At 35.3% G+C, this 61,320-nt stretch overlaps 3 protein-coding genes across 15 annotated transcripts; 2 read left to right on the top strand and 1 right to left on the bottom strand.

Moving 5' to 3' along the window:
* The first annotated feature begins 10,203 nt into the window (after positions 1-10,203).
* Positions 10,204-13,389, top strand: LOC112048538 (NADPH oxidase activator-like). The gene is made up of 3 exons (XM_024086107.2): positions 10,204-10,344; positions 11,332-11,427; positions 11,832-13,389. Exons 1-3 carry the CDS (start codon positions 10,261-10,263, stop codon positions 12,996-12,998), a joined length of 1,347 nt encoding a protein of 448 aa, XP_023941875.1. The 5' UTR covers positions 10,204-10,260; the 3' UTR covers positions 12,999-13,389.
* Positions 13,390-13,591: 202 nt separating this feature from the next.
* On the bottom strand, positions 13,592-31,274 carry LOC112048532 (centrosomal protein of 131 kDa). The gene is made up of 16 exons (XM_024086084.2): positions 30,834-31,274; positions 29,303-29,420; positions 26,329-28,435; positions 26,065-26,154; positions 25,572-25,701; positions 25,258-25,365; positions 24,646-24,804; positions 22,877-22,921; positions 22,351-22,556; positions 21,696-21,832; positions 20,917-21,005; positions 20,264-20,475; positions 18,562-18,674; positions 17,740-17,798; positions 16,243-16,385; positions 13,592-15,803 (listed from the first exon to the last, which is right to left on the bottom strand). Exons 1-16 carry the CDS (start codon positions 30,963-30,965, stop codon positions 15,668-15,670), a joined length of 3,984 nt encoding a protein of 1,327 aa, XP_023941852.1. The 5' UTR covers positions 30,966-31,274; the 3' UTR covers positions 13,592-15,667.
* A 76-nt stretch (positions 31,275-31,350) lies between these two features.
* On the top strand, positions 31,351-60,925 carry LOC112048533 (perilipin-4). 13 transcript variants are annotated; one of them, XM_024086087.2, is made up of 29 exons: positions 31,351-31,640; positions 45,292-45,471; positions 49,365-49,499; positions 49,789-49,854; positions 50,081-50,167; positions 50,260-50,358; positions 50,445-50,543; positions 50,618-50,716; positions 50,791-50,889; positions 50,976-51,074; positions 51,172-51,270; positions 51,520-51,618; positions 51,691-51,789; positions 51,960-52,058; positions 52,145-52,243; positions 52,466-52,564; positions 52,659-52,745; positions 52,914-53,012; positions 53,252-53,350; positions 53,603-53,689; positions 54,038-54,136; positions 54,560-54,646; positions 54,729-54,815; positions 55,060-55,158; positions 55,495-55,572; positions 56,334-56,420; positions 57,331-57,438; positions 58,874-59,067; positions 59,515-60,925. In XM_024086087.2, the coding sequence occupies exons 1-29, from the start codon at positions 31,622-31,624 to the stop codon at positions 59,599-59,601; spliced, it is 2,874 nt and encodes a 957-aa protein (XP_023941855.1). In that variant the 5' UTR covers positions 31,351-31,621; the 3' UTR covers positions 59,602-60,925. The 13 variants fall into 13 exon arrangements, with proteins under 13 accessions (XP_023941855.1, XP_052741272.1, XP_052741273.1 ...); XM_052885312.1 differs by lacking the exon at positions 50,618-50,716 and having other exon boundaries at positions 31,352-31,640; XM_052885313.1 differs by lacking the exon at positions 50,791-50,889 and having other exon boundaries at positions 31,352-31,640.
* The last annotated feature ends 395 nt before the right edge of the window (positions 60,926-61,320 follow it).

The raw sequence follows: 61,320 nt of genomic DNA, 5'->3' as shown, positions 1-61,320 counted from the left end.
GTTGCATTTGGGGAAACACTTTATTTTGAATTATCAATCAATACACTTTTATTTATATAAAATTAATTCATTAATTGACACCTTTAAAAATGTAGTGTTTTTACTTTTTTATTATAATAAAATTAGTTCAACATTTTGTAAATTTAGTCTGTAATTGATCTAGTACCAAAATAATAATTCTAGATTGTTGAACCAAAAAATAGTTTTAAATTGTTATTGACGTGGAATTATTTACTTTCGCCCAAATATTTTTGTCCTGTCAGATAAATTTTTCAACTTATGTAAGTAAATATATTTAATTTTGTAAAATATCAGACAAAACACCTTGTAGTTGTAGTAGTAATTTGGTGCATAATACTCGTAAGATTTTTTAACTAATTGACTTGCCTAAACATTCAAATCTGAGTTAAATGTATCCAAAAAATAATTTAATTACTAATATTTATAAGTACTATACACATTATTTTGGGTTTTAATTAATTTTTCATTGCATTTATTTGATGGCATTTGTATTTCGATGTAAGTAAACCAAAATAACAAATTAATTTTATTATAAAGTTATATGTAGATATCAAAATTTTAAATAAATAGAAACGGTACCTATTTGTTTTTCTATTTATTTAGATCCTAAAATGTATAGTGCCTTATCTATTATCGTTTTTAATTCCTCTTGTATTAATATTAGTCAAAAGCATTTATCTATCTAATTTTTTTATTCAATAAAGTTTTAAACGAATATAATTAACGTGTTTTCATTTAACACACAACCCTTAATGTGATTCGCACTTACATATTTATAATAAGTTTCCCATTACATGAACAGCTCTCTCGAAACTACTTCGACAGAGCTGCACCCATCACGACAAGCGGTTGAGATTTGTAACTACCAGTGGCGTGCCTAAGGGTTTTAACTAGGGTATGCACTATGATGATAAATTGGAAAATTTCTTGTTCAACTGCGTTTTCTTTGGTTAACATAGGTTACGTAGGGTAGGCACTATGCAGTGATAAATAGGTAGTCTTAGAACGGGGCTCACGATGCGTTGCGATGATATATGCCTAAACTGTCTAAAAGTGTTTTCGACATTTTTTTCTCTTAGAAAGGCTACGAATAGAAAAAGACAGAATGAAGTGGAAAACCTCATTTGTAATCAGTAGGATATCATTATTAGCTACCCAGTTTTGGCTCACTGTTGAGCGCGAGTATCCTTTTAGAATGAGAGAGGTCCACCACCCGCTGGCCCAATCCGGATTGGCAGACTTCACACACGTAGATTTAAAAAAAATATCAGGTTTCATTACGATGTTTTTACTTCACCGCTTGAGACACGTGATATTTAATTTCTTAAAATGCACACAACTGAAAAGTTAGAGGTACATGCCCCGAACCGCATTCGAACCTACGTCCTCCGAATGGAAGGCAGAGGTCATATCCATTGGGCTATACCTAACTAATAGAAGGATATTCCTATGTATTAAAAACAATAATCCTAAGGTGAGTATGCCTTTAACAAAAGGGTCCGCAGTCCCCAACAAAAGGCAGTCAAGGTGTAGGATAACAAAGAAATTCGCAACTGAGAAAGTGATCCTTCTAAACTTCCCACAACGTTGTAAGTTTGTATTGAAGTTTTTTGGACGAATTTGTATGCGGTCAGCTTAAATCGGATTACTCAAGACTTTGTGGTCATGGGTGATTGATTTGTTATTGTTATTTATTAAGGTAACGCGAATCTGTCTAGGTGAAATTGTTTTCTTTTAGATCACATCATTATGATTTTGATGTGGGTATATGGTTAATATCAACATGAGATCGTCGAATAATTGTCTTGTTGAAGGTCGTTGTCGAATAATTCCGTCGGGAGTATTAATCCTAATATGTTGATCCAGATTCCAGACTTTGGTCTTTACACTTTTGGAAACCGTGAAAATCCGTTAAATACGTATTTTTGGAGGTCAGCGCGAACAGAGAAAATTACTTAAATTTGGTTTTTCAATTGAGTTCTAAATAGGATGTTATTGTTAAGTATATATTCCACCGTATGTTCGACAGATAGATCATAGAATATTAATAAATATACTAGATAGAATATTAATAATATACTATTAATAAATGTACGATATTTTTAATATAGGTAGGTACCGTGTAACCATGGAACACGCGTTAGTGATGACTTATGGTACTGAGACTTGGTCGCTAACTATGGGTCTCAAGAAGGTTCAGAGTCACACAGCGGGCGATGGAACGAGCTATACCTACTCGGATCGGAGTATCTTTGCGTGATCGAATCCGAAACGAGGAGATCCGCAGAAGAATCAAAGTGACCGATGTAGCTCAACAAGTAGCAAGCTGAAGTGGCAATGGGCGGGGTACATAGTTCCTATACTACTATCGTTAACAACTGAGTCTTAGGGCCATAAATCATTTCTCTATATCTATCTCGCTTGCACTTATGGGTCTTATGGAGCCGTCTAGTGAAGGGTGTAACAATGAAAGACATATTATCGATAAGTAAAGTTTATTATCGTATCTTGTTCACAAAATTAAAAAAATTAACAATATTTGATTTAATATAATACATATTTCATATTATATAATTATTAACTAAATAAAATTAATCTTCATCTGAGTCTTCATCATCAGAATCTTCGTCTTCTGCCAAATTTATTATAAGCGGCGCGCGTTTAGAGAAGCCACTTTATTCGGATCACTTTTCAATTCATTGAGAAACAGGAATACGTTGTGAATCAGTGTTCGAGCTTGAGGGCTAATATCGCCATGTAATTTCTTCAGATCAACGTTAGAAAATAAAGTATCCATAGTGCGCAACGAGTAACACATGAATGTATTTATTTAATTGCAGTAAACACATTTATAGCAAAAAAAATACGCAATGCAATTACATTAGAAACCGACCAATCAGAATCGTCCAAATCATTATTGACTCATCATTAGCACGTGCGCAGGTAGCCGTTTATCGATAATTAGGGTGCGCAGGTAGGCGCGCTGCACATTCCTATCTTTTTTGACTTTTATGACCGGACGACTCAGATGATAACGTGCATACTATAGGTGCTGGAATAGCGACCCTGCACTGTAAACGCAGTGTTGGTTGACCCTCCATCAAGTGAATCGCAGGGATTGGATGCAGGCGGCTCAGGATCGTGGTGTTTTGAAGTCCCTACAAAAGGCCTATATCCTGCAGTGGATGTCCATCGGCTGAATTAATTTGCCTGGGTCTTTATCTACTAATGTTTATTCTTCTATACTAATATTAAGTGCAGAAATAATTCACCAAACTCTTACCCATAACGGGGTCACATCACATCGCGACACGAAGAATCGCCTCCTTCCTGTCGACCCCACGTTCCCACGCTCCTGTAACCTAACAGGTGTGCGATTGGCGAACCGACAGAACGACACGCGAATATATACTTAATGTTATAGGCATAAAGACCGCTTTGTGCACTTTTGCGGAGTACGTAGGTAGGTAATTAATTTGTATTAAAATTAATAGCGGTGTATTCTCATACGAGTTGTATGATTAAGGTATAAAGTATTAATGAACCATAGTGAACATATTCCTATTGTACCTACCCATATCTAAAAGATTCTGAACACTTATTGAAACTAGGTATACTTCGCTTAAACTGCCCGTGATGTGGTATATTGAGATAGGAGTTTATCTTACTGATATTATAAAGAGGAAAGAATTGTTTGTTTGTTTGCATTGAACAGGCTCTGACAGTACTGAGCCGATTTGAAAACTTCTTTCACTGTTCGAAGCTATACTATCCCCGAGTGCTATAGGCTATATGTTAACCCCGTATTCCTACAGAAACGGGAACTACGCGGGTGAAACCGCGCGGCGTGTGTTAGTTCAGAAATAAATTAAGCTTTTGTAGCAAATTCCTTACACTTAAAGTGTAACTAGTCTGGCATAGTCCTATGTTGCATCACGTGAGTTTTAGCAGTGTTTCATAATAAAGTAAGATACCTAGTACTTACGATACTACAAGTTCTAAAATAACCTTTGTGCTATTGAGGTAGGTACTCGTACACCTACATGTTTTGACGGATTTACAAAACGGGGGTCCTGGGTTCGATCCCCGGCTGGGCAGATTGAGATTTTCTTAATTGGTCCAGGTCTGGCTGGTGGGAGGCTCAGCCGTGGTTAGTTACCACCCTACCGGCAAAGACGTACCGCCAAGCGATTTAGCGTTCCGGTACGATGCCGTGTAGAAACCGAAAGGGGTGTGGATTTTCATCCTCCTCCTAACAAGTTAGCCCGCTTCCATCTTAGACTGCATCGTCACTTACCATCAGGTGTGATTGTAGTCAAGGGCTAACTTGTAAAGAACAAAAAAAAAATCAAGTAAAACACAAAAAATCCTTAACAAAAAACATCCATAAAAAAATGTGTAGAGGGTGAGAATATCGAAAAGTCTCAAGCTCCCGAAATCTGTATCATTTTTTTGCGATTCCCACAGCGTTCCCATGGAAACAGGTGACTATAAAAACGGGGGCTCCTTTGGACTATCAACTCGTTTTTATTCAGAGAAACAACTACAAAAAACCCACATCCGGGGCTGGATTTCCGGGTCGTGAACGAAAAAATCCTATTGTATGATGATTGATTGACAAATATTTAGAAAGATGACCTTTTTGTTGATGAAATTATGAGAAAATGATTAAGTTAGAGTAAATAAGTTAAGAATTGTCAGGTATTGTGTGAGTTCCTACTAGACAGCCATGTAAAGTTTGTTGCCACTTGCCAAGTATCTTTACTGCTTTTCGATTTCAACTTTAAATGGTATTACAGCATACAGGTATAGTTGTCAGTGACATTACAGCTTATGAGGTCCTAGCTTCGAGTCTTGGGTCGGACCACACCACGTAAAATTGAGTTTTTCTTTTTTTTACGAAATTCTCAGCCCGATGCTTTTTTATTCTTTACGAGTTAGCCCTTGACCCCTCACCTGTTGGTAAATGATGATGCAATCTAAGATAGAAGCGGGTTAACTTGTTAGGAGGATGAAAATCCACATCCTTTCGGTTTCTACACGTCATCGTACCGGAATGCTAAATCGCTTGGCGGTACGTCTTTGTCGGTAAGGTGGTAACTAGCAACGGCCGAAGCCTCCCAAAGTGTAGTGATAGTGACGGTAACAAGAGTCAAATATTAAGTATGGCTCTAAGCCCGCCAGCATCATTAGAGCGGTGTGGTGGGTCTAAACTCTATATCCACTTTCCTATGATGAGGGAATATAACAGTAGGTCGTTCAAATATGCTGGTAATAATAATAATAATGATATAATGATAGCCGCCCACTATCCGATAAGCCCACATATGCCTACAGCGCTAACGGCTTGACATCCGATAAAACTGATCCTATGTTGGTATCCTATGGTGGTGTTGTAGCGATCGGTTTTATCGGATGTCAGGCCGTTAGCTCTATAGGCATGACTGTGGGCTCTTCGGATGGATCTTTTCTGTCTTGTCATCTTCCATCCAGTACTCATAACTGTATGATATTTTTTCAAAAATAACCTATAATTTTTGTTAAATACTTAAAAGCCTTCATAAAAGTACAATAAAGAAAAAGAAGCTTGTTAAAAAGCAACTTCCCGAAAGCGATATCACAAAAGCTAAAAGGTATATACACAAAAACTTAATCGATCGGCAAACATATTTAACTGACCTCTTTAAAATGAGTTTCCTTATAAATATGGGGGACCCTTCATGTTTTACTAGGGTAACTATGTCTTTTGATTTTATTGGATTGGTACTGAAAAAAATTTAACTTGAAATTCGGCCCGCATTTAGTTATTTTCTTCATCACTTGTCGATCTCTCGAATGCAGTTGGTAAAGGTTTTCAATTGACAGTTCCAGGGTTGGATTCCCCGTTTTGTCAATTTAGGACTTTATATTATCTCAATAGGCTCAGGCTTGGTCTGGTGGTAAATAGACGTACCGCCAAGCGATTTAGCGTTTCGGTACGATGAGAGATATGGGTAAAATAAACTAATTGTATTTGTACCTACTCTTCCAAGTATCAAGCCACGGTCGCTATCACTATAGACTGCATTGTCACATTCATCAGCTCTTCGAACTATGAGCTCTGCCCATTACCATTACCAGTTTCGTCAATGACTTTGGGTCTTCTGCGGATCTCCTTCTTTCTGGTTAGACCACGCAGAGAAAATCTAATAGCTCGCTTCATCGCCCGCTGAGTGACTTTAAGCCTTTTTATGAGAGCCACAGTTTTATGAGAGCGACCAAGTCTCGGATTCTCAAGTATTTCCATCGGAGGTTTAAATATGTCCTAAGTCACCCAAAATGTTGTCACCCTACTACATCGCAGGGCGGAAGGAAACACCGTTACAATTTGTCTGAGGTTCACACGACCTCTTGCAGCCCCTTCGGATTAACTTTGAGATTTACTGTGAGAAATGAGAATCATCCCTTTATCTTCCGTTCCCTTGTTTTTGACTTGCGCTTTCGGTAAATTTCGTGACTTTCGTTTTTAATTTCCTCGTGTATTTATGAAGGAAACTAAAAGATGGAAGAATAATAATTTACCTATATTTTAATAGGAGCATTTTCAAATGAATTGGAAGAAATTATTACTTATTAGTCATATGGACGTTTCAATACAAATAAATCATCCATATGAATGTGAATCATTTTAAATAGCCTCACTAACTACTAAGCACGAAACTTCTTTTCGACGATTTTTTTGAGCTGTGTTGTAATTTCAATTTTGGGCGTGGGAAATATACCTTGACCTTCATTTAACTTCTTACTATATTGGAACACTTTTTTAACGGCCATTAAAAAGACGCTCGTGCGAATGGGGGCTAAGGATATTAAAATCATTGAAGATGACGGGGAGTATCTATAATTATACTTACTATGTTTGCCGAGAACTAACTTCAAGCTGCTGTTTTGTTTAAAAGAAGACAAATCCAAAATTCGAAATAAATTCGAAGCTCAAAAACTTATTCCAAGATTAGTGATAATCCCTTTTCTTTGAAGCTAACCCTTAGACCAGTTATTAATGGTCTAAGAGCTAACCATTTCAATTTCCAAAGATCAACAAGGTAGGGGCTCTCTGCCTTCTATAATTGATTATGTAATACTTAATGAAGTAGGTATATACCTAATATTAATTTAAAATTACCGAATTTTCCCACCGCTGCCCCTTGTTTAATGCGTCAACGACAATATGACAACGGTTATTCACTTTCATTAGCTGATCGTGTATACGATCGCATGCAACATCGTCACATTTGGATGAACTGCATCACAAAGTTACATTTACCGCCCATTTTACACATAACAAAGTAAAATAAGCTCTTTTACCTATAACAAAAGGTCGTAAGATTTTATTTCAACTGCACAAAGTGTCATCTGCATTTCGATGCAGTTTTAAACAATTTTACTTATGCGCTTACAGTTAACAATTGGGAACTGTATTCCAAAGGATTACGGTTACAACAAACGCAAAATGTATTTTTGTATTTTGTCCTTTGACAAACACATTTTTGTGATAAATAAAATTTCGTTTGATTTTATGTTCGTAATAATAAAGTCGAGTTTTATATAAATTCCACTTGAGCGGTTTGTTTGCTATATTTGTAATTACTAAGGGAACCGTGGGAGAAATGAGCAAATTGAATATTAATATAGAATTTACATTTGTCGGTATGTAGGGACAGTAAAGGTCATATTTTAGAACACCTGGACTGGAGGGTCAGCGACATCTTGCTATTACATAACAAACTATAAATTGTTTTAATGGATTCCAGTAATTTGTGGGATTGTGTTGATGATAACCCATGGGAAATATTAGTTTTATCTACGCATAGATTAGTAAATTATGTAATATAATCTAATGGAACGCAGCTAAATTAAAAAGAAAAGATACCGCAATGGTAGAGGATAGACGATAGTCTTACGTAGTATAATAGAAATGCTATTAAGCAAACATCTATTAAGTTAATTCGAAGCTTCAATTGCTCAACAGTTAAAAAATTCATATTATATTTAGAAACTACACACTATCTGTGGTGTTTTAAACAATTTTAATATTTTTTTTTCAGGGTTTTTTTTTTGAATTTATCCGTTATTATAGTACTTTTAGCCATAACGGCGTATAAAATAGATAAAGTTACATTACCGCAGTCATAATCTTGGTTTTGGAAATAAATTAATAGCGGACACCCGCGACTTCGTCCGCATTTTTCACAAATCCCGCGGGAACCATGTATTTTTCCGGGATGAAAAGTAGCCTATGTGTTAAACCAGAGTACCTAAAATCAATTTCCGTTCCAAATTTCAGCCAAATCGCTTCAGTAGCCGCTGCACGAAGGAGGTACAAACAAACACACTTACACACAAACTTTCGCATTAATAAATTAGTGTGATAGTAGATAGGTATTTACATAATATAGAAATGCCACCAATTGCATCTAAATAATAATACAACACACGGATATTTTAATCCACAAATGTTTATATTTTACTCACAGGTTCACTTTATTATCTATACTAATATAATAAAGCTGAAGAGTGTGTTTGTTTGTTTGTTTGATTGAACGCGCTAATCTCTGGAACTACTGGTCCGATTTGAAAAATTCTTTCAGTGTTAGATAGCCCATTTACCGAGGAAGGCTATAGGATATATATTATCCCTGTATTCTTACGGGAACGGGAACCACGCGGGTGAAACCGCGCGACGTCAGCTAGTTATTTAATAAAATAGGCAGAAGCTGTAATGTAAAATCAAGTTATTTTAATTTAACCGATTATTTAATTGTAATTAAATATTTATAATTGATGATGAGACATTGTTAATTATTACATAAGAATCTTTGTATCCAAAATCTATTTTTTCTAATTCTTATGCAAAAATGCCCCGCCTACCCTTTCGCATTCCTCACTAAACTTCCATATAAACTTCATATAAATACAAATTTGAATGTCATCAAAATATCTATTAGCTATCTTCGATTGCATGTCAAACACGACAAGGCAAGGTAAAGCCTCTACGGTCCGAAATCGAACCCTTGCACCTTTCCACATTCCCACACAAGCGTGGGAACTGGCGGACACCCCATAAAGAACCCAATTCCTACACCGTACCCCATAAAAAACCCTACTCACCTTTTACGCTATACTGCCCTATAAAATACCGCGTTTATCGCTCCCTGTACGGAACGAAATGAATACGGTACTTCATGGAAAGGTGCGATTGCATGAAGTACAGTGATTTTTGTGCGTTGCGGAGTATGGGGGAATTGTCGTGCTTGATGGACGCGCATTCCCATAGTGAACTGAATGAGGGGTCGTGTTATGTAGCTTCATTCTTATTTTACTTCGACTGATTTATTTTTGATTTTATTTAAGTATAGTAAGGTATGAATGACATAGTGATATATATATCGATTGACGATTCTATTGTTAAGTAAGTAGTTTATACCTACTTGTATTAAGTGAGTATTTTGAAAAATATACTCGTACATTTATGTTATCATAATATTTTTGTTCAAAGAAAAACCAAGAAATGATTTTCATAAATAATATATAATAGGTACAAATTATTGTTTAAATAATAATAGTATAGTAAGGTACATACAGGTAAGAATCAAATAGTGAATATCGATTGATTAATATTAGTATTTTGAAAAATTTACTTGTAAATTTTAAGTTATCGTAATATTTTTGTTCAAAGAAAAACCAAGGAATAATTTTCATAAATAATATCTAATAGATACAAATTATTGTTTACCATAGTTTAAAAGAGAAATTAATTTTTTTATGACCGAATATTTATATGAAGCCCGCTTTTTACCTGTCTACACTGTTGTGTTCTGTTGTTTTTTACCAATGTACACTAATAAGGTGTTCAAATAAAATAAACTATTGTTCAACCCTTTTTTCGTTAAACAAGAATCGAACCTCAACCTACCGTATCCATCTAACATCCAGTCCCATGGCGCCATTCACAGCAGGTCCCCGCTTAGAGCGAGACGGAGAGAAAACAAAACATTCCGATACAGTTCCCACCGCATTCACCCCTGAGTAAGAAAGAGGCAGCTATATTCACACATGGCGTCTTAAAAACAGGATGAATAAACATGGTGGACAAATTTAAATATTGTTCCATTTGATCAAACGTCAGTTGATTGTGGAACGTAGTCCCGAGCGGACCTCCGGGATTAAGTGAAGTTTTAGCCAAAGGATTAAAGTGTAGCAATGCCGTGCAGTGAAGACGATGATTCTCAAAGTGGGTTCATGTCGGAACCCACTCATGCGATGTCCAAAGCTGAATTGCGGAAGGTGATTGTTGATTTAGTGAACTAAATAATGTTTTTCGAAATTAAACTGGTTTCATGAATGTGTAGGAAGGAAGGAAGATTATTTTCAGTGGTGTAACCATGAAATTCGATCTAGGAGTTTTCGTTAAATCTAATACAATGTGATTAATTTTGAAGATTTGAATCTCAAAATTAAAAAAAAAAATATTTAAAGTAGCCTTAGTCTATATGCACTTTTGAAACCTCACGTTTGTCGATTCGTCGAGATTCTACCACCGGTTCGGATGTCAGGATCAAATGTTACATCAGTATATTTTGCCTGGCTGTTTCTTACGACTTGAGACTTCATCCTCTCTGAATTTAGTTTTCTTAAAGCAATGCTTTTTTCATGCTTAGATCGGTAATTTGAAAAATTGAGCTCTATTTTATTTTTTCATGTCCTATAGGTTTTATTTTTAGTCTAATTAAAAAATGTTCATTTAAAGTTCTATATTCCATTTGTATTTACTCGTAATGTATGATTCGATTTGGATCGGGGTTTTTCTTACTTAGATGCATATTTATCAAAGAAGTTTCAAAATCCTAATTTAAATGTCATTCGTTTTTTCAAAAAAAAAAAAAAACAATTAAGATTGCCTGTCTATTTTACAAAATTTTTCGAAAATCATCAAAAATTAAGCGATTTAGGTGTGGAAGAACAAACAGACAAACAGACAAAGTTGTGCATAGTTTTTGGTGTCGATACAAGGTTTTAACAATCCAATGTTTTTAGATGTGTTGCATCCATAGATAAATCATAATTAACCAGAGATCAATTCAGAGAATCCTGTGAGAGAGGTTTAAAATTTAACCTACACATACTGAAAAATCAAAAAAAAATAATTGTGACCGGTCGTAAAATTGAGTTTCCTTTTCAAACAAATTTCCACACGTATGAAGTCCGTTAGTCGTACCTAATTATGATGTGTGTATGTGAATCTAAACTGAAGCATTTATTTTCCGTTTCCAGACAAACAAGCCGATTATGGAGAAAAAGCGGCGCGCGCGAATTAACCACTGTCTCAACGAATTGAAAGATTTACTCATGGACGCCACAGACAAAGACGTGAGTACAATATTTGAAACAACCATATTCCATAGTCAATCAGTATGATATGTATTATTTAGTAGTTGTTGTTGAATATAGTTACTTAGATACTTAATTTCTTAATTCTACAAAGGTAATATTTTTCTACACTGTCGTCCGCTTTAAAATAATATTTTTAATCTAAAACATCTGAATTAACGCCGACCCAAACGCTCCTGGCACTCGCAGTGACGTTCAAAAATTCATTTTATCGGATAGAAAATCATAGTAGTCCAGTTGTTGTTATAAATCTTTTTATACCATGAGTAGTTGGACCTTAAATATGAACTGTCAAGATTATTGATACAGAAACCGAAGTACTATGGTATCTTCATCGTGGAGCCTTTAAAAAAAATACTAAATATCACTTTCTTTACTTGCAGCCAGCGCGTCACTCGAAGCTAGAAAAGGCTGACATCCTGGAGCTGACCGTGAAACATCTGCAGACATTACAAAGACAACAGCTGGCGGCAGCCATCGCCGCCGACCCAGCTGTGTTGCACCGATTCAAATCTGGTTTCGGAGACTGCGCCGTCGAAGTCAAGAGATACCTATCGAGACTTGCCAGCGTACCCACCGGCTTAAGATACCGCCTGGGAAACCATTTGAACTCATGCATGTCTGGTATGGAACACTTGAATCAAGATTACACTCCATTAGTTCCAGACCCCCTACGCCTCGATGATGAAAGGCCGAGCGCTTTTCACTACGTAAAAGCAACGAGACCAACTAGTCCGCCCTTAAGTCCATTGTCCTGTGACTCAGCCTGTGATTCCTCAACTGAATTGGAAACTCCCCCTCGACCTGTACAGAAGTTCCCATTCCCGACACCGCCTAGCCGTTCCGCATCAGATCAAGACTCGAGCCCTGAACAGAGATCCACCGTATCCTCTACGACGATTTCTCCAGAAACATTAAAACAGGAGGCATTAAGAAACAAGAAATTCATGGAACCGTTGTCAATTGTAATAGACGTCGAGAATTACAAAATTGGAATTGACGCATCACCGAAAAGAGCGATAGATTATTCGATACGTCAAAAATTAAAACGCCATTCTGAAAGTGTAGGTCCGGTGCCAAAATTAATAAGACTTGATAAAGAACCGAGTCTTGCACAAAAATCTATAAGTCTAAATGTTGATAAACCTAGTTTAGGATCGAAATCTATTGGTGATTCTGAAAAACCATTAATCCCAATAAGAATATGTACGGATAAATCAGAAACAGGTTCAGACAAATCAGAAAGCCGGAGAATTTTGTCAGAAAAATTTTCAGCATTTCGAAAGTTGGATAGAACGCCGAGTTATCCAGAAAGGAAGTTAACTCTACCTGAAAGTATACCAGCGGCCAGTGAAAGACAATCGATAGTTAATTTAGACAAACCCTCAATAGTGCCAAGGACAGTGATAAGCCATACGGCGGAATCTCTGTCACATTCGAGTCAAATTCCTCGTACAGTTGAAGTATCTAAAGAGAAAGCAGAAGCAGACACAAGTTCAAAGTCGCCACAGCAAAGTACATCAAGTTCCGAAATGTGGAGACCTTGGTGAAATTTATTATTATTATTTGTACATGTCTTCCAGAATTTAACGGATGAATCCGTATAAATAAAATTGTGCCTTAAGATAAAGATGTTATATACGAGTAAAGTATTGAGTGATATTTCTTATGATTAGTATCGGTTTAAAGTCTATTTTTTAAAAGTTTTCATACTTTGTCATGAACATTGTAAATTGGACCATTACCATTATTATTGTATAGTATCAAGGATTTGTTAGTACTTTTAAGTACAGTTTTATTTTTTATACTGTTTTATATAACATAGACGTATTATAAATTAAAGAACGATAGCTTTAAGTAGGTATTTACCTGTGTGGTATACTAATTATATTCTTTTTATAAAAAAATATTAAATGGATCTCTACGTTTTATACTAAAACTTTATTTTATTTATTACTCTATCTTTACACTTCTTTTTAAAGTACTTATTTTATTATCTCCAGAGAGATATTTCCTCTAGGCCCAGAGTGCCCAGAGGAAAAGAGGGAACAAGATCAAGGTAAAGTAAAAGTAAATAAAATAATTGTAAATACAAAAATATGCAGCTGAAAAGAAACAGGGTTTTCTAACAAACTAGTCAAGATAAAACTTAATTCATTTAATCACACGTACATAATACTTAGTATTAATTCAAACACGAAATTATAATAGAAACATAATTTCAAAGTTGCACAAGCAAGTGTGAAGAGCACACTCAAATAAATTAAATAAACATACATCAGTAAGTACACATTAAATTATTCTAACAGGACGGATTACAAAGATTAACATAAATTCTAATAAAGAATAGTTGTTCAACTTGCCGTGACGGTGAGAAAGAGAAGAAGAAAAAAAGAGAAAGGCGGTGTGTTTTTAAATGTATTCATTGTAATATGTTTAAGTGTGTGTAAAGGTGCTGATAGACTTGAGCCTTCAATTGTAACAAGCTGGTGGGAGGCTTCGGCCGTACGATGTCAAGTAGAATCCGAAAGGGGTGTGGATTTTCATCCTTCTCCTAACAAGTTAGCCCGCTTCCATCTTAGATTGCATCATCACTTACCATCAGGTGAGATTGTAGTCAAGGGCTAACTTGTAAACAATAAAAAAAGCATTCATCGTTTTCAAATTTGTCGAACTGAATAACGTGCCGAGTATAGAGCCAAATATCACTACGAACATCTTGAGATTTCTAGCGAACGCTCGATAGAATGTTCTAGTAATTTTCTGTGATGTAACATTCGCACGAATGCTCGTTACAAGTGAATGCTCAAGTATATCAGCACCTTAATATAAAGTAACGTCAGCACAAAAGAAACGCATTCTTAAATTGTTCAGATATAAAAGTCAAAACCCGAATAATAACAAAACCAAATAACAGTTAGCAACCACTCCCAGAGAGATGATCATTCATAACCATGTTTCTGTTTTGCTAACGCTCCTACAGTTTCACGTAATAGGTCGCCTGTCTATACATATACATCTTACTGTTTCGAGGTCCTGTATTAACATTCAAGGTTACAAGTCGTGGGACCTGCTCGAGGTGTTTTTTTTTAAATTATTTACAAGTTAGCCCTCGACTACAATCTCACATGACGGTAAGTGATGATGCAATCTAAGATGGAAGCGACCTAACTTGTTAGGAGGAGGATGAAAATCCACACTCCTTTCGGTTTCTACACGACATCGTACCGGAATGCTAAATCGCTTGGCGGTACGTCTTTGTCGGTAGTGTTGTAACTAGCCACGGCCGAAGCCTCCCACCAGCCAGACATGGACCAATTAAGAAAACCTCAATAGGCCCAGCCGGGAATCGAACCCAGGACCTCCGTCTTGTAAATCCACCGCGCATACCACTGCGCCACGGAGGCCGTCAAATGGCCGCGTTTCCTCTACCACAAAATAATGGTACTTACTTACAATCACTGTGTGCTACCCGTCACGTTTTATTACCGCTACAACCAAAGACAAACCGTCTACAAAAAGTAGAATAAAAATATCTGACTGATATGACTACAAATAAAAATAGCTTGTACATTCTTTTGATTTAACTGATTTTCTGTGAAAATCAAATTGACTTCATTACACACTCTTTAAATTCTATATAGGGTCAATTATAAAGTACTTACGTCATATGTTAAGATAATGGACCCCTCACAAGGGGTGAGGCATACTAAATTCCCCCACACCTTATTACGATTTAAAATATTAAGTGTGTTTTAAAAATTCATACAAGTCTGATGTATGAATTGATTGGATGCAAAATCGAAAAATCAACATAGTAGACGCTGCTTATAAGAGAAATTTCTCCAACAGATATTCGACAATTTTTTACTTGCATAGATTGCGTGGCGTTGTGATAGCATTTTTTTAGGAGTTTACTCCTTGAGAATCGATTTTTAATATAAAGCCCCCCGTTATGAAAAAAATATGGACAGTGAAATTCGATGAACGAAAGACAGCGTTACGTTTTTTGTGCGCAACCTATTCTGCGCACCTTTCGCGCACGCCGCGGACTGCTGCTCCTCGATTGCGCACCTTTCACTTTTTAGGCGTAGTGTTGACACGCACATAGTGTATGCTGCGGGGCAACATACACCTATTTAGACAGTCGATCTGAAAGAGTAAACTCCACTCGTGCGTCGGTGCTGACACACACTTTTTTTATAAACAGGTGTAGATATTATTTAGATTTGAGGAAATCTTTTCGTTGCTGCTGCAATTTTTGCTCGAGTAGAGTGAGTTTCTCCTGGTATTTGGCTGTCTCTCTGGTTAAAGCTTGAATGGCGGAATCCTTGCGGGCCACCGCCACTTTGACCCTAAAATATTTTATTTATTTATTTAATTATTATTCTACAAAAAACACATTTAAATTAAGTCTAACCATAGTGCAACACAAACCACAGCTGGTTTTACTGTGCACTGGTTATTATTACATAATACAATATTAAAGAAAAAATACTTTTGTAGCGACGTTTAGCAAAAAATCGCTAAACGGCGCTACTTAAGTTCTTAAAAGCTAAAGTTAAAACTACAGAAATCTAATAGTAACTACTACTTATATTAGATAGGCAATAATTGGGAAAACACTGGCCACTAAGATACGGGATAACCTAGTCTAAGGGCCAGAATAACACAATTTAACTGGCCGTAAGACGCGTTTTTAGTTCGGACCCTGCGAAATCGTATTAAACGGGTCCTACTGTATTATGACTTATCGGATCCGCAAGTTTTGAAATGGACTTCACTAGTACTTACTTTGCATAGAGCTGATGCATTTGTTCCTCGTGCGTCTTCTTCATATCCTCAATCTCCTTCTGCAGCGCGTCCACCCTCCCTCGCCATGCAGCTTCGCAGCTCGCTCGCACTTCCTCCGCGCGAGACTCCAGCTGATTGTTTTTCTGATTGACAATAATCATCATTAGCAATCTATATTGGGCTCACTGATGAGCACGAGTCTTCTCTCAGAATGAGAGGGGGTAGGCATTAGTCCACCACGCTGACTCAATACGGATTGGCAGAATCCACACACGTAGAGAAAATTCTCATAATGAAAGTCTTATGCAAGTTTCCTAGTGATGTTTTCCTTGGTAAAATGCACATAACTGAAAGGTTGAAGGTGCATACCTCGGACCGGATTCGAACCTACGCCCTCCGAATCAAAGGCAGAGATCATATCCACTGGGCTACCAGGTATCTAGTTATTTGTTAAGGCGATATTATTCAACCAAACTGAAACAATTCCATTGAATTCAACATTGCACATTGCAAGTCCAATAAGATGTATATAGGACGTGCAATATTTAATGTTCAATAACTATAAAGTACAGTCCTTTTCATGAAAGAAGTCACGCGGCTAAAACCTGAACTAAAATTGACGGCGCATTACACAAATGACAATCATTGCCATTGACACTAAAAAGACCGGCATTTTCATTTACCTAAAAAGACCTACATCATTTTGACGCAACTGTCATCGTCAACATATTAAATGGACGTCCCCCGCGTCTCATAAAAAGAACTTTAACGCTAAAGTGAATATTCAATGTCAATATAACTTTTGACATTGAAAGAAAGAAAGAAAGAAAAAAAGAAAGAAAAAACGTTTATTTTAAAATTGTGCCACACCACAATGCCGAAGCACCGATGCAGCGTCCGATGCCTCAACCACCTGAGCAAGGCAAGACCAAAACTTAAGTAGTAAAAGCATCAAACACCACACTGTCATGTTTGGCACAACCTTGAAAAAGGTATCAGCTTAGCATTTTGCTGCATAATCCAACCAATTGCTGGAGCATACAGCACTGATTTTCAGCTGATATCCTCATCCACATGACATTGAATATTCACTTTAGCGCGATATCGCTACGGTAGTCTGTGTAACTCTAACATCAACTCGTACGTGTAAGAATTTTGTTATTCTGTGACTACTTAATAAATCAGTTAGGGGAAACCCGGGATATGTGGACACCCTGGGCAATATAAAGCAAGCGAGTCGCTAAGGCCAGGGCACAAAGAACGATGAATCGATGGACGTTGGGATCCCAAGGTGCAGGAATGGCGACCCTGCACCAGAAAGCGCAGTATTGGTCGACCCCCCACTAGATGAACCGAGAACATCAAGCGGGTTGCAGAGAGCTGCTGGTGGCACATATTGTTTGGAAATCCATGCTGTTAATGATGATGATGATGATGACAATATTAGTTTATATTGAACTAGCAAAGTGACCTTCAATTACTTGTGGTTCAACTCACCTCGACGAGAACTCTGTTTCTGGTTTCAAGTTGACTTATCGTCACTTCAAGTTCCGCACCTGGTAATAATATAAAAAAGTTTTGAATGCATTTTTACGTCGTAAGGGCCTTAAGTGCGTTATTCTATTATTATACAGGATGTTACGGAGAATTTCCCATAAGTTTTTTTTTTTTATTGGGGTTAACAAACGGAATTACGACTAAGTACTATTACACAAGAATATTTAGCTAAGTGTTTTAGTTCTTCGCATCCAACACCTTTAACCACAAATTATCAGCAAGGTATTGACAAATCCACTTATAGGAGCCGAACTGCTCTAATTTTTTTTAACTAAAAAAAACTTTTTATGTTTTAATTTTTCAAACAAAGTTATTCAAATAATACCGACTATCCATGTACGAGTAACACACGCCTTTATCTATCCTTGCATTTTAAAATACGTGATCGTAGTGTTAAATAGTCCACCACGCTGGCCCATTGCGGATTGGCAGACTAAACAGATGCAGAGAATTAAGAAAATTCTTTGGTATGCAGGTTTCTTCAAGATGATTTCCCTCACCGTTTGGGACATGCACCTCCAACTTTGCAGTTGTGTGCATTTAGGGAATTAAATATGACGTGACACAAACGGTGAATGAAAACATCGTGAGGAAACCTTCATAACAGAGAATATTCTTAATTCTCTGCGTGCCTGAAGTCTGCCAATCCGCAGTGGGCCAGCGTGGTGGACTGTTTGCCTAACCCCTCTCATTCTGAGAGGAGACTCGAGCTCAGCAGTGAGCCGAATATGGGTTGATAATGATGATTAAAGGTCAACTCACACCTATCTTCAGTCTGTCGAATCCGCGCCTGCGCGTCTTGGTATCGCTTCAGCGTCGCGCGCTCAGTCTCGGCGAGCTCTTTTAACTCAGCCTCGTATTGTTCCTTGTTTCTCCTAAAAATTTATTAAATACCAACGGCTATAAAAGAATTGAAAATAAAAACAACAACTTCTAGCCATAAGTGTAAAAAAGCTATTAGAAAACGGTCGGGACCCTTAAATTTCTTTTTTTTATTCTCTATTAAAATAATAGAGACTTTGTAATAGAGACTTTGTAATAATAGAGACTTTGTAATAAATAAAAAAAATTAAAAATCCCATTATGAAAAGGAAATAATAAAAGAAAACAAATTCTATGTTTTCTTTTTATTAATCAACTTGTAAAATGAAGGACAACCACTACGGCCTATGGCTATGCCATTAACCCCATAAAGGAAAATCAAAATTCTTGAAATGTTTTAGGACTTAGCAGTGGGTGTGGGTCGACACTTGGTCAGCATAAATTAAAACATGAATTATTTCTATTTCACAAAACAGCAGCACACACATACCAATTTTTACAAAATGTGTAACTTGAAATTAAAGGATTTTCCATACAATGTTTCAACTCCTGTTTCATTTCCTTCAGATTAAATTTTCGAGACAAAAAGTATCCTATAACCTTCTCCGTATTATGGTCACAAATTTCTTCATTTGAATTCATTCAGTAGTCTTAGCGTGACGCCCGGTCCACGAAAATACGGACAGTCAGGCAGTATCGATTATACGTAATATAATGCCCTCCGACATTTTTTTTAAATACCTTCAATGTACAGAATTGGACTGCTTTATGAGTCGCGAAGCTGATGTGGCAATGGGCGGGGCACATAGTTCAAAGAGCCGATGGACGTTGGGGTCCCAAGGTGTTGGAATGACGACCCCGCACGCAGAGAGAAAACCGGTTGGTCGACCTCCACCGACCACCCAGATGGACTGAAGTCAAGCGAGTCGCAGGGATTCGCTGGATGCAGGTATCAGGCCAGGTAGGCTATACAGGTAGGCTCAGTATCGTGATGTTTGGAAGTCCCTACGAAAGGCCTATGTCCTGCATTGGACGTCCGTCGGCTGATATGATGATGATGACAGTTTTATTATAATAGTAGAGGAGCCGAAGAGGGGATTTTTGCAGTTACTCGAGCATAAGGGAGCATACCTTGCACGTTGTTGATTACCTCCACCAAGTTAATATTGATGGGTACGTTTAGCGCAACCAAAAAAAAGCAACTTCAGAAATAATCAACCAGCACGTCAGATAAAGATAAGGTTGGTTGGTGAGTTGATAGCTAAACAGTGTGCATTTCAAAAATTGACGATTTGAGTGGAACGTAATGGAATGGAGGGTTCCAAAATTACAAAATAAAACCCTTATATTTCTGTTATCGAACCACAAGTGACGTTAATTTTTTACTAATTTTGAACGAACTATTCTCATGAATAATCGATTATGTTTTCAGTAAGCCGAAGTAATAAAAATTGTTTTTAAAGTCTGTAGTTTTTTTCCCCACCGCTGAAAGCGAAAAAGGTATATAAAAAAGTTATAAAGGTAGTTATTATTTCTATCATCTAATCTACCAAATCTAATCGATTCCAATGACGCTTTAGTAACTGCAAATTTAGCATCCCGGGCTCCCCTACTATAAGTATAGATTTTATCCGTTTCTTACCTTAACGCTTCTTGCAGTTCTTTTCTTCCGGCCTGAGCTTCAGCTTCCATGCTCTCGATAGCTTTCTCGATCTCTCGGTCTCTCTCCAACTTGTGCTGCGCGGCTATCTCCGTCACTTTCTTTTTTAACAGTAATTGTTGATCGGCTTCGTAATCTTTCTTGTATTGTTCGAATTCCTGTACTAATTCTTCTTGTTTCAGTTTTAATTGTTGCTGAAAAAATTACCAAAATGTTGAAAAATGTTTACCGCTAATATATAAATAATAAAAATAATGTTAATAAAAATTACGTGTCACTTTGTTTGTCCGCGATAAACTCCAAAACTACTTAACCAATTTCAACCAAATTTTCACACCGTGTCAGTTTGATTCAACTTAAATATATTGATTGGTTGGTTGATTGATTGATTGATTGATTGAAACATAGGGTAGGGTAGGAGGAAGGTAGGGTAGGGGTAGAGAAGACGTAAGTACATATCCTGCTTTTGAATTATTCCAAATGAAAGTTTTTAATCTTTTAACTTCAATATAAGTCAAAGCGAAGCTTGACCGAGTCCACTAGAACATATATTTTGTAGTTTTCTAAAGATTATCTTGCGTAGTAGTTGCGTTATTACTCAAAATGAACTATTTTTAAGGGAGACGATTACTTACTTCTAATTTTTCCTTCTCTTCCGTAACCTCTTTTTCTATTTGTCGTCTCTTTTCATCTAACAGTTTCTCTTGTTCGCTTTTATACTTTTCTGTAAATGTGAAAAGTTATATCGTAAAATTAACTAGTTTAATGTTCCTGAATTATATCTTAAATCTTAACATGGGTTGACTGCTCTTCGTTCGATAAACCATCAGAGCAAATCCAAAAATCCTGTTTTGTTAAGACTACTATTAGGATTTTTATACTTTGCGTACAGAATATGGGCAACTCTCACCGAAATCGCTTATCGGGACGCAGAGCTGACGTTGCAGGCATGGGTGGGCTGACATATAACTGAACAGAGTCGTCACTCAATATAAAAATTTCGTTAGCAATATTTGTAGACACAGACCTCTCAAAGGGCTCGACTTATTTATTAATTTTTCTTTGGTAGTTAGGTTAGGTAGGTAGAAAAGGTCTTAATATATTTTTCAAAATATTTATTACTTATAGTTTTTTCTTTATTATAAGTTGTAATTGTTATTATTTGACATTTTAAATGATATTTAAAATTACTAGTATTTCGGTGTTCTTGATAAAATTTCAAATCCAGGTAGCCCAGTATCCTAGAGTGGGCACTGGAATATTCTTGCCCGCTATATACGCCTACGGGCTCAGGATCGTAATTTGAAGTCCCTACAAAAGGCCCATGTTCTGCAGTGGATGTCCATCGGCTGATGATGATAGCCCAATTCAGGATTCGAACTCAGGATCTCGTGATTCGAAACTTCTTACTCACCAAAGTCCAACTTTAGCAATTTCTCTCTGTCAGCGAGTTCTGCAGCGACGCGGTCGTTCTCTGCACGCATGTCTGCCACCAGCCGCGTGCGCTGCTCCTGGTACGTTATTTCCAATTCCAGGATCTGTTTCTCCATTCTGGAATGGAGAGATAAAATATGGATTTGTTCATTACTAACGATTACGTAATTTTATTGATGACTAGTCTCATTCAAATATAAACCGTAAATCTTACATGTTAAAGTTTAATTAGGAAATTAGAAAAAAATAATTTATCGTGTAATTTAAGTCCCACTGGAGTGTGGCCATAATATTGAAACAGGACAAACCATCCCAACGTTTGAATGGATGAATTGTACCAAGTTTCGTTAAAATCTGTCGAGTATTGTTTCTATAACGAACATACAGACAGACAGACAAAAATTTTACTGACTGCATTTTTGGCATCAGTATCTATCACTAATCACCCCCTGATAGTTATTTTGGAAAAATATTTCATGTACAGAATTGACCTCTCTACAGATTTATTATAAGTATAGATGAACTAACTTCATAATATAACTGAGGTTATCATTTATGAAATAAAAAACGTTTATAAATCTATCATTATTTTCTTGGCTCTGTTCTATCAGTTTATATCCATTTCGATCATTTACCTGGAGCTAGCTAGCTGCCTCTCCTTCAAAAGAGCATCCTCTTTCTCCTGTTCCAAGTTCCTCCTCAGTTCCTCTAGCTCCACCGCGTGCTTGGCGGTGAGGCGCCCAGTTTGTTCCACATGGTGCATCTTGAGATCAGTTATTTCCTTCTGTTGTCGTTCTGCCATCTCGCGCAGTTCGCCTTCTAAACCTTTCACTGTTAGCTCCTAAAATTAAATCATCATCATCATTATCAAACCATATTCACTGCTGAGCTCGAGTCTCCTCTCACAATGAGCGGGGTTAGGCCAATAGTCCACCACACTGGCCCACTGAGGATTGGCAGACTTCACACACGCAGAGAATTGAGAAATTCTCTGGTATACAGGTTTCCTCACGATGTTTTTCCTTCACTGTTTGAGACACGTGATATTTAATTTCCTATAATGCACATAACTAAAAAGTTGGAGGTACATGCCCCGGACCGGATACGAACCCACACCCTCCGGAATCGGAGGCAGTTAAATTACATAATCTTAAAATATACCTTTATTTTCTCTGCCTTTTGTCGCACCCATCTTTGTCTGGCTACCTGAAAGGAAATAAGGATTGTTCTTAAATTACAAATAGCGTGCATGTATTTCTAAAAAGACCTTTTACGCAATACATAACACAAGGCCGATGAGAATAATTATAGCTTGGCAAATTCGTTGATGACACTCCCATGACGGGACGGGCGACGAGGGGAAAGGACTGCGCGGGTGGGAAGTCGTGCGAGCGGGGCATCGCTATCTCCTCCCGGCCCGAGCGGACCATCGGAAGTGTTAGGAACGAATTTGCCAAGCTATACAAGGTATACGTCAATGTGTCGACGCAGCGAGCGGTTGAGTGAGTTTGCCACCACCAGTTGTTGTCTAGTTACCTATTTGGGAAATCTATACGTAACGCTAATTAAGATTATCCATCTATTTTATTTTATAATAGAATATTTGCGATATCTTTTAAATATGATAAATATTCCCATTCCCCTCCAACTAGTCGGGAAAGATTGTGTAAGAGCTATTGAGGCTTAATTAAGAGCGCGCAGCGCGTCGGTACGATATGGATAAAAGTCGAAGCGCAAACGAGACGCCGAATTATGACTTTCACGTGAGTGAAAAGCAAGGAGCGATTGACGCGCGACGCAAATTTTATGACGTGAGCGCCAAAACCATTTTTACCTAAATGCAAGTAAATTAAACAACATAACTAAAAACAAAATGGCCATATTCAAGATATATACCTAATTTTCTATACAAAACAAAAATTTAAGAAAATAAGTTTGCTTTTCCTGAGATTGAAAGCAAAATGTGAGCGAAACATGTATTTTTTAAAAAATAAACTATCGAGAAAAGTTTTACAAGTTATGTATTTTGTATAGTCATAACGAAGGTAACACTTTGAAATATCATTTACCCAAATGTCAGGCTCCTAACTTTTCCAGAATCTGAAATCCAGAACCATTTGTAACCACCAAATTACATATTGCACACTCTTAATTAATCTTAGTAATAACATTATTATACATTTACTCATCCCACTAAGGTGGAGCCGGCATAATAATGTGAATATCTTCGTGGCGAAATAATTTTTTGGCGATCAGAAAAATCGTGTGTGTTAGATTACTTGTTTCATGACTCACTATAATAAATCCCTTACAAACGGAGCGTTTGACGAAAATATTAGCTACCAATTAGTTCAAGTGTATTAGTGACGTCACAAAATGGACAGCGTTTTGACGTTTGAAAAATTTTAACAAATACGTGGTTATTAAATTAAGTTTTATATGAAATCCTTATCTATTATGAATTGATATCGATATAATATTTTGGACTCTCATTCCATGCACCTACTACACTAAATTAATCTTGTTTATATTAAATTTGATATGAGTCAACTACCCTATTGGCGAAGAGAACGTCCAAAATATCGTCATGTGGAACGGCTGCAGGTGTATTTTGGATTGTATTTTGGTTCCCCTTAGCTAACAGCATAGTCGTTGGGAAGACGACATTAAAAAGATAGCAGGAATAACTTGGACGCGGAAAGCACAGGACAGATCTTTGTGGAGAATACTTGGGGATGCTGAAAAGCTAGACAATCCAAAAACCGGTGTCAAAAAAAATTGCATTAATTTACATAAACCTGTTTATATATTTTACGTGTCAGATTAAGATGAAATGTAAATTGTAGGATTGTTAATAAAGGCTTTATTATTATCTAATAGGTCCGCTGATGTTATCATGGACCGCTATGGACGCTGTCGGTGTTACGTACCTGTTGCGCGGCGGCCATCTTGTCGTGCTGGTTCCGCAGCTCCAGCTTGTAGCGCTCCTCCAGCGCCTGCGCGGACCGCTTCCAGCGCTCCTCCAGCGAGCGCCTCTCGTCCACCAGCTGCTCTATACGGTGATTCAGCGTTTTCTTGTCGTTTATGAGCTGTGAAAATTGGCACAATCTAGGTAACCCTTCCCTGACAGCAGCCCAAGCCGAGCTCAAAGACTTACATTGGACCTTTGAGACGGCCTCCGTGGCGCAGTGGTATGCGCGGTGGATTTACAAGACGGAGGTCCTGGGTTCGATCCCCGACTGGGCCGATTGAGGTTTTCTTAATTGGTTCAGGTCTGGCTGGTGGGAGGCTTCGGCCGTGGCTAGCCCACCGGCACGTGACCACCCTACCGGCAAAGACACTTCATAATCACTTACCATCAGGTAAGATTGTAGTCAACCGATCTTTTTTTCTGCCTTCGAGATCAAACAGCTGCCCGATGATGATGATGATGATGATTTTGAGCATACAACCCATTTCGTCAGCGCGGAACTTTGTAAATAAATAATTAAATATTCGCTAAAGACTTAGTTGATTTATTACGTAAGCATAAATTCTCAAACCTGATCAATGAAGTTTTGATGTCTCTTGATAGTTTCTTCACATTCTTGCTTCATTTTAACAATGTTTCTATTGGACTGTTTCTCCAGGTTGCTTACTTTTGATATCATCTGAAAAATTTATACAGACTTTGATTAATTTTAATAAACAGTATCCATTTTTTTAAATCAATCGAACCTAGGACCTCTTTCTTGAGAACATCAGTACTATCAACTTCGCTAGAGGTCTTAAAAAATAATATATATATATCCACTGGGCTATCACGGCATGACATATCAGATGTAATAAATATTGATTAATATCCGATTCCGAATACCTGCTCTTTATGATTAGCTAGACTCTCTTGAAGCAACGCGATACAACACGACCTTTCCTCCAGCTGAAGGGAAGCTGTAACGAGTCTTTGAGCCAACTCTGTCTGCGGCAGTTTGAGAAGTGCTTCCAATCTGAAAGTAGGGATGATGACTGATTTCTAAATTGTATATAAATTATGAGTGCTAATAGTAAAGCAATTTTGTAAAAGTAACAGGGTATCTGCGATCATTACTTTCGGAGCTACATGGATTTAAAGGGTCAGATTTGCGGCGCAGACGCGGATCCCTGAAAAACAAAATGGTACGAAAAAAATGGCGCATTTAATGTAAGAAAGCTGAAACTGTATGAATTTTCATCTAATTACGATTTAATATAAATAAAAGATTTTTAATAGATTTTGAAATTGTATGATCTTATTAATTTTGCAAATATCCAGTCAATATTTGATAAATAATTATTAATTATGAAAATATATTGTTAAATATTGTACTCACTTAGGTATAGATTGAGGAGTAGTGTTCGTGACGACAGAGAGCGCATCATTCGCGCTTTGTTCAACTTTTTCCAAGAATTCGAAAATTTCCCTGAAATAAACAAGTAAAAATTAAAAAATTTGAAAAATACAGAGAGTCAATAGTTTAGATATAGATAGAGAGTACTTTTCTGACTGAAAACATGCTGATATCTTCGGATTGATTCATCCAATTATTATATTTTATTGTAAATAGCTATTGTTAGGAACAAACAGGGCTGCTTACATGAAGTTATCTTTAGGAGTTGGACATCTTTCTTCCTCCTGAACTTCAGCCGAATCGCCTTCGTTCACGTCACTTATAGATGTAACAGGATTTTCACCATAACTTTCTATTTCTTTTAGCATTGAATAAATATCTAATACTGTAGACTTTGAGTTTAAGTCTTTAGTCTGTTTTGGAGTTTCAATAGGTATTGAAGGACTTTGGGATTCAACTGTTTCCTTAATTTCTTCTATGGTAGGGCTGTTTACATTGACTGCATCTTCCTTGATAGATTTTGGTATTTCAGTAGCTGTTTCAAAGTTATCTATATCAAGAACTCTGGGCGATGGGGCCGAAAGTGACATCCACGAATCAATATCTTTATCATTTTGCACGCTATCTATTCTAGCGCTTGTAGAAGTTCGCATTGTAACGGAATTATTTTGATTTCTCAGTGGGGTATTATTTTTTTCGATGTTATTTTTGGTGTTTTTATTGTTCCAAAACTGTTTATAACCCGCATTCTCTTCAACTTTTGAATGAATGTTGTTTAATTTTTTTTCGTATTTCTTTAACATTTTGCCTTCTTTGGTATAATCACCTTTTATTTTGAGATAGTTCTGAATTAGTTCTTTTGTAGTTACTTTTGAAATGTTATCGCGCTTAACGTCTAAAGAATTTTTATCGCTTACAGGATCACTGAGTGTTAAACTTTTTTGAGAAATTTCACTAGGATCTCTGAATTCATCTGATGTTTTATTAGAATTATTTTCAAACAATTCGTCAATATTGAGCGGTGTTGGCGAAATAGCATCAGTTTTTATATCTTTTAAAGTCAATTCGTGGAGATTGTTTATAGCCTCTAATTCTTTTCTATAATCCTCAATAACTTTAGATGTGTAAGCTTTTGTAGTACTGTTTAAAAGATATGTAGGGTATTTTAAGTTATCGTTTTCAGGCTGGTTAGTTTCACTTACAATTTCGCTAGTTCCAGGAATGCTAACATTACTTTTGGATGGAGTGTTTTGTGGTGGCATAGGTAGGTGGCCTTCTTTCTTTAAAAAGAAATCTTTATAAAGCAACCTGCTGTGATTGTATGGCTCTACCCATTTCTTATCAGTTTGAGAACTTGCGTAATCTTTTTCGTTAACAATTTCTAAGCTTTTTGGCTGATCATGCATGTTAAAATTAATTTCCTCTTTAAATGAAGTTGTAGGAAGCGAATAATTAGTAGTTATGATTTTTTCCTCTTTCGTACAACTATCTGGGTACCCAGAATCTTTGGATGAAGCATCTGTGTGAATAATAGTACTTGACATTGTAGTTTTATATGGATCAGTGTTTCCGTGAATGTTGTTGTAAAAGTTGCTATAATTCTTAGTATCATTTATAAAAAAGTTCGACTGTTTTTTGCAATTATCAATTTTGTCATCTTCCTCGTAGTTTAAAACATCCAAGTTCTCGTTGCTAACTAGTTGGTCTTCATTAATATAATTGTTTGGTGACAGACTAACAGTGTTATTTTGAGAGGGAATACTGTCAAGATCTTGTATTGATTCCTCTTCTACTAGGGAAAGTTGTTGTTTTGTTAGATATGAATGACGAGAATATGCATCCATCGATTTTTTGGCATCATTGATAGGTTGAGCAAAGGAAACTCTTCCTGCTACATCTTCATTTTTAATGTCACCGTTAAGGGAAAGGAAGTAAGATTCATAAGATGTACTAGCTTTGAATTGAGGTGATGCACTTCTTAGCTGAAATAAGTCTTTATTTCGAATAGGTGATATTGGCCTTTGAGATTTTTCTTTTATAGTTACCTCGACGCCATAATTATTATTTCTTCCGTTAATTCCTGTCTCATTTGTAGAACTCTCCATAGCTTTTCGGCCTTTTTTGGCAATATTTCTGTACTTTAAGAAGTTTTTAGTATTGATATTCCTATTCTTAATACCTGATTGTGCCTTAGCTTTTATTTTAGTACCTAGACTAATAAAAGTGTCTTCTGAGCCATAATCAGAAGCATTGCTACTTATAGCTGCATTACTAACTGCTGTGTCAATATGGACCTTTGAATTTGAGAGAAGCTCTTCCGTCGGTGGGAGAACTTTTATGGTCAGAGGAGAGTCTGAAATAGTCAAATTGGTTTATTATTATTTTTACTCTAGCAAACACATGCAAAAATTTTTTAATTACCTAAACCTATAAGAACATCTAAAATATTACAAGAATTTTTAAAGCTACATAATATTCCCATAAAACTGAAAATCGGTAAAATCGTTTCAGACATAATTATAAATTAAATATAAAAGTCCTCATCCGGTACCAGGAAAAAAATTAACTCAAGGTCAAAATTTAAACATTTTTTTTCATCATTTACTGAGTAAATAATGACAATATTTTAATCACACACTGATAATTAAAAAGAGTAAATACTCCTGAGTTTCTTTTTAGGTTTTACTTGAGGTTTTGTATTCCATACTGACGACAGAATCACTTCAAACTACCTAATCCACAGTTGACAAGTTAAGGAACTGATATCCTTGGTTCACTGCCCATAATATAAGCTCACGAGTCACACTTTGTCGTCGTCGTCGTCATCAACCCATATTCGGCTCACTGCTGAGCTCGAGTCTCCTCTCAGAATGAGAGGCATTAGGCCTTAGTCCACCACGCTGGCCCAATGCGGATTGGCAGACTTCACACACGCAGAGAATTAAGAAAATTCTCTGGTATGCAGGTTTCCTCACGATATTTTCCTTCACCGCACACGTAAAATGCACACAACTGAAAAGTTGGAGGTGCCTGCCCCGAACCAGATTCGAACCCCCACCCTCCGGAATCGGAGGCAGAGGTCATATACACTGGGCTATAACAGCTCTTGTAGGAAAGGAAAAAAATAAGTGTTGTAACATCTTTTTGGCCTAATCAGGATTTGGGTTGGACTTGAGACTTCATGATCTAAACTTTCAAGAAGACAAGTAGGTATACTTACTGTTATAAGACTGCAGCAATTCAGCACTGAAGGATTTTAAGAATGACCTCGTAGATGGAGCTCTATCTTTTGTATCTGCTGAAAAAGGCCTCTTAAATCTTTCCAGGTTATCCTTTTCCTATAAAAACACAAATAATAAGCTTAAAATTATTAAAACACTTCTATGCAGTTGTTTTTTAGTTGAGAGGACTTGGATTGTTAGTTCAAGAAAATTTTGAAAACAGTTTGGTCAGATCTGGTCACATGGTGGGATAGCAGTGGCCAGTAGAGTATATGATCTGGATAAATTGTAGCCATTCCTTTAATAGTTATTGAAACCTTAATAATTAAAAAAAAAGTGGTTGTAAACCAAGCCCTTCCAAAACCAAAATTCAATATTCATTGAAATAAATGAATATTGAATTTTGATGATTAAAATAGTCTATCTTTGTCATTGAATGAGATTATAGTAAAAAACATACATACAGCCAAACGTAGAACCTCCTCGTTTTTGGAAGTCGGTTAAAAATTAACTACTAACTAATAACTTGCTATATACATCCACTAGGTATTTATTTTGTTTGTCACTTATGAAGTCTCGAAAAAAAGAACATTTGCCTTTATCTTCATTCCTAACTCTATGGACACAGAACGGTCGGTCGACCAATCAGGAGCAAGTTCAAACAGTTGACGTTTTAAGACTGCAATTTAACGGTTTCACTTCTAATATACCTAAAAATAGCACATTACATTGTAATCTGTATTTTCAGTTTACAAAATGACAGTGAGATTATAAACTAACATATTTTACAATCTAACAGTGACATAAATATTACCATTACCTATTTCCTCCAACTAGTCATAAAAAACTGTATTAGATGTGGTTATGGTACAGAGATGTAATACTATGGATATGTCACTAGCAGGTCAAAACTGAAGCTAACATTAAATCACATAATAAACAACAAAAGTTATTTAACAAAATACCTAAATAATCTATACAATGTTGAGTTGTATGTTCAGGAAGTGTAAAAACTATAATATATTATACAATTAAACACAAAATTGCCAGTGCTGTAGCTAAATTTGGATCACTCATTGTGGTGATTTTGTAAATACTTAACATATCTATAGTATAAAATATTGTTGGTATGATATGACAAAATGGACTGTTGTCCAATCATATCCATTCCCAACACTCCTAATACTTCTTGCTAAAGCAACAGGGATTTAAACCATGAACCTGAGTGATGAGTCCAGTCTGTACCATTAATATTTATCTGTTCAACAAACACTACCATAAAATCTTAAATTAATTACTACTTATAGCATTACCACTTATGTTTGTTTAAAATGAATTATTTGATCTAATAATAATACATCTCTATCTCATTTTAAGTTCATTGGTAATCATAGATAGGTAGGTATTGAAGGTATCTAAGCAATATACCTTAATACCTGCATTGTGAACTATCAAGCAACTAAAGAGAATGATAATATTCCATCAACCTTTCCAAAGATTAGAAGAAGAAATCAAAATAATTAAACATACCAGCGCACAGGAATTTTGCAGCGCTGACCGCGGTCTGTTTTTGATGTTTTTCTTTTCTTCTCTTTTCTTGCTTCTGTAGGTTAAATTCACCGGCGAGCCGAGCAATCGCAGGTTATTGCTTTCCTTCGACATTCCTGCTACGGCATTGGCTAATAATCCATAAAATTAGCAATAGCGATGACATTGTTTTACATTTTATTTAGTTTGTTGACTAACTTAGTCACGTTGCTATGCAACGGGTGACAGCACTGAGCACTGACAGCTTTCAAAAAACGCTTTGTTAAATTCTAAGGAACAAACCGTGATATTTTATTATTTTGCTAATTTTTTAATAAAAGTGTCAGTTTCATATCAAATGAATGTGAATATAAAGTACATTTTATGAATAAATTGTAAGACAAACAAAAATAAAAGTGTGATATTGTTATAGTTTGCTTACATAAAGGTCAACTCTGCACTACACTCTGCTGTAACAAAACGCAAAAGGTAGTTATGACGTAATGTGTCGTATCTAAAAATAGCTGGATGCGATCACTTTGGTCGTTGCTCGCTTCTTGCATTGTTCACTGATCGAAACGCGAAGTGGCTAAGTTCGGATTTCGTCTTTTCTAGCACTTGCGGTGTGATCTTGAAGGTTGCGGTCTGCGGATATTATTACGCAGCGAATTAATTTTATAGCGATTTAGAGCAAAATAAATCTTTGTGCAAAAATTTAATTAAATTGTGTCTGAAATACTTGTGTGTTAAATAATCATTTGTGTGGTAACTGTTCAGAGGAATACATTAAAATGTTTAGCGGAATCGCAGGTGAGATTTAAATGCCACAATATTATAATATTATACTGATATATATTTTTTTCTGTAACAATAATGTTTTCTGGCATGAATTAATATATAGTAATAATAAATTATTTTACTTTAAGATGTAATAAATACATGATGATTTTTTAATATTTAGTAGGTACAAGTAATTTTGTATGATAATTTCATCCAAAGTAGTTTTCCAACCATACCTACCTACCTATGGTTGGAAAACTATTTTAAATATTTTATTTTAAAATTACGTAGGTGATGTAGAGTAAATTTTTCCTGTAGGTATTTATGTCATGTTGCTGGAACGATAAGGCTTCAAAAATTTCGCTCATTTTCACTTCATAGTTGAGTAGTTAGTTTATACCTAAATAGCTTCCGAATTCATCAATACAAAAAAATATGTTTTTTATTGGCACTGATTAAGTATTAGTATATTAGTAATGATCGGCATTTGCCAATTGCAAAAATATAACTTCCAAAAAAATTACTTATGGCCATTTAACTACAATTTAACGTTCTTCCTAGATAAGAATTATATTTTCCAAGGATTAAATTTGTTTACGGTTACCTTCTTTCTGGGCGTGGCAAATCTCAATTTGTAGAACATTGTGCTACGCATAGAAGAATATTTTTATGTGATGTTGGTACTTGGTTGTTGGTAGTCGTATATGATAGCTCTACTCCAATAGATGATATTAGAGAGAGTTTCACAGCATTTTGTAAATTCATTTTTAAAAAGTAAGTGCGATGATATGAGAGATACAGATCAACAATAATAATATTGCAATATCAGATTTTTCATCGTATCAACTTCTAATTACCTACGTTCTACCTAATTATTTTTATATATTATTCTGATAATCGAGATTATCGGCTTGGTCATTATCATCGCTTATCTCTTAGAGACAAGCATAGTCTAGACTCTTGTTCATATGTAGAAAGAGGTGGTCTTAAAAAAGGTACAGGTTCAAATAATATGTTGCGATTTGAAATTTTAGAAATTCCTTTAAATGAGGAATGTATTTTACCTATTTACGACAAGTAGTCTGCTATATTACCTGATATAGTGGAATCTTTCACGTAAACATTATGCAATCTAATACGGAAACACTAACTACGACTAATTTGAAAAAGCTACAATAATATTCTTTCCCTAATGGCGATAATGAGATTCAAAATTATCGGGTTCATCTTTCACCAGTAGAATGATAAACAACTAAGGCCGAAGGTCTTACTTTGTTCAAATTTGCAACAAAACTGATCAAAGTAAGGAGAAAATAGTATCCTTAATAAACCCGGGCTTAAAACCGGAGCCCAAACCGTATTTCAAAAAAAAACTTTCCAACCCCTAATACCGACGCAGCACCCTTTTGCAGTTTAACAAAAATGAGGTCACTATGAGGACGTTCGGCTCCACAAGGCTACCGATGATATATATATCAGATACCTAAATGGATCGTTTTGGTACATATACTGTTGTCTGTTAATTAGTTATAAACGGTCCATTAACGACGAAGTCTGAAATGACGAATCATCTGCGTTTAATGTTAGAGTCTGCAAAGATCAGATTTACTCGTCATACCATAAGATTTTATCAAATTGGCTCAAATGATGATGATAAGCGACCACAATTGGACATGTAAACGTGGGTTTAAATCACTTATCTAGTGTTTTATTAGAGAATTCGTACTTCTCAGTAGGATCACTATACTCGTACCTAAGTGCATTTTATACATGAGGTTTATTTTACTTTAAGATTTATTATGATGCTGAGGGTAACCTAGATTGTATTTCTTGAAATCAACTCTTTTTTTATCAAATAATGTAAATTACCTTACTAAAATGAGATAACAATTTATTATTGATAATAATTAAGTAATATTTAAATGATTCACTGAGTAAAAGCAACCTAAGAACAAAGATTGAATTCCATTAGTCTGAGTCATGTCAGAATTTCGTATCTAAAGTCTGAGAAACTAATGAAATAAAATTAGTAAACTAAAGAAAGGAATTGATGAGACGTAGAAACTCAAAATAATTTTAAGGACGTTGTTATGAATCTACGCAGTGGCAATATAGGATAATTTATATTTGACAAAGTTGCTTGAAATCTCGAAACAGCACCTTGTTAGTCACGTTTTATGTGCTCACTCAATTTAGAATTCAATAATGTACAGAATGTACAGTGTAAACAAATGATAAAAATAGCTAATGTGGTGACCTTTCATTTAAGTTGTAAGGCAATTCTATTTGGTGTGAGAAATTACCTTACCTACTATTTTGTCACAGAGAGTTCTTAAAAATCATAAATCCAACGATATACGTAAAAATCACGACATAGACGCTAAATTTTATTGTTCAGAGTTATTTAAAAATTGTAGATTTTATTTATTTCAAAGAAATATAATGAGGAAATGTGAATAGTAGCCGCTATGAAAATAATATTACTGTCATCATTCAACACAGGCGTGAACGGTGAATCGATATAATTCTTACATCATCGGTCAAGTATGGTGCTGCATTATTACAATGTTAATACTTCCGTTAAGCTTTTGTAAATACCTACCCCTACTATTTAAAATGTCTCTACTTCATAAAAATTTTCAAACACTCAACAGAAATTAAATTGTTATGAAAGCGTAAAATTAAAATCATTCTTATAATTTTTAGAGCATCAGCCTAGCCCAAAGATTAAAGTTGAGGGTATTTAGGAGTCAACACACGTCCTCATCACAATCTTGCGTGATCCCGTAGTGCGTTCATGTATCGCCAATCGGTCAGTGCACGTGCACTACGACTGGCACGCTGAGGTCACGGACACACTTTATACAGTATTATGGAATCCGTGAATCATCGCGTTATGTTTCTGCTATTTGTGTTGGGTACTCTGTACGCTAATGAAGGGTGATGATGACATTCTTTTAAAGTCTTTTTCTGGTCATTATAATAAAACTTACTACCTAAATTATCATCTCAACTCATCTTCTTGTTCAGTGGTTTTATAATCAATGCTCTTGTTACAAACGTAATAGGTCATATATTGTCCAATGTAACGCGTCACGAGTTTAAGTTTAATTCCTAAAGGCTTTTGTTTATCATCTCAGGCAAAGAATATCCAAGCAATGCATGATTAGCGAAAGATGTTATAAAAAAGTTCAAGATGTTTTGCATGTCGTTCCCATAAAAAACTCTTAAATAGGTAGATATGTTGTAAATAATTCAGTTATTTTTTTATAACTTTCTCTTTTATAATTGTTTTTATGTACACAAAGATAATATTTATACAAAACGAAACCTCCCTGTCTCGTCCAACAATCAAAACAAATTCTGTAAGCAAACGGTGACATCATCAAGGTCGACCAGTCATGCCTCGTAATTATATAAGACCGGCTCTTTTTATCCCACACGTTACCAGTAGGTGTAAAAGAGAGGGCACGAACTGACCTGATCTTTCATGAGGAATGCTGTGCGTTTTAAGAATATATTTTTATGTACAATTAAGTACATTAACAGACAACTCCTTGAGATTCCAAAGTCCTTTTAGTGAATGGATGGCAATTAAATAATTTGGCATGGCATTGAAAAATAAAATTTTTGTTATACGTATACAATTTTGTAAGCTCTAAATATTTATCTAATTATTTATGTATTTAAGAAAAATTCCATTACAAATACATAACCTTGTAAGACGTAGAGTCTGAGCTAGATAAAAGTTGTATTTTATTAAGTATTATATTTTTTAAGTACAAAAGGGTTAAAGTAGTTATGTGTCTCTAACTTCAAATACCTGTAAGTAAATCTAAATATCTGTATAATCTTCAAATAGGAAGAAATTCTAGGAGATCTTTCAATACGTCTCTCTATGACCTACATTAACTTTTCTGTGTCGGCTTTCGTACTACGCAGTAAATCGTAGCATTTCGAGATCGAGTGATCAATGATCATAATAGTTATGATAGACCAATGATTAATTATTGTTAATTAATTGTCTTGTCCAATTAAAAATGGTTGTAATCAATTTTCCACATTTGTGTCACGGCTGGAAATAAACTATATTTTCTCATTTATTTATTTACTTACAGTTTTTTTAATTTTCGATATTGTATATAAAATCATCATCATCATCATCATCATTATCATCATCATCATCATATCAGCCAATGAACGTCTACTGCAGGACATATTATGCGTTTTGTAGGGACTTCCAAACATCACGATCCTGAGCCGCCTGCATTCTCGACTCGCTTCAAAACTCGCTTGATGTCGTCAGTCCACTTGGCGGGATTGCCATTCCAGCACCTCGAATCATGTGCCGCACCCATTGCCACTTGCCAAATTGCTATTTCAGCTTCACGACTCGTTGAGCTTTGTCGGCCTATAAAATATTAAAATATGATACTAAAATATTACTCTTGGGTGCTCAAGCACTTTACAATTTTCCCTGGGAAAGTGGTAGGAGAACTTGGCCTACGAATCAGCCAAATAAAAACCGAATATTTATTCTTGGACTTCGGTGGCACATCCCAATTCTCCGATAATGAGCCATGATTATTAGTAATCGTTTACTGTTTAATAATCCTTTTTATAATGTGCTGAACATAAAAAATATAGATAAAATTATTAAACGACTTTATGCGTTTAAAAATTTTATCTATATTTTTAGGTAGGTATTCTTAGTAAGCAAATAAAATATATTTCTTGTAACTTGGTACTTTTACCTTGTACATATGTTTTCTGTGCTTTTACTTAAAATTAAAAGTATCAAGACTGATTATTTCGACAATAGAAATATTATAGGCATCTTGTACCGACTCGTAAATCTATGATACTATGTATTATTGGAGTATAGTATACAGAATGCTTGGGAGTATTTCTCATAACTCTAGGATTAATTTTCTTTAAAGAATATTAATTCTATAAATAAAATTAATTAAAAATGTCTAAGGAACATGTGTTCTAATATGAATATTTTCGGAGTAAAAAACATATTACATATTTTCGTAGCTAAGTTTTACGTATGTTAAAATTCAAGGATAGATACATGAATAGCCGGAATTTTTTTGAATTACTTTGTATGAAAACATATAAAGGTTTTATTTTTTAGTTAAAAAAAAATATTAGTTATGCAATTCGGCTCCTATAATAAATACTCCCGAGCAACCTGTATAATATACCTTTGCACTATGTAGGTAGGTAGGTAAGTCATATATTGTCGTTTAAAATAATATTATTCTGTTGCTAAAAATATTTACCATAATTAAAGGATTTTATCTAAGGCATCTTCATCAGACCTCGATTTACATTATTTGATAGACTATCCTATAATAATATGTTATCCATTTTAGCCTTAGCTAATAGAATAACTAACGTGCCCATTTATTTTTTGTTCAGCGCGGGACATTTGCTGAATTACTTAGGTGAAAATTTTCTATTCACTAAAAAAATATGTAATACCTAGGTAGGTATACACCTATACTAAACCTATAGTTACACAAACAAATATTGAAAGCATATCTAAACAAAATAAGTAGGTAATGAAGTAATTCACAGGCGTAGAGTGATCTCTAGATAATATTTTTGTATTTGTCAATGGAAATATGTAGTTTGAAAATATCTAGTATTGTTTCTTGTAAATCTATATTTAATATTATAAAGCTGAAGAGTTTGTTTGTTTGATTGAACGCGCTAATCTCAGGAACTACTGGTCCGATTTGAAAAATTCTTTCAATGTTAGATAGCTTATTGATCGAGGAAGGCTATAGACTATATAATATTATCTCCGTATTTTTACGGGAACGGGAACCACGCGGGTGAAACCTCGCGGCGTCAGCTAGTTGTAAATAAATGTATACTAATTTTGTGGTACTTTATGGGTTAATCTTTGGATGTACCTACTAAATCGATTTGTAAATTCTTTTACCAATAGAAAGCCACGTTATTTATGAATGTCATTGACTATATTTTATCCTCGTAATAGCACGGGATCGAGAACTATGAGTGTGAAACCGCAGGGCATCTAAAAGTTTAAAGACCGACAGCCCGAAAACGGGACTGTCCCATACAACATGAGACGTATGGTCATGTTAAGAATAACAGCACTCATGGGATGGATAGCAAACTCTTTTATAGACTAATCAAGTTACTTGGGTGTGGGTGATGATTAACCTATATTCCAAGAATGCCACTTTTATGGGCACTTATTCATTAAGTAAGTACTTGCATACATGGTTATGATATTTATTAGAAACCTACTAGCCGACACCTTCCTCGTGAGAATACGGGGCTAAAATAAAGCTCATGAGTTGGCCTAAGCTAAGACCTAGAGCGAGCTCGGCTGGATAGAGTGAATCCAGCGGGGACCTACTCTGAAGGACCCACGTACAACGGCCAATCACATGGCCAAGTGCGGAAACGGCCCAGAAAGAAGAAGAAGAAGAAGACTATCAGTAATGGCACTCATAAATACCGTGGCTTTCTAGTGGTAAAAGAATTTTCAAAATCGGTTCAGTAGGTCATCAGATTACCCCCTAAAACACCACAAACTTAACTTCTATAGAATAACTAATTATTATTATAATATATATATATATGACAGTGATGTTAACTATTAGGTCATCATGTTATGTTTAAATTGTATGTAGGTAGCTCATCGTTGTTGATAGAAAATGAGTTTTTGATGGATGTCGGAAATATTCCTAGCTAAGATTAAGTTGCTATATTTATCATCTGATAAACATGTTAGTTACGTACCAGTGGCGAAGGTTGAAATATTGCCGCAGGTAACCCAAAGAAGAGGAAATTCATTCGCGTGATATGGTTTCTCACAATATATCCATAGGTACATACTTTAAATAACGTTCGTTGTTGACCACACCTAAAATTGAGTTGTGTATTTTCCTCTTTTGTCACATCTAACAGTATTTAATATCATTGGCTGATTGGGATCGGCGTTACGTTACGTGTTCTTCGTGGCAGCATCAACTCCACGCTGTCACTGAGATATCCCAGTCCCTGCATTCTGTAAAGTTACAGCGATGTCACATCGCTCATTTCCATAGCAACTACGTTGTTAGTGTCATTTGGCATCCCATAGAAATAATGTTCAACTTCTAATAAAACTTGTTATAGGCGAATATTACATCGACGATTATAAAATAGCGGAATTACACCCTAAGTTTCGAATATGGTAGAGATGATTGCAGCCGCATAGACCAACTAACAGCTAGACAGTCAATTAATTTAACAGCCTAAAAAATATCTCACAGAAACGCAAAAAAATTTCCGCAATCCCAAACCATCGTGAAGGAATGTTTTATGGTAGCTGGTGCTAATATAGACTCAAGGAGAGTATAAATATTTACGTTGAACAAAAATACCGCGTGAGATAACAACTACCATCACTGTTACGCGATTGCTTCGAGAAGTATTACGATGTGTATTAGACTTGTATGCATACTATGTGGTACGAATCCTACTGGATCAGCAAACACTATAAAGGTCACAGGTCATTGGAACCACTCGGTGCCTGCAACACCGCCTCGCCGAGAGTGTTAATATTCTTTGTACGTAAAGCACAATAAATCTATATTATTTAGGGTAGGGGTAGATGAAAGATTGTTTGTTTGGTTAAACGCGCTAATCTCAGGAACTACTGGTCCGATTTGAAAAATTCTTTCAGTGTTAGATAGCCTAGCTGTCGAGGAAGGCTATAGGCTATATATTATTCACCCGCAGGTTCCCGTTCCCGTAGGAATACGGGAACGGGAACCTGCGGGTGAAGCCACGTGGAGTCAGCTAGTTCAAAATGACTGACAACGCGGGGACGACGAGTGGACCATGCGTTGCTAGAACGCTTGTCTTGCCACGCATAGTATACGAATTGATAACGCGATGTACGCGAAAATACCCATAAGGGGTAGGCTACGGATAGGGTAGGGATAGTGCACATAAGTCAAAGCGAAGCTTGACTTATAAACTTATGACTTAACTTACAATTATAATTTTAGTTGAGAAGGGAAGTTCATAAAGTAACTAAGGTTAGAAAGCTATGCTTTTGGTTTGGTTTTAACTTTTTAGTAGGCTAAGAAAGGATTAAAATCTTATTTGTCCTTTCGTTACATTACCTACTCCGTAGGTAGAGCATCGTACGATGCGTGTTTGATTTTCGGTTATTTACATTAAATCTAGTAGATATGGAAGTACCTATTGGTTTTGGTTGAAATTATTTACCCAACGTAAATAAATAGTTTTCAGGGTCTAGGAGTCTAGTATCTAGTCTAGGCGAGCGTTGACCTTTTGTAAATAAATCGAGACATGTTTTCCGTATATCACCTATCAAATAGGACCCCTGAAAATCGGGACGTCCACCGCAAATCGGGGCACCTGTACGCTAAAGTGCAACAATCCCGACCGACCGGCTGTGCTCTATTTTAGTTCCTCAATTAGACCGTTGTACTCTGATGACACTTGACTGGTGCTAACAACCTGTCTCTATACTGTGCCAATACGTACTGGGGACTGGGGTGGGATTCCGCTATTTTATCAGTGTTACCAACTCTCAAAAATATTTATCCCTACCTAACGTTCGTGTCAAAAACCCGTAAAATCGCTTTAATTATTGAGTTGTCTCCCTAAAAAATATAAATTCATAATGATTTAGAAATAATATGCTGTAATAAATATGACGTCTTCATCTGAAGATTCAGTTTTTGTTTTATATGTCATTGAATTTTAACAATGTTTTTTTATTGGATAAAAATTGCCGCTGGTCGCCACAGAGTGGTTGTAGAATTACGTATTGTATTATGTCATTAAAAGTCGCTCGGTCAAGAAAGAAATATCAATTTAAAATTCAAAAAATTACTGAAAACACCCCTAAAAATTTCAGACCCCATGAAAAAAATCCCATCTCACTTATTTACCCCTAAATAAGGGGGGGAAATTACAGTACAACCACAACAAATAACCACAAAAGTTAACAAAAATTAGCTAGTTAGGTCAACTATTTAATCTACGAGACCTTACCTAAACCAAATATGCGTGGCAGTTGTCTAGGTATGAATCTAACGAAAAGCCGGTTTAGCCGTGGTTGGTTGGAGCCTGAAGGTTATTGGCCCCTTACTGTAAAAGGAAACCTTAAATATATGAGTAGATACCTATTTTTAAACGTAACTAGGACTGTAACAGAACCTGCTCTGTCCAACGATATTTTATACTATATTTTTCAAATTACTGTTACATGTGATCCAAACTCAGCTACTCCACTGAGCACACATGCACAATTTGGTATTTACTTGCATTATATTATATTTATGTACCTATATATATACAGTTTTTACAATTCCTGAACCAAAACACATAAGCTCGACATTGTATATTTAGCTATTTAATAGCAATAATGGGGATGATGACTAGGTTTGAATATATTTATTTCTATGATACATTCGGGTAAATAAGGTCAATGTTAACTAATTTATACATAAAAAGAAAAGATTGTCTGGATATTTGCAAAATAAATAAGATTATAAAATTTCAAAATCTATTAAATTTTTTTATCGTAATTAGATGCAAATTCATAAAGTTTTAGCTTCCTTACTGTGACATTTTTCAATAAATTAACTATAAACATAAACGCACAAATAACAAAGATATTAGTAATTTTGCTTGAACGCCCATACAAACATAACGATCAGCGAGCCAACGACGTCACTAAATCGTGCCATTTTGTATGAAGCGTTTTTCAGTGACCCTTTAAATCCCTGTAGCTCCGAAAGTAATGATCGCAGATACCCTGTTACTTTTACAAAATTGCTTTACTATTAGCATACTCTTAATTTATAAACAATTTAAATAGCTAAATAATAAACTGTCATCATCCCGATGACAGTTTATTATTTAGCTATTTGCTTACAATAAAAGTAAATCCATACTTAATATTATAAATGTGAAAGTGTGTGTCTGTCTGTCGGTTTGGTTGTTTGTCCGTGTCTTTCACGGCAAAACGGAGCGACAAAATTGACGTGAGTTTTTAAGTGGAGATAGTTAGAGAAAGGATGGAGAGTGACATAGGCTTCTTTTTCGAATCTTTCTGACCCCCCATTTCCCTATTATCGGGGTGGAAGTTTGTATGGAGCTGCATGTGTCTCAGTGGAGTCGCTTATTTCGAATCACGGATGTCTATAGTATAAAATGTCGTTGGGTGAAGTTGTGATATGAAAACAAAACTTGTAAAGAATAACACAAACTGAAACGGGTCCAAAACTTTTCGTGCCTACCTAAAATACATACCTATTATTTAATTGAATTTAAATCTTATTTTTCTGTCTTTACGTAATTTCATTAAATCCAGGTAGGAATGATAATCATTACTGTAACAATATACTTACCCATTAAACTGATAATTGCATTGCTACTTACATTAGAAATAGTTTCACATTTTTAGTTAATAAACAAATGTTTTGGCATGAACAACGTAGAATTTGTACCATCACGTAGTTGGAATGCTCTTGAACTAAATATAATTCTTATTTGTATTTCCATGCTGTCCGATAGACAAGAATCTCGGTGAGTTAGAATTTATATATTACTTATTTATTATTTCCTTAATCAATATACCCCGGGATCCGTGGAATAAATTTACAATTGATTACTATCAAGCAAATTTTCCGTGAGCTTCATCTTGATGAGACGCTCAACTTTTTGATTTACGAAAATTCTTGATTCTGGTAGCTAACTGGGTCACTAGCTAATGAAAATTTCTGAGCTTCGGAACGATATACCACACACTTTGTAGTTATTAGGGTAGTTTACCAAAAGTTGTTACTAACCAGATGTTTTTTTTAACCAGAACAGCCATAATGTCCTACAAATTGCGTGGTACATTGTCTCGTTCCGACGCTCAGAAATTTTTGTTACCTAGTGACCCAGTTAGCTACCAGAATAGAGAATATTCGTAAATAAATAAGTTGAGCGTCTCATCAAGATGAAGCTACTCATGGAAAATTAACTTGATAGTAATCAGTTGTAAATTTGTTCCACGGATTCCGGAGTACCTAGTTCCGTAATGCCTAGTTCGGATTACTTTAGTATTTTATTCGAGTACGAACAATTTTTGGATTTACCGCCCAAAAATAATTCCTAGGTACTCGACTAAAATACCTATTATATAGTGTCATGATTTTTATAAAAAAAAAGTAATCTTTGTTCTCTGTTTTATAATCTGTGTATAAAATCCGTAGTCTGTGAAATGAGAATGACAAGTCTGATATGATTGAAAATTGCATGAGAACCTCTTCCTTTTTGAGGTCGGTTAAAAAGGCTCCATTTATTGTTAAACCAATAGCAACGTTTGGCGGCCAAACGAAAAATGGAGGTTTTGGTGTAGTGACTGTGTGGTGGAAGAAGGGGATGAAAATGGATCATTATTTGGGGTGTGGCGAAAAAATATGGTTTGAAAAATAGTGTAACACTAGATATATGTCATTTGTAATTGAAGAAAGGTGGAATAAAGTTTTGTAACGAACTACAGAAGTATATTTTTATAGTAGTCCGAAGTAATGCTGTCATACCTACCATACCATACAGTTTGTCCTTTTTGACCTTGAATAGTAGGTGGGGGGGTGAAGGGGGGTGTACCGTCAAGCGTTCCGGAGTCTTGACCGATCAATACAACAGCTCTACTATGAGTACGTAGTATTTATTAATCTGTGACTATGAGCTTGTTAACCTACCTACCAACACATCGTTTTCACGTTCTAAGTCACAAAGCTCAAACAGAAATATACTTTTTTCTTGATAATAGATTTCAATATTTATTCATTTATTAGCTCACTATGTATTTACTTAAATCCCATACTAATGTACGTAATACTAACTGTTATTGTTAAGCTTTAATGTAACACTAACTGTTAAAAGCTTTCATATAAATATACTTATTATATAAGTAAGTAGGTATATATAATAGATCATACGTGAAAGCTTCATGAATCAGTTAGGTTAGTTCACAAATAAACATAATGTTAAAAAAACATACGCGTCGAATTTATAACCTACTCCTTTTGGTTAAAAAAGAGAAATATACTAAATATACCTACTGTTGAGGTCTAGTCTATTAACCTGTGAATTGTGATCATGTCACAAAATAGGTTACGAAATAGAAAACTAATATATTTTTAATCGTAATTTTAACAATGTATTCTGAAGTCATAGTAGGTATGTATTTTCTTCAAATAAAGTCGAAAGGTTTCGAAATCATCACGATATCTCGAAAATCGCTTGACGTAAAGAGATGAAATTTGGCAGAGAGGTAGTCTATAGTCACAAGGTATCCGCTAAGAACGGATTTTGCGATAGGGCCGGATTAAAGAGGCCTAAGGAAGGACAAAGTCGCGGGCGTACGCTAGTTTATTATGTTAGCCATAAAAGGTGGACCAGATGGAGTTGTTCTACTTAGTCATTAGCCGTGTGTATGGTACGGTCATAACGTAGGTATTAATTCACGCCTAACACGGCAAAGACTCATTAAGGCTCGACCTTCAACAAGTAATCCAGTAAAAGCCTTCGACTCTTGCAGTATTTTATTTATCATTCTGTGAACTGCTATATTACTTACTCGGAAATTGGAAATCTAATATTTGTTTTTGACCTTTGAATGTCAACACTTTTAAGTATTTTCGTATTTAGATATTATCTACATTTTGTATTAGATTTCATATTAAATCAACTTTAGTCTTGATGGTTCACATTCTGATTCGATTGTAAAACATGGGTTCGCAAAAATCAATAAGCAGGCAAGGATGTAAGTGTAAAGGAAAGTAGTAAAAGTTGCGACGATCTCCGTGGCGCAGTGGTATGCGCGGTGGATTTATAAGTTGGAGGTACTGGGTTCGATCCCTGGCTGGGCCGATTGAGGTTTTCTTAAATGGTCCAGGTTTGGCTGGTGGGAGGCATCGGCCGCGGCTATTTACACCACCCTATCGGCAAAGACGCCAAGCGATTTAGAGTTCCGGTTCGATGTCGCTTAGAAACCTTGTGAAATCACTTACCATAAGGTGAAATTGTATTAGTCAATAGCTCACTTGTACAGAATAAAAAAGGAAGGAAATATGGCTTCGTTGAGCCAAATTCGCCAAAGACGTAGGTAAATGTTTGCTCGGTTTATAAGAGTGAACTGTAGCACAGAAAACACTGTACCTACTCAGATAATCACTCCTAAAGTTAGGAAACACGTTGATCGCCAAGCTTCAATTTTAGGATGGCACAGGAAATGTATGAAATTTTATATAGCATCCTACATAAAATAAGTTGGCATTTTTAGGGATAACAGCAGCTTATTTGTTAATCCAGATTATAATTTATTCCATTCCAAATTTCAGCTAATTCAGTTCAATAGTCGCGACGTGAAAGAGTAACAAACATTCATACTATCCTTTTCAGGATAAGGAGTAGCCTAGATTTGTTAATCCAGGGTATTATTTATCTTTATTTTAAACAGCCAAATCGGTTTTGTATGGAATTGGATGCTTGTCTTCTTACTTACTTATTACTTACTAGCATTATTAACTAGACAAACATCCACACAAATTATCGCATTCATAATAATAGTAGGATTTAAATCATAATATTCTAATGTACAATTTTATTACAGGTGCGTTCCGAAGCATTGGAGAAAAAACTGCGTCTCTCTTCGACAGAAAGAAGAAGGATGCAGAGCAACTCGCTTCAGAGAAGGTCTCGGAGGCGGCGCACGTCGTTGAGGACCAAGTGAAGAAAGCTGGAGAACTAGTTACAGGCGCCGAGAAAAGTGCTTCGGAGGCTGCTAACTCGGGTAAGTATTAAAAGGACAGAAACAAAGAAAATACACTTTATTGTAGGTACATGTACAATACAAAGAACATTCAATACAATAGATACCAAATAAAAATTACTGGCAACCTAATAAAGAAACTAATAATACAAATTATAAAGATACTTGATTGATACGGACGATCGCAACTTCGTCTGCGAAGAATATACTTTTTCACAAATCCTGTGGGAACCATTGATTTTTCCAGGATGAAATGTAGCCTGTGTTAATCCGGGGTATTATCTATCTTCGATTCAAATTTCAACCAAATCGGTTTAGTAGTTGCGGCGTTAAAGAGAAGTAAGCATCCAAACAAATATCCATACAATTTTTAGTCAAGGCTAACTTTAAATTATAAAAAAATAACCAAAGGCTAAAAACGTAATATACAGGGACTCGAACATTCTTACAGCTGTTGGTTTGTCGTAATAAATAACTGAGTAGACGCTATAAGAAAGGTCATGTGCATTATTGATGACGTAGACTTGTAGAGGTTAGCGCGCAGAAGACATATTACTAGTATAACTGTAATGTCTACGGGTATAATTGTTACGCTCAAAGATCGAAAACACTCAGTGAGCGGGAAAATAGTTCACAACGCGTTGTGGTCACAGTAAGACATCCACATGGCGAAAATCGTGTTATGGTAATCTAATGAAAATGCGCACGACGCGTTGTGGCAATCACAGAAAGACCAAATAGCGTAATTCGTGACGTGGCTGACATACTATTAGATCACAACGCGGGGTATAAGTAATAGAGAATAAAAAATACTTAACGGGGCTATTAAAGATAATGCAAATCCTGATTTGAATTGGATAACGATAATGGGGATGATGCCTAGGTTTGAATATATTGATTTTTATGATACATTCGGGTAAATAGGGTCATTGTTAACTAATTTATATATAAAAAGCAAAGATTGTCTGGATATTTGCAAAATAAATGAGATTTATAAAATTTCAAAATCTATTAAAAATCTTTTATCGTAATTAGATGAAAATTCATACAGTTTTAGCTTCCTTACATTAAATGTGCCATTTTTTAATAAATGAACTATAAACATAAACGCACAAATAACAAAGATATTAGTAATTTGGCTGGTGGGAGGCTTCGACCGTGGCTAGTTACCACCTTACCGGTAAAGACGTGCCGCCAAGCGATTTAGCGTTCCGGTACGATGTCGTGTAGAAACCGAAAGGGGTGTGGATTTTCATCCTCCTCCTAACAAGTTAGCCCGCATCCATCTTAGACTACATCATCACTTACCATCAGGTGAGATTGTAGTCAAGGGCTAACTTGTACAGAATAAAAAAAAAAAAAATTGTTTGTACGCACATACAAATCTAACGATCATTACATTGCCTACGACGTCACTAGTTCGTGCCATTTTGTATGGGTCGTTTTTCAGGGATCCGCGGCAGCGCCGCAAATCTGACCCTTTAAATCCCTGTAGCTCCGAAATTAATGATCGTAATGTTCCTTTTACAAAATTGCTTTACTATTAGCGTACTCTTAATTTATATACAATTTAAAAAACTGTCATCATCCCTATTATTCATCGAAATGGATCTAATCTAAGACTATAGACATGAGGCTTTCTGGTAAATTCAGTAGAACGTGAGATAAGTATATCCCGAACGTGGTAGAGCAATGACCTAAAGAGGCAGGATATGTGTGGACGACAGAGGCTAAATTAGAGATAATTTAGACATTAATATCGTTCTGTACATTTATTTATTCATAGTCAATACTAATTCAGTAGTATTCTGCTTGCCCACGCCTTCGTCTTTATTTACTTTTGGTGAAGGGCTGAGCTGCAACTCTAGTTTTACCCAGTTCATATTATGAAGAGAATGTTTATGAGCTTGTGAGGTTAAAATAGGTAGTCTCCTGGTTCTACTGAAGCGATTTTGAAAATTCTTATACCAACAGAAAGCGACGTTATTTTGTGTCATAGTTTATAGTATTTATATTCCCGTATTTTGGTGGTAATAAAAATATAAACATATCATTTGAAATACAATTTACGAATAATTATTATGAGTCATTATCGTGACTAGAAGTCCTTAATTCTCGTATCGTGGTATAAATCGAATGGTAATTATTAATTAATTTGTAAAGAAAAACGTCATTAACCTTCTAAACTACTTCATAAATAAGTCATTGGCCTTTTGTCTAATAAAATAAGTGTATGGAAAAAAACACCATAATAGTAGGTAGATAATGTATCTAAGTACGTGATTTAAATCAGTTGATATTGATACTAGGTTTCGAGGATTTGGAATAAAACACCTGGGTGCCTAGTGGGAGTTTTCAACATTTTCATACTGTTACTATCGCTTTAACGTAAACACGAATTTGAATGGGATTGAAACAGTTGTGCAGTAGTGCCACGAAATGGCACTGTTTCAATGCCTTGGAAGCTCGCGTTTATGTTAACGTGATCGTCACGGTATAAAACTGCCACTAGGCCCTCAGGTGATTTGTACGAGACTATTGTATCAATACACACCCCAAACTTAGTATCCGAGTTCGAGTATTATAATAATTGATAGGTAGTTTTACACTTTAAAATTAACCCTATAGATGTTTTGAGTTTGTTTATCCGACTGATCACTTTAAAGTCGGTGCGACGCCCGTGTTAGTCGTTACATACTGAAAAAACTACAAGAGAATGTCCGAGAAATAAGTCTTTATGATAGGTGCCTCCTTTAAAGGGTACCTACTCCTTGAATTAATTTATCCTCATATTTATTTTAAAAAAAAATATAAATATATTATTAACTTAGAACAACAAATAAAATAGCTTTGACTTATACCTAATCAGTTATATATTCACACTCCTAAAATTTCAAAAAATAATAAATTCAAAATTTTTTAATTCTTGATAAATTTGAGCTTGACTATAATCATGCCTGGTGGAAAGCAATGATGAGGTCTAGGTTGGAGCGAGCTTGCCTAGAAAATGCCTATTCACTCTTGCCTCGAAGGTGCACAAATCATAAGTGTCAGAAAACATTACATCAACAGGGCATTACCTAAATACAATCAATCTACAGTAATCTAGCTGCAAAATTGTCGTAAATTTTTTTATTAAGTACTTCCTGGGGTTTTAGAAGAATCTTAAAATATTATTGTACCTACATAAACAAGCCATTTCCCGTTCTGTGATTGTGAGCTATTTATGAGTTAACTTCAGGATGTACTGGCACACAAAGTTTTCCTTACCTAATACTGAACATAAACAAGACCAGAAGGTGCGAAACACTAAGGCCTTGATTCGTTTCATATAAAACCTGAATTTCAATGTTTTGCACCACAGTATTGTCTTAGCGTGATGTGTGTTGCTATTGAATAGTTACGTTTGCTTAGAATTACGGAAAATTTGTGAGACAAATTAGTGGTAAGATTTCCAGCAAAGAAGCGAGTTGTGGTCAATTTAGATATATATTCATAACTTGCTAATGGACAGGCCACATATTTCGAAGAGGCGATGGACGTTGGAGTCCCAAGGTGTTAGAGTGGCGATCCCGCACAGGAAGGCGCAGTGTTGGTCGACCTCCCACTAGGTGACCGAGGACTTCAAGCGGGTTGCCGGGAGCCGCTGGATTCTGGCGGCACGAGACCGATGTGCTTGGAAGTCCATGAAAGAGGCCTTTGTTCAGCAGTGGACGTCCATCGGCTGATAATGATGATGATGATGATGATGATGATGATGATGATGATGATGATGATGATGATGATGATGAAGTGAAGTGTTAGACCCGACTGCGTCAGTGAAGTTGTCATAAATCAAGTGAATAAAGGGCACTGATTAAATACTTACTGGATATGTTATTGGGAAAAGAAGTTAATATAATGGTTTTCAACAGCGGCCAACGCCAGAAACTCAGCAATCGATGCCCTGGACAAGGAGCTAGCAAAGGTCTCCGTCGCAGCAGGTGAAGCGAAGGACGCCGCTAGCAAAGCTGTGGCTGATGGCAAGAAAGTCGTTGACACAACTAAAGGTAAGAAAGAATATGAATAAATCATCATCACTGCATATTATCCAATGATAGTCCTATGCAGGGCATTTTCGTAAAGCCTCGTCTTTTTTAGGGCCTTCCAAACACCATTGTCATAAGAAGCCTGCGTCTAGTGACTACCTGCGAATCATTCAATATCATATTTTATTTAATTTTTTGTTCCTCTTAATTATTAAATGTTGAGTTATTAAATTTTGCTTTACTTTGTTTTTTTCTTTTATTATTTTATTTCAGTTGTATATTTGTTTTTCTTTTTATTTTCTTTCCTTAGATACTCTCTCCACAACCGTCGATAATACGAAAAAGGCCGCAGAATCAGCTATTACTACAGCAAAAGGTAAGATTTAGGTATGTTTAAATAATAAGTAATGGTTTGCACGTTTGATAAAGTAAAAGCGAACACAAAGTAATGGCAGTACACAAGACTAAATAGCATATTTTAGCACCAAATTGCATGATTCACTATATCTATACATACTGTAATTAGATGGTTGAGGTTAAGCTTTATGCCTCTTTATTAATTATAGTTATAATTTAATGCCATATTTATTTATTTATGTTAGATACAGTCCAAAGCACAGTAGATACAACACAAAAAGCTGCTCAAACTGCCGTAGAGACTGGAAAATCTTACGCTGCTAGTGCCAAAGGTAGGTACAGTTACGAAAAATGTATTCAGAATAATATACTGTTTACTTTAGGTAATTAATTTAATTTTCAATATAATTTTCATTAATTGTAGATACTGTATCGAGTACACTACAAAGCACTGTAGACACAACGCAAAAAACAGCACAGTCTGCTTTTGATGCTGGAAAGTCATACGCTTTAGGGGCTAAAGGTAATTTATTCCAAATGCGTCATCAAATCTTTAATTATCTTCATTTTTAATTCTTAGGAAACCTACATTTATTTGGTTTATTGTAGATACTGTATCAAGCACATTACAAAGCACTGTAGACACAACGCAAAAAACAGCACAATCTGCTTTTGATACTGGAAAGTCGTACGCTATTGGCGCTAAAGGTAATTTAGTATAATGTTTTGTAATCTTTTTTTGTTAATCCTTAGGAAATCTAAATGTATTACGTTTATTGTAGATACTGTATCAAGTACATTACAAAGCACTGTAGACACAACGCAAAAAACTGCGCAATCTGCTTTTGATACTGGAAAGACGTACGCTATTGGCGCTAAAGGTAATTTAGTACAATGTTTAATAATTTTTTTTTGTTAATCCTTAGGGAATCTATATATATTACGTTTATTATAGATACTGTATCAAGTACATTACAAAGCACTGTAGATACAACGCAAAAAACTGCGCAATCTGCTTTTGATGCTGGAAAGTCGTACGCTATTGGCGCTAAAGGTAATTTAAACCAAATGCGTTGTAATATATTTAGTAATTTTTATTGTAATCACTTAGGAAACCTACATTTATTTGGTTTATTGTAGATACTGTCTCAAGCACATTACAAAGCACTGTAGACACAACGCAAAAAACGGCACAATCTGCTTTTGATGCTGGAAAGACATACGCTATTGGCGCTAAAGGTAGTTTAGTTCAATTTCGTTGTCCACTTTTAAACAATTTTTGTTTTAAAAATTTGGAAATATCAATATTTATTTCCTTTATTTTCCTTTATTGTAGATACGGTAGCGAGCACATTACAAAGCACTATAGATTCTACGCAAAAAACAGCACAGTCCACTTACGATTCGGGAAAGTCGTACGCTATTGGCGCTAAAGGTAATTTAGTTTAATATCGTGTGATAATAGTTTCTTTGCACCCTTGGGATTTAACAATGTCTTTATTTATCGTATCGTATATCAATATCACAGTGCAAAAAACTGTCTATAAACAATCGCACAATCTGCGTTTGATCCCAAAAAGGCTTACGCAATCGCTACTGAAGATATTATTTAATGGCGTTTAATTAGGTTTAAAGAATAATCCTTAAATTAAATATTTATATTGTTTTAATTTTTTTTTTGTAGACACTGTATCAAATACATTACAAAGCTCTGTAGATACAGCACAAAAGACCGCACAAACTGCTTTTGATACAGGAAAGTCGTATGCTTTAGGTGCTAAAGGTAATTTAATCTGAAGTCGTATAGTACTTTTCACCTTGCATTTAAATTAGTAATTGATTTCACTTCTTGTAGATACTATATCGAGCACATTACAAAATACTGTAGATACAACGCAAAAAACCGCACAATCTGCTTTTGATACCGGAAAGTCTTACGCTATTGGCGCCAAAGGTAATTTTTAGTTTCCATGAAGCTACATACCTAAAAATAATTTTTAATTATTAAAAGATCTCTGTCGTATGTTAAAAGTAACGATTATTATTGTTCTGAAAAATCCCAAGTTCTATTTCAGTGAGACCAATATGATTTTCTTTTTGCTATTAAATTATTACTCATTATAGATACTGTGGCAAATACTGTGCAAAACACGGTAGATACTTCTAAAAAAACTGCTGAAGCAGCTCTAGAAACAGGCAAATCTTACGCTACAAGCGCAAAAGGTAATATTATTTCGATATATTTTTGAAATCGCATTTTTAAATACACTAAAATATAATTATTACAATAAATTATCCTACAACAATAGATACAGTTGCAAGTGCTGTAAATAATTCCATGGAAGAATCTAAGAATATTGCAAATTCAGCAGCAGAAACAACAAAAACTTACATGGATACCGCTAAAGGTAGAGGAAGTTAAAAACGTGAGACTGTGTTGTCGTGTGAACTAATACAGTGTTAATAGTCAATTAATTACATTTCAATCAAATGGATGTTCTAGAATCAATTTTCATCCGTATAATCATGCTCACTAATAGTTTTGTATTAACGTTGCACTAGTTTGATTTTTGTTTGTTTTGTTGACTAATTACATGTTTTTTTTTTATTTTTTTACCCCATTTACTTAGATTCAGCCCAAAACTCTCTGCAATCAGCTTTGGAGTTTTCAAAAGGCTATGCATATTCCGCTTACGACTTAGGAAAGTCTTATTTAGATAGTGCTAAAGGTAAAGCTGCTTGTCAGATTTTGCTTCAAATGTTTTGTGTTTTCGAGCTTTAATGTTTTGATATTTATTTATAAATATTATCAATATTTTGTAGACACTGTAGCGAGTACTGTAGATAGTACAAAAAAAGCTGCTGAAAGCACTGTAGAAACCGGAAAATCTTACATGGACACAGCTAAAGGTAAATCATTATTGATGATTATTTCACACGAGTAATTATATTAAATTCAGACAATATCATTCAAAAGCTTTGTTTCTGTTCATTCAACAATTCACTGAACAAAATTTATATTTTGTTTATCATATTTACTCAACGTTTGGTTTTATTATTTACTGTTTGCGCTTATAGATACCGTTCAGAGCACTTTTCAAAGTACAGTAGATACTACGAAAACAGCTGCTTCATCAGCTTTTGAGACAGGAAAATCGTATGTTGACAACGCCAAAGGTAAATTATCGTCACCTTAACTCTTAGTTGTAGGATATTAATTCATACCAAAAAATTAAATTCTTGAATTTAGCAATGCACGCTGTATTACAAAATGTTGTAGATTCAGTACTTAGCACTGAACCGCGGAAGCTATAAAGACAAGTTAAAAAGCAATTTCTATTTATGAAATTAATTATTTGTAAGATTCATTTGCAATAACAAAAAAAATATCCAAATTTCACTTGTGTTGCTTGTAGATACATTAGCAAACACTGTACATGCAACTGTAGATACAACCAAAAACGTAGCGGCATGTGCTGTTGATAAGGGTTCGTCATTAGTAGGAGCAGCTAAAGGTACCTACACAATATTTTTTTTCCTTATTTTATCGATAACATTTCAAAACATTATTCAAAATTATCACATAAGTTTCAATCATTTTCTTTGACTTAAGCAATGGAGAAGCATTAACAGTTAATGAGACTAAACAGATTGCTTGTAACTTCAATAAATGGTTGTTTTAAAGTCACATAATTGTTTAAATTAGTGAGTAAAGCATAATATTTTTTTGCCATAGCCATTGTTTTCATATATCATTTAATTCGTAGATACCGTAGTAAGCACAGTAGATACCGCCAAAAACGTAGCAGCTTCTGCAGTAGATAAGGGTGTCGCGATTGTTGGAAGTGCTAAAGGTAAATGTTAAGCATTATATCACATCATATCATATCATATATGAAATACGTATCATTTAATATTAAAAATATGCCTAAAAGATATATTATTCAAAGAGAAGTAAACTTTGAAAAAGAAAAAAGGCTTAACATAAGAGAAAAATGTTTTGAACAGTAGAAATGAAATTCTTTTCAACTAAATATAAACAGGTTCAAAGCCAGAGTGAATAGGAATTTTCTAGGTAAGCGCGCTCCAAGTTAGACCGCATTAATGCTTTCCATCAGGCATAATTATTGTAGTCAAGTGCGAGCCTATCTTTCATAAAAAAAGTAGTACTGAATTCACGCATTTTTTATTTTATTTTGTAGATACGGTAGCAAATACCGTGCATTCCACAGTAGATACAACTAAAAATGTTGCAGCATCTGCCGTTGATAAAGGAGCTTCTCTAGTAGAAACGGCTAAAGTTATATCAAATTATAATTTCCGTTTTTTTATATTATCTGGGTAGTTCACGTATCTCTTAAACTAGATAGTAATGAAGAGGTGCGAGCCGGGTAATTGACATTATGTAAGAATTTGACCATAAATAAAACTTGATTTCTTGAATTTACCGAGATTTAAAAGGGCCGCATAATCTTTCTTAAACTTCTTTCGGCCCTAAAATCCTCTTTTTACAATATCGCTAATCGACTTTTCTCGAAAAGATGATCTATCATCATCATCATCATCATCTCAGATTCAACCCTTAAAATTAAATTGCAAATTAATAATATCAGTCAAGACTTTTACCTTCTTTTAACTCCGATCTTGTTTTATCTTACAAAACAACAAAAACACAATCAGGCAAATAATTATATTTATTTTATTATATTTATTTTATTTTGTAGGCACTGTAGCAAGCACAATAGATACGACAAAAAATGTAGCTTCATCAGCAGTAGATAAAGGCATTTCGTTAGTTGGAACCGCTAAAGGTAGATATCTACTTTACATCAAATTAAAAAAAGTGGGATTGACATTGTCACAACTCTTGCTAACTTGTTGGCTCACTTGTAGATACGCTAGCCAGTACTGTAGATACAACAAAGAATGTAGCTGCTTCTGCTGTCGATAAAGGGGCATCAGTACTTGGAGCTGCAAAAGGTACAGAATGCTGTAATTGTTATAAAAGTAATTAAAAATGCCTAAAGTGAGAAAATTTAATAGTCTTGCGGTAATATTACTATGAAATTTTCAGAGTAACTTTTTAAACTCATCAGTGCACATTTAGTCAAGTAGTGGCAAGATTGAATTAATGATAGTACATCTTAACTCATGTAATTTAATGTGCGTAATAATTGCTTTTTTGACATATTATTTTTTTTTGTACACGTATTTCACATTTTAGATACAGTATCAAATACACTACAAAGCTCTGTAGATACGACCAAGAACGTAGTTGGGTCTGTATACGATAAAAGTGCTTCAGTAGTTTTAGGCGCAAAAGGTACACTTTACGTTTTATATTTGCAGATAAAATGTGCTTTGTCAATATTATCAAGTTTTTTACGTTTTCTAGATATGTATTTGCATGATTGATTTAAGACTTTATTTTCTGGGTTTTACACGTAAAATTGGAAATTTCTGTTTTTAAGAATCCATAAAACTGTGGCAAAACGGCTTCGACATTATTTTCAAGTTTTAAAAAGGTTTTGAATGAAGTTGGATTTTTAAGAGCAAATCTTTCTAGTAGTCTTAGCCAAAAGCGGTGCTTGTAGCATTTTGGTTGCATGCGGCACTCTTTATTTATGCAATTTCTATTTCTTTTTACCATTTCTTCTAGATACAGTAACATCTTCGGTTGAGGGGTCCACGGAGAATGCTGCAGATAACACTAAAAGCTTTATTAATAATGCTAAAGGTGAACTTTTTAATTTTAATGTATTTTTAATTTGTCTTTGTTTTCTAATGTTTTTTTTACCTACCTATTTCTCGTACTTACCTATATCTATGCATCGATGTAAAATGAAGTTCATTTTACTTAGATCGATGTATCTATGTATATCCCCAGGTTGTGTGAAATTATCTACAGCAAAAATAAAATTATTTATTAATTATTATTAACTACAAGCGAAATCTTTATTGGACTTGTGACAGTTTGTCAACACTTTAACTGACAATACGTAGGTAAACATGTTTTAAAGAAGCCAATGTTTTTCATCTGTTTCTTATCTCCTGATTACTTTTCCATACGAATATATTTAGGAAGGTACCAGTGTTGATAGATCAATCATTTTACGTGAGCTACTAATTTATAGACCAAACGGAACTACTTGGCCTGGCCTTGCGTGTGCGTAGTTGGTATAGCACATACAAGGTGTGCACAGAATATAAATAGTACCTATTAGTTTTTAGTTACGCCACTGGCGTAACTGTAGAAAGGGCTGACTAAATGATCTACGGGACTACGGGATCACGACTCACAGCCAACAAGCTCACAGCTCAGAAGTAATATACGAATTATGTAGTTACACCACTGGGTGCACTTTGTTCTTTAAATATCCCTTCCTCCCACGCACTTTGTATAGATGTGTACAAATATTAGTTGTATGCGGTCTACTAATTAGTTAACTATTAGGTACTTTGAGTTGCAAAACATACCTACTCGCATTGTGTTTTTAGATTTAATCACCAGCAAATTCGACGGTGGTAAATCCTCAACTCAATCTGCGGTTAAAGATATTAGCAACACTACAGAAGAATCGATCGGTATTCTTACTGATTTTGTGTGGAGACGCTTTTAATAACCATTCAAGCAGGCATTAGTTTGAGGAACTTCATTATGAGTAGGGAATAATTGATTTGTTGGGAATAAATCCTGGCGACAACGTAACCGATCCTACAGAAAACTTCTACTTAATTTTAAATCTGAAACTGGAACATCCTTAGGAGATGTCGTATCTAAAAATATGTTCGACAACTGACAAGTTTTCTGTCGGACCTGATAATTTGTCAGTTAGATAAGTATAGTTAAATAAATCAATTATTCTCGATATTATTAATGAATTTAATAAATATTGAGTTAACAACGTTGAATTAACATTAAATTAAAACTTAAATAAAGTTTCAAAAAAAGTCTAAAGCATAAAACGCGCGTGTGTGTGTGGATATGTTACGCTCAAAGATAGAAAACGCTCAATGAACGGAAACGTTCACAACGCGTTGTGGTCACAGTAAAACACACCCGAGCCGACACCGGCAAGTTACAATCTGTCGTGATTTGGTTAAAACAATGGAAGCTCAGAACACGTCATGGCTTTTCTTCACTGCCACAACGCGTAGAGATCGAATAGCATGTCACCCACGACACGAATTTCGCTATTTGGTCTTTCTGTGATTGCCACAACGCGTCGTGCGCGTTTTCATTAGAGCCATATCACGAATTTGTGGATGTTTTACTGTGACCACAACGTAATGTAAGCTATTTTTCCGCTCACTGAGCGTTTTCGATCTTTGAGCGTAACATAATATAATAAATAACCCTAAGAACGATAAAAACGTTGAATCCTAACGATTTAATAAATCACTCAGCTGTGTTTGTGTTTTAAAACTGTAGTAGGTACCTACTGAAATATTTCATTTAATTTTATAAAAATGTCTTTTAATTTCAATTCCACAGACTCAATAAACGCGACAGTGGATACGACAAAGAAGACGGCAGAGGAAGCGAAGGCTCAAGCCTTGAAAGCTGCTGAAGCCGCCAAGGAGGAAGCTAAGCGGGCTGCCAGTAAGTATAGTATTTTATTTTTAATTTAATTTAGAACGTACCTATTTATTAAGTATAAAAAAAATTCGTCGTTCAGATATTTCGTATTTACTTAATTAGTACTAAAATAACACCGCGTTGTGTTGAATTTGATGGCTTTGATCGATTTAAAAGGACGACATTATTTCATACTAGCGGACGCCTGCGACTTCGTCTGCCCGTAGACCTCTTTAATCCAGCCTTTATAGTATATCGCTGTAAAAATGGAGTTCTCCCGTTTTCCCAAGATTTCCCTTCAATGCTCTACTCCTATTGAACGTAGCGTGATGAAAGTACCTATACTATAACCTGTCCAGGAGTATGAAGAATAATTAAAAAAAAAAAAACAACCGATCTCAAAATCACATAAATGTATCCATTAAACTAAAAAGCAAAAAATAATATTGTATGTGCTACCTTCTGATCAATTTGAAGGCGGTGCCAAACCAGTGACGTTTTAATTAAAGCTGTTCCCAAAAGAACCACGTGAAAGGACTGTCTGAAACTACTAAATCTTTATGACTAAAATGCATCACTGTCTTGACACCGCCTTCAAATTGATCAGAAGGTAGCACATACAATATTATTTTTTGCTTTTTAGTTTAGTGGATACATTTATGGGATTTTGAAGTCGGTTGTTTTTTTTTATTAAAATTTTTTATTTTTAACATACGAGTAGAGAACTCGTATGTTAAAAATACAAAATATGAAAATCAATATATTTACTTGGGTAAATGATGGTTTATGGTAAAGCGCGTTTTTTGTTCTCGCATTATATTTACTTGGATTAAATGACCAGAGGCTCTATATAAGAACCCCCGGCCGAAGGCCGGTGCATAAAGCTACACAAACGAACAAATTGTCTGTCATTTTCTAAAGAAAACGAGCTTAGATTTTGTATAGGTATATCTTATACTAAACTAGAAGATTTTGCCCGTTTTTTACACAATTCACTTACACAAAAAGGTATTTTTGCGAAGCTCTTTAACCGACGAACACGATTAGAACTATTTAACATCGATTCTATAGAGACAGCTTTTATAATCGCATTAGATCATTGATCATACATATACTTTGACAGAAAAGTAACACCTAGCGACGCAGGTCCTATATAATAGTTGGTCTGAGGGTACTCCACAAGAGATGTTGACGGATCGACCGCCACCGCAATACCAGAGTTATATATGTATACTGTGGCAATACTGTTACTGAAATTGAACAGCGAGCGCGTTGTTGTATCACCATTCCGCTCGAGCGCCCCCACTGCTAACCTCTTCATGGAAACAACTCGCGCCACCTAGCGTCAGCTCGAGGTAACACGAAATAATCGAGTGTCGTCATATCCGTCTCAGACAACTCTTTTCTTACATTAGGTATCTCTATTGTCTCTTTATGGTTTCTTTTTCCTTAATTTCAGCCGCAGCAGTAGAGGAGTCCCGCAAGGCGGCCGAGAAAGCCGCCAACGACGCCAGCTCCGCCGTGAACAGCGCTGTCGACAGCACGCTCAAGCGAGTTGAGAATGCCGCCGACCAGGGCCTGAAGGACGCCGGGCACGTCGTCGACGCTAAGATCAAGGACGCCGACAAGTACTTGAGCGACAAGCGCGACACGGTAAGTCATCATCATTGAAAATTTATAGAAGAAACAAAAACTCAGGTTCTTGAACATGGCTTGAACCAGGATTCAAACCCAGGACTTCGTGATGCACATAGGCTAACCACTGGACCACCGAGGTAGTCTGGCTATGATCTACACGGTTAGTCTGTTTAGATTATACCTGGAGAGTTGGTGGACGTTTTCCTGTAGGTATTAGAGCAGACTGAAAACTTGATCATAAATTGAGAACATGTCAGGCAGGGGAGGTGAGTAACACTCACCTGCATGCTTTTTAAAGGGATCCCTTAAACCTACACCCAAGGTCACAAGTCCTGGGACCTGCTCGAGGTGTTTCCTCTACCTCAAAATGACGGTACAATCACTGTCGCTGCTACTCGTCAAGTTATATTAGTATCTTCATAGCGCTAGTACATAATATTTATAATGTTTTTATTGTTTCAGTTGGTGTCAAACATCTCTACGGCAGCACACGACGGTGCTCAAGGCGCCGCTGGACTGCTCAGCAAGGGACTCGCCTTCCCCAAGTAATCGCTGCAAACATCATTCATCAGCCGTCACTCCATCACTAGCGAAACTAGCATTGTATAGTATATTTTTACACATACGTATAACAAAAACTAGCTGACTCGGTGGACTTCGTGCCACCTGAATTGCCAAAATGTCAATTCACAAATAAAATTATCTACTTCAGATCGATCGATGTTCCCGCTGTTCCTATGGATTTTCCTTGATTATTTTTCTAAACTACCCTTATTTTATATCAAACCGACAAGCTTTTGAAGCTTTTTGGGCTTTATTTTATCTACACTGGATAATTGTCAAGAGCATAATTCACATAGCCATGCTCCGTTTTGACGTGCCACTTGTGAATCGCGTATAACTTCATCTACACTTTTAATATTAGATATTTGTTAATGATCTGTTTATAATTTTTCCTTTAATCTAAGTTTCATTCTAATTAAACTGCAGTCATAAAAAAATTCTGTGTAGTTAAGTTTCCTATATCACTTGGTTATAGTTTTTGTTTGTGAATTATATTTAACATTTTGATATTTTATATTTTCTACTATAGCCTATTTCTTATATACTAACTGTTTAAGTTTGTTCTATATAAATACAATAATTGCGTAGGTATTTTAATAATATACGTATACTCTAAAGTGCTATACTACACACAATTTATAAATTAAGACTCATCTTATTTTTATTATTATATTAACTTTAAGTTTTAATTATGATTTAAGTTATTTTTAGGGATTTTGTTATATTCAATAATGCATTTGGTGTGCATTTTCAATTTGATGATATAAAAATTATTGCTTGGCAAGTACCGTCCAAACATTGCTTAAAAGTACGAAATATGTCAGTACTACAGCTTAGATATATATTTTATATAAAGTTATAAAAATAACGTATTAAATAAAATAAAATAATGCTTTCTACAAAAAATGTTTACAATACAACTGCTTCGCAGTTTATTTTATACGTTTATAATATTATATATTTTATACTGTAGAAGAAAGAGCCGATATACTTGTAACTGCCTACCTACATTAATAATTCTGTTCTCTCTATAGATTATGGCTAAATGTGAAAGTTTGACGCACATATTAAATATACACATAATATACTTATAAATTATATATTTTACTGTTATGAAATTTTAATGTATGTTAAAAAGAACATTTACAATTCGTTAATTAATTTAACGTAGGTACCTAACACATTTCTTAGTTGGCGCTGAATTGTGTTATTTTATATTATGTATGTATAGATTAAATTTGGAATTGTTAATTTATTTAAAACGTCATGTGCCTATTGTGTTGTTCAATAAATGCATTACCATCGCTGACATCTTTTATTGTCTTATCTTCACCATCGTCTATTTTAATCTTAAGCATCAGGCTTAAATTATGAATTTATAAATATACTCGAATGTAGTTTTATGCTTGCCTCAATTACGTAACCGAACATCCGCCAGGTCTTGAGCTATCAGAGGTGTAGGTACTGATATTTTAATCGCACCAACCTGCATTGGAGCAGGATGATAAGCAAAAACATAATGATATTTATCACACATTACACCTATATATAGTTACCGTACAAAGGCCTAAAAAATTTTTTTATTCTTTTTATGCCAGCTAAAGATTTATGAATTTTTTTTTTCGATGTTTCATCCAAAAAGTAGGTATAAAAAAACATCATGTACTTGATGAGTTGATTTAAATTAAACTTGCCATCTATTCC

The sequence above is a fragment of the Bicyclus anynana genome, chromosome 14 (genome assembly GCF_947172395.1).
Source record: "Bicyclus anynana chromosome 14, ilBicAnyn1.1, whole genome shotgun sequence".
In the NCBI taxonomy this organism is placed as follows: domain Eukaryota; kingdom Metazoa; phylum Arthropoda; class Insecta; order Lepidoptera; family Nymphalidae; genus Bicyclus; species Bicyclus anynana.
The sequence above is the reverse complement of the archived record's forward strand: the minus strand, read 5'-3'. Positions and strand labels throughout refer to the sequence as shown.

Coding starts and splice junctions, on each gene's coding strand:
- LOC112048533 (XM_024086087.2), top strand. Junction 52,746..52,913: donor TTACATGGACACAGCTAAAG/GTAAATCATTAT, acceptor TTGCGCTTATAG/ATACCGTTCAGAGCACTTTT. Junction 59,068..59,514: donor TGAGCGACAAGCGCGACACG/GTAAGTCATCAT, acceptor TTATTGTTTCAG/TTGGTGTCAAACATCTCTAC.
- LOC112048532 (XM_024086084.2), bottom strand. CDS start 30,965: ATGTCGAAGGAAAGCAATAACCTGCGATTGCTCGGCTCGCCGGTGAAT. Junction 24,805..25,257: donor ATCAAAACTTCATTGATCAG/GTTTGAGAATTT, acceptor CAATTTTCACAG/CTCATAAACGACAAGAAAAC. Junction 21,833..22,350: donor AGGCAGCTAGCTAGCTCCAG/GTAAATGATCGA, acceptor TCTCCATTCCAG/AATGGAGAAACAGATCCTGG.
- LOC112048538 (XM_024086107.2), top strand. CDS start 10,261: ATGCCGTGCAGTGAAGACGATGATTCTCAAAGTGGGTTCATGTCGGAA. Junction 10,345..11,331: donor CCAAAGCTGAATTGCGGAAG/GTGATTGTTGAT, acceptor TTCCGTTTCCAG/ACAAACAAGCCGATTATGGA. Junction 11,428..11,831: donor TGGACGCCACAGACAAAGAC/GTGAGTACAATA, acceptor CTTTACTTGCAG/CCAGCGCGTCACTCGAAGCT.